General features: G+C 41.1%; 9 protein-coding genes and 1 long non-coding RNA gene across 10 annotated transcripts in view; 5 read left to right on the forward strand and 5 right to left on the reverse strand.

The window, feature by feature from the left end:
* Window positions 1–1407, reverse strand: part of LOC309486554 (zona pellucida sperm-binding protein 3-like) — a gene marked incomplete at its 5' end in the record, with an annotated part of 2211 nt that extends 804 nt beyond the window's left edge. Inside the window, 4 exons of the mRNA XM_082153903.1 lie at window positions 1–124; window positions 205–308; window positions 382–500; window positions 862–1407. The exon at window positions 1–124 is cut by the window's left edge and continues 54 nt beyond it. Of these exons, the coding sequence (XP_082010029.1) occupies window positions 1–124; window positions 205–308; window positions 382–500; window positions 862–1407 (893 nt within the window). The remainder of the gene's footprint in view (window positions 125–204; window positions 309–381; window positions 501–861) is intronic.
* A 14433-nt stretch (window positions 1408–15840) lies between these two features.
* Window positions 15841–18496, reverse strand: LOC309486553 (zona pellucida sperm-binding protein 3-like). The gene is made up of 8 exons (XM_082153902.1): window positions 17649–18496; window positions 17028–17146; window positions 16846–16949; window positions 16589–16766; window positions 16330–16447; window positions 16170–16252; window positions 15998–16086; window positions 15841–15925 (listed from the first exon to the last, which is right to left on the reverse strand). The coding sequence occupies exons 1-8, from the start codon at window positions 18195–18197 to the stop codon at window positions 15855–15857; spliced, it is 1311 nt and encodes a 436-aa protein (XP_082010028.1). The 5' UTR covers window positions 18198–18496; the 3' UTR covers window positions 15841–15854.
* Window positions 18497–22913: 4417 nt separating this feature from the next.
* LOC309486566 lies at window positions 22914–23334 on the reverse strand. Its single transcript, XR_014201598.1, has 3 exons — window positions 23251–23334; window positions 23080–23168; window positions 22914–23015 (listed from the first exon to the last, which is right to left on the reverse strand). It is a non-coding gene; the product is annotated as an uncharacterized lncRNA (long non-coding RNA).
* A 495-nt stretch (window positions 23335–23829) lies between these two features.
* Window positions 23830–25170, reverse strand: LOC309486915 (zona pellucida sperm-binding protein 3-like; the record flags this gene model as incomplete). The annotated part of the gene is made up of 3 exons (XM_082154382.1): window positions 23830–24027; window positions 24103–24221; window positions 24724–25170. The coding sequence occupies 3 exons, from the start codon at window positions 25168–25170 to the stop codon at window positions 23892–23894; spliced, it is 702 nt and encodes a 233-aa protein (XP_082010508.1). The 3' UTR covers window positions 23830–23891.
* Window positions 25171–29202: 4032 nt separating this feature from the next.
* LOC309486916 (zona pellucida sperm-binding protein 3-like) lies at window positions 29203–31460 on the forward strand (the record flags this gene model as incomplete). The annotated part of the gene is made up of 8 exons (XM_082154383.1): window positions 29203–29649; window positions 30156–30274; window positions 30353–30417; window positions 30536–30713; window positions 30855–30972; window positions 31050–31132; window positions 31216–31304; window positions 31376–31460. The coding sequence occupies 8 exons, from the start codon at window positions 29203–29205 to the stop codon at window positions 31444–31446; spliced, it is 1170 nt and encodes a 389-aa protein (XP_082010509.1). The 3' UTR covers window positions 31447–31460.
* Window positions 31461–35659: 4199 nt separating this feature from the next.
* Window positions 35660–38378, forward strand: LOC309487141 (zona pellucida sperm-binding protein 3-like). Its single transcript, XM_082154680.1, has 8 exons — window positions 35660–36567; window positions 37074–37192; window positions 37271–37374; window positions 37454–37631; window positions 37773–37890; window positions 37968–38050; window positions 38134–38222; window positions 38294–38378. The coding sequence occupies exons 1-8, from the start codon at window positions 36019–36021 to the stop codon at window positions 38362–38364; spliced, it is 1311 nt and encodes a 436-aa protein (XP_082010806.1). The 5' UTR covers window positions 35660–36018; the 3' UTR covers window positions 38365–38378.
* A 4208-nt stretch (window positions 38379–42586) lies between these two features.
* Window positions 42587–45305, forward strand: LOC309486926 (zona pellucida sperm-binding protein 3-like). Its single transcript, XM_082154397.1, has 8 exons — window positions 42587–43494; window positions 44001–44119; window positions 44198–44301; window positions 44381–44558; window positions 44700–44817; window positions 44895–44977; window positions 45061–45149; window positions 45221–45305. The coding sequence occupies exons 1-8, from the start codon at window positions 42946–42948 to the stop codon at window positions 45289–45291; spliced, it is 1311 nt and encodes a 436-aa protein (XP_082010523.1). The 5' UTR covers window positions 42587–42945; the 3' UTR covers window positions 45292–45305.
* Window positions 45306–49720: 4415 nt separating this feature from the next.
* Window positions 49721–52629, forward strand: LOC309487316 (zona pellucida sperm-binding protein 3-like). Its single transcript, XM_082154924.1, has 8 exons — window positions 49721–50818; window positions 51326–51444; window positions 51523–51626; window positions 51706–51883; window positions 52025–52142; window positions 52220–52302; window positions 52385–52473; window positions 52545–52629. The coding sequence occupies exons 1-8, from the start codon at window positions 50270–50272 to the stop codon at window positions 52613–52615; spliced, it is 1311 nt and encodes a 436-aa protein (XP_082011050.1). The 5' UTR covers window positions 49721–50269; the 3' UTR covers window positions 52616–52629.
* Window positions 52630–57150: 4521 nt separating this feature from the next.
* On the forward strand, window positions 57151–59492 carry LOC309486917 (zona pellucida sperm-binding protein 3-like; the record flags this gene model as incomplete). The annotated part of the gene is made up of 8 exons (XM_082154384.1): window positions 57151–57699; window positions 58205–58323; window positions 58402–58505; window positions 58585–58762; window positions 58904–59021; window positions 59099–59181; window positions 59262–59350; window positions 59422–59492. The coding sequence occupies 8 exons, from the start codon at window positions 57151–57153 to the stop codon at window positions 59490–59492; spliced, it is 1311 nt and encodes a 436-aa protein (XP_082010510.1).
* An 8254-nt stretch (window positions 59493–67746) lies between these two features.
* dnaaf10 (dynein axonemal assembly factor 10) overlaps window positions 67747–69523 on the reverse strand; it is a 12992-nt gene continuing 11215 nt past the window's right edge. The window contains exon 8 of the mRNA XM_082153783.1: window positions 67747–68162. Coding sequence (XP_082009909.1) covers window positions 67955–68162 — 208 coding nt within the window. The 3' untranslated portion in view covers window positions 67747–67954. The remainder of the gene's footprint in view (window positions 68163–69523) is intronic.

Here is a 69523-nt window from a genome sequence, read left to right on the forward strand (position 1 = left end):
GTGGCCACACAGCAGTCCACAAACACACGCAGAGGCACATGATTGTACTGCTTCACAGATGCCTCGATGTTAATAACGCCACCCAGGAAATAGGAGTATGAAGGCCTCTGATAGGCCCAATCATCTACACAAAAAACATTTTAGGCACAGCCACAATAGCAAGGGTAAAGGCTTATTTTATTGAAAGAAAAAACATGTACCAACCCATCATGATCTTCAGGGAGAAGAGCAAGACTTCTTCACCAGCCTCTGTTGAGGCATACGGGACCCATGTTGGCCTCAAGGCATCACTGCTTACATTTTGGAGCCTGCAGTTCATGAAAGTACCCATTAAATGGTCTCCCAGTTGCACGAGAAAGTGCAGAGTCACAGATCCCCTACCTTTGATAGTGGCATTGAACACCAACAATTGCGCCATCGGCCCGGGTAATCGGAGTTCCTGCAAACGCCTCAGGGGTGTAGGTAAGAGAGAAGGTGTAGACAAGCTCATCCTCATTCATCTGTAAAAACATTTGTGTTTACCAATTCATCCCAAAGACTGTACATACACCAAGACCATGCACTCATATTGCTATGAATGGGAGAAGGTGCACTGCAATATGGTTAAAACTAGCTTTAACACCATTAAGGCCCAAGATTTGTTCTGGTTTCTTAAGCTCCTTTCATACCACTTATGGGATAGTTTACATCAGATGTTGGTCTGAAGGCTTAAAGATAAGTAGCATCAATTCAGGATTTTCCCATTCAAATAGATAAAAATTGGTCTTAGCTGCCCTGGCATTGTAAAACCAAGTGAACTGACTTTCCTTGAAAAGATCCTCTGCCACAACAAATAACCCATCACAACGTCTCTGTTCTTACCATCAGCACACTGTTGCAGTCCTGTAATTCATACTCAAAGAGGAGCACTCTTGACCCAGGATCCTGACCAACAACAGGACATCCACCTAAAGACAGACCAGTTGGCTGGATCAACTGACCATTGCTGAAGAAGTCCTGCTGGACCTCTATGAGAACCCGGTTCTCGCCACATTGAACCGCTACGCTGCTGGGAGTCACGGGTTGCAGCAACTGGAAGTCCACAGCCAACTCGCTCTGCACCTCAGGAACAATGGGATACCTCCAATCCAAAGGCTTCACTGGACCCTCCAACAGCTGCTTCTCCTGAAGGCCAAAAGGCTCCTGTGCAAGGCTTTTGGAGTCAGCACCCAAAGGACTCTGAAACTGAGAAGCCACTTGCAAAGGGTTCCAGAGCCCTAGAGGAGAAAGGGCAGGACTTCTGGAAGCTGGATCTGATTTTGGCCCCATGCTTCTTGGACTATGACTATACCTCAAACTTCCCAAGACATCAGGCATATCAAATGCAAAAATCACAACCACCACTAAGACCACTTTCAGGAACCCCATTCTAACAAATGTTGACACAAACACTAACACTTGGCTTTGCCATTTTGTACAGCTTTGAGTTAAGGTGGCTCCACCCCTTTTACCTTAATTGATTATCCTTGATTCTCCTCTGGACCTGCAGAGTGTATGCATCTTAGGGACGCACCATTCTGCAAATTTTTTAAGCGACTGTCCTCCAAATACCCACACTTGCCGTCTTTGTACTTGACCACTTGTCTACTTACATGACCTACAGTATTTCCGGTCTTTGATCCATGTGTTCAAGTGGGCTTGAAGACCGCAAGTGTGTGCAGAACCTTTGAATACCCAATGGGACACACTTTTAGTTTTGCAAAAATGAAAGTTTACAGAGGCAAGTTTGGCAAGGCAAGTTTATTTATATAGCACATTTCATACACAATGGCAATTCAAAGTGCTTTACATAGAAGAAATTAAAATAATAAAAAGAAATAAGAATAATTAAAACAGTTTAGAAAAATAAAATTAAATACAGTACAGTACAGTCGGACGAACAGCGGCACAGTGCTCATTCAGTAAATGCATAGCTAAACAGAAGTGTTTTGAGTCTGGATTTGAATGTGACCACTGTAGGAGCACATCTGATCTCTTCTGGAAGCTGGTTCCAGCTGCGGCTGGCATAATAGCTAAAAGCAGACTCACCATGCTTAGAGTGAACCCTTGGTATTTCTAGCTGATATGATCCTAATGATCTGAGTGATCTGTTGGGTTTATATTCAGTGAGCATATCTGCAATGTATTGAGGTCCTAGGCCATTGAATGATTTATATACCAGTAATAATACTTTGAAATCAATCCTAAATCTAACTGGGAGCCAGTGTAAAGACCTGAGGACTGGTGTGATATGTTCATATTTTCTGGTTCTGCTCAGAATCCTGGCGGCAGCGTTCTGTATGAGCTGCAACTGTCTTATGGTCTTTTTGGGAAGGCCAGTGAGGAGTCCATTACAATAATCCACCCTGCTGGTGATGAAAGCATGCACAAGTTTCTCTAAGTCTTGTCTGGAAACAAAGCATCTAATTCTTGCAATATTTTTCAGATGATAGTATGCTGAATTAGTTATTGCTTTGCCATGACTACTGAAACTAAGGTCTGACTCTAGTGTCACACCAAGATTCCTGACTTGATTTTTAGTTGTTTGACCCCTAGAGTGAAGGTATGCGTTCACCTTGAGAACTTCATCTTTGTTTCCAAACGCAATAACTTCAGTTTTGTCTTTGTTTAATTGAAGAAAGTTTTGACACATCCAACTGTTGACTTCATCAATGCATTGGCACAGGGAGTCAATGGGGCTGTAATCGTTAGGCGATAGGGCTAAGTACAGCTGTGTGTCGTCTGCATAGCTGTGGTAAGCAATTTGGTTGTTTCTCATTATTTGGCTCATTGGGAGCATATACAGGTTGAACAGGAGTGGCGCAAGAATTGAGCCTTGAGGGACTCCGCATGTCATGGATGTCCACACAGACTTATGGTCTCCTATACTCACATAATAACCTCTCCCATCTAAGTATGACCGGAACCATTTTAGGACTATCCCAGAAAGCCCCACCCAGTTTTCCAGCCTGTCAAGAAGTATGTTATGATCGACAGTGTCAAATGCAGCACTGAGGTCGAGTAGTACCAGCACTGATAATTTGCCTGAATCAGTATTTAAGCGAATATCGTTTATTATCTTTATGAGCGCTGTCTCTGTGCTGTGATGCGGTCGGAAACCAGATTGAAAATTATCAAAGTATCCATTCGAGCTTAAGAATTTGTTCAGCTGATTGAAGATAACTTTTTCAATGATCTTGCCTATGAAAGGAAGATTTGAGATCGGTCTATAGTTGCTTAATATGGTCTTATCCAGATTGTTCTTTTTCAGGAGGGGCTTGACAACTGCAGTTTTCAGGGAGTTTGGAAAACTCCCAGAGAGAAGTGAGGCATTTACCACTTCTAGAAGATCTGCTTCTAAACTGTTTAACACACTTTTGAAAAAAGATGTGGGAAGTGTGTCAAGAGCGCATGTTGATGTTTTAAGGTGCTGTACGGTTTCTACCAAAATTTTGCCATCAATTTTTTTGAAATCAGACAAAGTTACTACTTTTTCAGGTGGTCTGATCTGTCTGACCCCAGCACAACTCAAGGATGTGCTGATCACCTTTCTGATATTATTGATTTTGTCAGAGAAGAAAGAAGCAAACTCACTGCACTTGCTGTTTGAGAGCATTTCACTGGGAATCTGGCTTGGGGGGTTTGTCAGTCTCTCTACAGTAGCAAAAAGAGTGCATGTGTTGTTTAACTTGCAGTTTATAATATTTGAGAAGAAAGTCTGTCTAGCTTTGCCTAGTTCCATATTGAAAGCATGAAGGCTGTCTTTGTAGATGTTATAATGGACTACAAGCTTTGTCTTCCGCCACATGCGCTCTGCTTTCTGCATTGTCTTTTCATATTTTGCACTGCTGTTGAATTTCTCCAAGGTGCTTTTTGTCTGCCACTCTTCTTCCTGACTTTCACAGAAGCAATATCATCAATTGCACTTTTAACTTTTGAGTTAAAAGAATCAAGGAGAAAATCAACAGAGTCAGCAGATATGCTTGGTGTTAAGGATATAGCCTTCATAAATAGTACACTAGTGTTCTCATTTAAGCATCTCTTCTTGACAGACTCTGATCTAGCTTCAGTGGCAGGAGAGATCAATATATCAAAGAAAATACAGAAATGATCAGACAGTGCTACATCCTTAATAACAATCGATGAGATGTTTAGACCCTTACTGATAAGTAAATCTAGAGTGTGTCCATGATTGTGTGTGGGTCCATGTACATGCTGAGTCAGATCAAAAGTTTTTAAAACAGTTTTGATTTCTTTTGCCATATTGTTTTCTGCATTATCTATGTGAATGTTAAAATCTCCAGCAATGGCAAAACAGTCTAACTCTGAGGTAATTGTTGATAACAGTTCTGTAAATTCCTCAGCAAAGGCTGGAGAGTATTTTGGAGGCCTGTAAATAATGATGAGTAAAATGCGTGGAGCACCTTTTAATACAATACCCAGATATTCGAAAGACGTGTAGTTCCCAAATGATATTTGCTTACATTGATAGATATCTTTAAAAAGAGCAGCTAGACCCCCACCTCTCTTAACAGCTCTGCAGACACTCATAAAAGTAAAGTTAGGAGGGGATGTTTCATTGAGGATTGTTGCACTGCAGCTGTCTTCTAGCCAGGTTTCATTTAGAAGCATAAAATCCAGGTTGTTTGTGGTTATTAAGTCATTGACTAGAAGTGATTTATTTTTAAGTGAGCGGATGTTTAAAATTGCTAACTTAACAGTCTTACTTTTTTTCCCTACACCAATCTTAGTTAGACGTGCAATAGGCACCAGATTAGTTGAGTTTGCTGTACGGCTATTGAAGGCCTTAGACTTTCTATCTTGTAATAGAACAGCAATAGAGAAAGATACAGGCACACTGGGTTCCCGCTTGTTCTGTAAACATTTGAGAAAGTTACTGTTATCAAAGCGGGGACCCGACACACATCACTGAGAGCTGGTATCAGTTGTTTTTGGTTCACCTCGAGCAGATGGAGGAGGGTGTGGGCCCTGGCGTTGTGGCAGAGGCCGAAGAGCTCTCACAGGAGGAGGGGGCGGGCGAGCTCGGCGCGCAGGCTTTGGTGGTAGCGGTGCCCGACGTTTTTTGGTTGATATCTGGGGGCTTGCAGCAAAAGAGTGTGATAGTCTGGTTCCAGCATGCACCAGTTCTTCCATTTTCTGTGAGAAGCACAGAAGTGGAGTTGCTGGCGAGAGGGAAAACGTGTCTGGTGAAAGGGGCTGTTGCTCTGGTGTTATAGGAGGCTGTGATATGCTGTCCTGGCTTCCCTGGCTGTTTTCCAGGAAGTCGTCCTTGGGTGCTGAATCTTGGAGCAGTTCTGATGTGTCTGTCTGTGGTGAGCTCTGTGGGCATGGCTCAGCTGAGATTGTGTCCGTGAGCAGAGGTTGTTGTGGCTCAGTGGTGTTATCATTGTCCTTGTGTGATATGTCAACATCATGTCCATTCTGAAGTGAAGTCTTGTGGTCATTCATACTGTGTCCAGGTGTGTGTGTGCCATTCTGATTGAGTGGATTGGCACACACTGCAGAAGGATGATTGAGGGAGAAGTAGATATTGTCCTTTAACACTCTTGAACCAAGTTTGTTTGGGTGATGGCCATCCCGATGAAATAGTTGTCTCTGACTCCAGAAGAGATTGAAGTTGTCAATGAAGTTTACTCCTTTTATATTGCAGGTTTTTTGCAGCCATGTATTAATCCCAAGCAACCGTGAAAACCTGTTTGTCCCTCTTGCTGGGAGTGGTCCACTGATGAATGTCTGAACTTTCAGTTTTTTAAGTGTTTCAAAAAGTTCATTGAAATCCTTCTTAAGGAGTTCTGACTGCTCTTTATGAATGTCATTCTTCCCCACATGAATGATGAGTCGATTTGCAGTCTTATGTTTCATCAGAATGTTCTGAAGTTCCCTGTTTATATCAGAAGTTGTTGCTTGTGGAAGGCAGCATGTAGTTGTATCCCTGCTGCTAATGTTTCTGATTATGGAGTCCCCCACTATCAGAGTCCTGGGCTCGGCTGCGCTCTGAGCAGAGTGCCGCTGTCTGCTCGACCTTGAGCGCCAGTTAGCATCAGTGTTAGCTACTGGCTGATACAGTCTGTGTTCGATCACATTCATCACGTTTGGGGATTCCTCATTTACATTCATTAGTACTTCAAATCTGTTCTCAAGATGTATAGGTGTTGGTAGGAGACCAGTGTTTGCAATCTTTGTCAGAGCTTTATCTGGGGTAGAGGATGCTACTGCGGCAATATGTGGGGCTCGTGACAATCTGATGTCTCGAGTGTCTTTGGGTCTCGCTCCCTGTTTGTGCCATCGATATGTAAGTCGATCGGCTTGTTTCTCTACCTGTCGAGGAGCACTAGTTTCATGGGACTCACCGGCTATATGCTGAGGGCGTCCATGACAAAGCTCTGTTGTGTGTTCCGTCTGGTTTGGTGGTCCCGTAAATAACTTTGTTTCAAGAACTGCAATCCTTTGTAAAAGAGCTTTATTTACACATTTTGATTTCAAAAATAAACGTATAAATGTCTGTTCAGTAGTCCCTGTGAGCGACCGAGAAGCCAAGAACAAGGAACACAAGCTTTGCACAAAGAAAAATGGGTCTTTATTTGAACCCAAGGGAAAAAAAATAACTTTACAAACTCATACATTTCTTACAATAAAAATAAAATAAACAAACAGAAAATGGGATCAAACCAGTTAGACAAAAACCAACCAAACAAACTAAAACTGACCTGCTCAAATGAACAAAGCAACAACTTATAAAGGAAAGGATGGGCCCATTACAAATTAAGAGGGGAAACAATTTCACATTCACATCACATTACTAAATAAATGTTTTTCTCCAAAACGCGTTGGCCACAATTATCGGTACCCCTAAAAAATGTTATCAGTAAGAACACGAAATTGTCTAGCTATGACTTCTTGTTTCACAGGAGTTTAAATATAAAAACTTCCCTTAAAAATTCCAAAATTCCCTTAATCATCCATCACAATGAGTAAAACCAAAGAATATAGTTTTGATGTGCATCAAAAGATTGTTGAGTATCACAAAGTAGAAAGTGGCTGTAAGAAAATAGCTAAAGAATTTGTAAAATCCCCATCCCCTCCTTGCTCCTCCAAAAATAAACTCTAGCAATTCAGTTGTCAGACATGACTGGAACTTCAAAAGGGACCGGATTCTATAGTCAGTTGAAACAAAAAAAGGGGGCTTTTTGGCAGCAAACCCACTAGATGTGTTTGGTGCAAACAGGGATAAAAAAGTATCCCATGCATACAGTTAAATATACTGCTGGATCTTATATGTTGTGCGCCTATTTTTTATTTTTTTGCTGGAGGTCCTGGACATCTTGTTCAGATACATAGCATTATGGATTCTTGCAAATACCAACAGATAAAAAATCAAAACCTGACTGCCTCTGCTAGAAATCTTATAATGGGCCGTGGTTGGATCTTCCATCAGGACAAAACAAACATTAAAATCAACACAAAAATGGGTAACTGAGCACAAAATGAAGCTTCTGCCATGACCGTCCCAGTCCCCTAAACTGAACCCTATAGAAAATGAGTGGAGTGAACTGAAGAGAAGCGTCAACATGAACATGAACTTGTGAATCTGAAGAGAGTCTGTATAGAGGAATGGTCTCTGATCTCTTATCAGTTGTTCTCCAAACTCATCAGGCATTATAGAAGAAAACTCGGAGCTGTTATCTTGGTAAAAGGAGATTGCAAAAAGTATAACAGGGAGCCAATACTTATGGCCAGCATGTTTTGGGGAAAAGCATTTATTTCATAATGTGATTTACCCCCCACTTTCAATTCTTTTACTTAAATGAAAGGTTAGATTTTTGCAAATTTGATGAATGAAAGATCACAAGGATAAACAATGCAGATTGAATTTGTACAGCCATGTTTGATCATATTTACCAGGGGTGCCATTTATTATGGCCACAACTGTATGTAAAAGTTGGTTGTTTGATGTGTTTCACACCTGGGAAGACAAAGACCCTCCCATAGTGGCCCTATCAGGTGGGACTGTAAGGGAACTATTCATGGATTTCATCCGGTCCCTTTCCACAGGTGTATTAATCAAGCACAATGCAGTCTGCATTCATAATCTAGGTGCTTGATTTTATACACCTGTGGAAAGGGACCTTATGAAACCCATGAATAAGCAACAAATGAGGAGAGATAAAAAAAAAAAAGAGAATGGCTTTTTGATTGTTTGGATTAATTTACAACACAACATAGTCCTTAAGCCTGGAACACACCAAGCCGACGAACTAGCGCTGATGAAAGCCGACTGTGTTGTACCTCGCATTGGGGTAAAACGCTGCACTTGAACACACCGAGAGAACTACTGCCGACTGTTAGCTAGAATCCGCATTCTGCACCTGCTATACTACAACCGTCTATTTCTGCAGATATATTCATCATTCAAAAAGGGAAACCGACACTGCAGGCTGCAGATACACAAACCATAAACAAAGCAGTGCATGTGTCACAGGCAGGGGGCGCTAGCCACCGCTCTTATTTATATACTACTCTGAGGAGCAAACAGTATCCCCACAAAGAAGTCAGAACTCAATGGATAGCTTTAAAACATATATTTTTATTAAATTATTAAAAGAGGTGAGAATTCTTAAGGTGAGAATTACTCTCAGGAGGACTAGGCCATAGGAGGCTAGTCAGTGTCAGCACAGCAGTTCCTCGTTTGATCCTGCAGGGAGCTTGGGCAATGGAAGGCTAGTTAGCATCAGCGCAGCAGTTTCTCATTCTCTCCAGCAGAGGACTTGGACAGTGGAAGGCTAGTTAGCATCAGCCCAGCAGTTTCTCGTTCTCTCCAGCAGAGGGCTTGGACAGTGGAAGGCTAGTTAGCATCAGCGCAGCAGTTTCTCGTTCTCTCCAGCAGGGGGCTTGGACAGTGGAAGGCTAGTTAGCATCAGCGCAGCAGTTTCTCATTCTCTCCAGCAGAGGGCTTGGACAGTGGAAGGCTAGTTAGTATCAGCGCAGCAGTTTCTCGTTCTCTCCAGCAGGGGGCTTGGACAGTGGAAGGCTAGTTGGCGTCAGCACAACTGTTTCTCGTTCTCTCCAGCAGAGGGCTTGGACAGTGGAAGGCTAGTTAGCATCAGCGCAGCAGTTTCTCATTCTCTCCAGCAGAGGGCTTGGACAGTGGAAGGCTAGTTAGCATCAGCGCAGCAGTTTCTCGTTCTCTCCAGCAGAGGGCTTGGACAGTGGAAGGCTAGTTAGCATCAGCGCAGCAGTTTCTCGTTCTCTCCAGCAGGGGGCTTGGACAGTGGAAGGCTAGTTGGCGTCAGCACAACTGTTTCTCGTTCTCTCCAGCAGAGGGCTTGGACAGTGGAAGGCTAGTTAGCGTCCACTTGGGATTAACTCAAGTTACCAACATAACCCACCCAAAAATCACAGGTGACTGATTATCTGGAACTGTAGTGGCCTAGGTGCAGACCAAACAATACAAAACAGTCAAAGCACTCGTGTACACACTTCAAACAGCTAGAGAACATTTCAAGAAAAAAGGACGCTTCAAACAGTAAACTCACTGTGACCAAGGAAAACGAGCAGTATCCAGGCAAACGTCTCCCTGAAGTTGGGCTGGTTAGCTGCTGTGTTAAGAGAGCAGAAGAGCAGTCGGGCCGAGGGAACACCTTAGAAAGCTTTTATCTTTACTGACAGAGGGAGTGAGGCAGATAGTGATGTGACATTTGAACCGAGGCGTCGGAGCTTGTGTCGAGAAAAAATGGGCGTGCAAGATGAAGCCGCGATTCGAGGCTTGTGTTGTTAACGTGAAAATCACGTGACTAATGACAAACGAGGCCTCTGTTTGTCTGGATACGTCATCGGTTCGGTCCAAGTGTCGCTTCCGGATAAAAGGCGGTTCAAAACTCGCGCCACCTTGTGGGTGTTGTCAGGAGTAGTAGAAGCAGTTGTAGTAGTGTCAGAGAGTCAGAGAGTTAGATAACTATCATTGTCATTGTCGTTATTGTGTCATATGTGTTAGGGCTGTATATTATTACATTATCAGGTTAGAATAGTTATAGTATATTGTTATTATTAATTATAGTTGCTATATTATAGTCTTGTTATATTATAGACAAGATTATTTGGATTGCACTGGATTTTTGGATCTGGATTGGACTGCTTTTTGATTTGGATTGACCTTTTGGATTTGTTGGCTTTTTGTGACCTCTTCCTTTTTCCTGGTAATGGAGCCAGCAAGAAAGAGGGAATCCTCCCCTGTCTGGGCTCAACAGAAGCATCAGTGTCCTCATTTATACATTTATATAAGCATTTTTATGTTCCCCTGACCCCTGCATCCTCTGTTCCTTGTGAAAGGATCTTTTCCAAGGCTGGAGAGATTTTGTCAGAGGAGATTTTGTCCGTCTAAACCCCAACACACTTGAAATAATTCTGTTTCTCAATAAAAATCTATTGTAATCCTTCCTTCCAGACTATTCTGTTGCAGTTTACTTTACTACACTCACTCCAACATAAGCACTGCACTCAACACAGTGTCATTGTTGTTGTTCATACTATCACTGTCCAAACAATTTATGAATAATTAATGAACTGTGTGTGTGACTCTGCACAAGTAAATTCAGATAGAGAAAGATACATATTTTATATTATACACAGGTAATGAACAAATGTCTGCTCATGTCTTTTTATTATTGCAAATGAAAGGTTACAGACATTAACAGTGAGCACAAAATAAAAAAATAAAAAAATAATTTATAAAAATATTTTTATAAAAATACATTTTTTATAAAAATAATTTGTTTATAAAAAATACATTTTTTTTATAAATATTTTTTTTATAAAAAATCTATTTTTTATAAAATGGGGGGGTGGGGGGGGTGCACTGGTTCAGAATTAATTAATTTGTCTGCTATTTCTTTGCTTAGTAGCTAGGCGTCACTAGTGAGCAATGCTGAATGACGCTTCGAGTAATGAACCTTTGGCTGAAGCAATGGGCTGCGAGGTCTCAGTGGTTCAGGAAGCCTCATTTTGCCAACACTAGCAGAGATGAATAAAGTATTAGAGACCAAGACTTGAGTAAAAGTACAAGTGCTCTATCAAAAAAGTGACTTGAGTAGAAGTTGAAGTGTTCTTTAAGCACAACACTTAAGTAGAAGTAGTACTAAAGTATTCAACATTTTTTGTACTTAAAGGGATACTTCACCGTTTTTTCATATTAAACTATGTTATTCCCTTAACTAAGACGAGTTGATACATACCTCTATCGTCTCAGTGCGTGCACTAAATCCCTCTGTCTTGCGGCGAAACTTTGTTAGCCCAGTTCATTTAATATGGGCCAAGCAGAGAAGATACCAAACACCTCCACGTTTTCCCTATTTAAATACAGTTACTCGCGAAGTGTAACTCGACCTAGGACGGTGACACAAAACAAAACGTTGCGCTTTTCTAAGCGTGTAAAATGGATAACTATTTTGTATGGCGGAATACCATAGCAAGTGCTTGTAAGCACTTCGACTTCGGCGCAGTAATATCTTCACTAGAGGGAGCGGGGGCCGGTGAGAGGATTTTTCACGAGTGAAGATATTACTGCGCCAAGTCGAAGTGCTTACAAGCACTTGCTATGGTATTCCGCCATACAAAATAGTTATCCATTTTACACGCTTAGAAAAGCGCAACGTTTTGTTTTGTGTCACCGTCCTAGGTCGAGTTACACTTCGCGAGTAACTGTATTTAAATAGGGAAAACGTGGAGGTGTTTGGTAGCTTCTCTGCTTGGCCCATATTAAATGAACTGGGCTAACAAAGTTTCGCCGCAAGACAGAGCGATTTAGTGCACGCACTGAGACGAGAGAGGTGTGTATCAACTCGTCTTAGTTAAGGGAATAACATAGTTTAATATGAAAAAACGGTGAAGTATCCCTTTAAGTATTGCAAGTAGTTTATTTTAAAATGTACTACTCAAGTACTGAAAGTAAAAGTACAAGTATTGTGTTATGAAGCTATTAAAGAAAACAGTCAAAAGTTTGAACATCATATTGTTATATTATTTCAAATGTTTAGGACACTCACAATTAATTTGGCTGAAGTAGCAGTAGGCTACAAGGAAAGCAGTACAGGAATGTACAAGAGCACCTTAAAACACTGAGCTTAACTCTTTGTAAACAAAAAAAGATCAAATATGTCCCTTCCTTGTGTTGCCAGTATGGACTGAAAACACAGTACATCAGAGTATCCTGCGGCACTCAGAATGATTACATCGGCCCATTTTGGTTATAATTTCAATAAATATTATTCCTCTCTATAGAAATCTGCCGTAAACCTATGAAATCTATCAATATTTGTCAAAATCTGCAAATTTTTTTGCTAAAAGCCCTGAGGGACGTTGTTTGGTCAAGCGCTTTCATGACGACAGCACAGGAGTGTTTTTCTGAATGGGAGCGGCTGACGCTTATAATTCATTTTAAAGGTATGGACTATTTTTTCTATTACATAACTCCTGACACAAATTAAGACTTAACTGTCCCTATAAGAATAAAATAGTGCTCAAATACTGAAACTTAAGTCTTATTTCATTTTAATGATGTAGGCTATAGTTTGTCAAGGTAATAACATTACATCTAATAGTAACTTTAAACTATTTAAACAAAAAACGGTTCAGTGCGTTGGCGTCCTCATGACGGTTAACAGTTACGCACTTCAATCTATATGAATTGTCTTTCACTCTGACAAATGAAAACATGGACTCTGGTCTCCTTCCTCACCCTCACCGCCACGATCACTCGAAGTTGAAGGTGGTGTTTCTGGTTCTTCCATCTCGAAACAAATGAACAAAGCTCAAGTGTTCTCAATGGAGGCAGGCAGCAGAGCGAAAGGCATAACGGGAGCACGCGCGGTCTTCTTGATCGCTTGATTCGCTGGGCTAGCTTCATCAAACCTGGTGACAGAGCCATCTACCGGCGCTCTGGCAGTGATAATGTGGGTTTGGAATGATTCGTAACATTTTTATAATTGTAACGAGTAACGATGCAGCACATAAAAAATGTATCGGAGTAAAAGTATTAAACTCCTTGAAAATATGTACTGAAGTAAAAGTGGAAGTAGGAGAAAAAAATAATACTCTAGTAAAGTACAGATACAGCCTTTTAGTACTTAAGTACAGTAGTGAAGTAGTTCTACTTCGTTACTATACATCTCTGAACACTAGAGGCAGAGAAACGTACAGATCAGGGAAGTCACATGCAGTCAATAATCATTGAACTAGCAAGTAGGCATATACGGCATCGAGGCCGAGTTTCCACCACGGCGGCAGCTGGGAAGATCGCAAAATCCAATTTCGTCAAATGCCGGTTTCTTTTTGGATCCTCATCGGGTTCGCGCAAACATGCTCGTCAGATCGCCGGCCGGGTTCATTCACTGTTGGCCGTCTTTTCCCCCGAATCTGCTGTGTTATACTGCTGGCAACATCGAACATATAAAGCACTCCCGCTCAACATACGTGCCAATTGCCAGCCTAGTTTCTTCCCGCCGAACACCTGAAGCTAGTTTGTCAAATAGATCGCTTGATTAACTACTGTTTACATCTAGCCACTGGGGGCAGCCCTTTTTCTGGGTGTTACATTAAAAACATTCCCCAAGGGAAACCCATTCCCTGGCGTGTATGTTCCTCCCCCACTAAATATAATCACCCCGTGACACGTGCTTACCGTTTTGAATATCAATCCTGCTAAACACTTTCTTTATTCTACTCCACTCATGTTAATATTGAAATATTCGCCAAGAAACACTCAGGTAAGATGACGTAACATTAGAACAGCCTTCTATCTGTACCGTTTTGACTTCTTTGCTCGCTGTTTTGCTATTATTCTCGTGCACTGACTCATTCACTAAGCTGAACAACCAATCAGAGTTCTCTCTCTCACCGACGGCCCGACACCGATTAAACATGTCGAATCGGCCGAAAAAAAGCCGACGAGGACCAATTTCTGCCAACGGTGCGGAACACACTGAGAAAAGTTAGTCAGCCGACGCAGAAAAACTGCCCGATACAAAGAGACAAAAAGGTACATTTAGATACAAAAGACAAAAAGGCACATTATTGAGCACACTGATCTAAACAGAGAGACGTGATCAGTCACACACCTTTGTGCCCATTCAGTGCAAAAGACACTCAAATAACTTTGTCTATTTTTGTCATACAGGCAAGTTTTATACATCATTCAAAACTGTTAAATGTCTACTTTTATTTTTGTACACTCATAATAAAAACAAAATGTTCTGCTTTTCGTAAAATAAAGAAAATAAACAAGATGCCCGTTCTGCCGTCTCGCTCAGTGTAAGGATCTTTCTGAAACGCGACAGAAAATGAACTGTAACTCAGCGAATACTTGCCACCCGTATGTGAGAGATATGTTTTTAGAAAGCTTGAAGTGTCTTTTTTAAATGATGTAAATCATATCAATAACAAATATTCTCTGTTTAAGTAATCCGTGTGAAAGCAACGAGATGTACAGTTTCTCAAGTGTGTGCTCATTAGCTCTAATGTGACCATATACACGCGCGCAAGGGATTCATCATTTTTTCAAAAGTTTGCTTTTTTGGGCCCCCAAAACACTTGTAATGTAAATTAACATTTTTATTTGAAAATTGTGTCATGTAAATGCCCCTTGAATGTGTCAGATAAGAGAGCCAAAGTGCCTGTGCAAAAATCCACACTTGATGTCTTGGTCACTTGACCATACGTGCATGTGACAGGAAGTGCGTGCGCAAGACTGTCCAATGTCTTAAAAATGCCAAAGCTCAGTGCCCTTAATGTCCACTAAACCCACACCATCTCGAATACCGCTTCAGAGTGGTATTCAAGGCTAAGCGTATCCCATCATGCATTTTGTTTGGAAACTTGCATGCCCCGAAATCACAAGATGTCGAGGAAAACATGGTAACACTTCATTATGATGGTCCATTTTGAACATTCTGTTGACTGTGTCCCAATTCAAAGCTGCACCCTTCGGAGGCTGCATTCGAAGGCCAATTGCGTCATGAAAAAAAGGCTACCCCGATTCAAAAGTGACTTCAAATGTGCCCATCGTTCAAATGAGCGCCATCAGTTGTTTGGAGAGGAATTCCTTTGTAAAGAAACCATTCCCTCTGCACTTCAAGTCACCTTGTGGTGAAAACCAAACTTTTAATTTTGTTTATTTGTCTGTGGTGTTTTAATATGTTTTAAGACAAACCATGTGCAAATTCATAACTCAACACCATTGCTGAGTATTTTCTCCTTAAAACTACAGTGAACCAAAGACAGTCTAAAAACAGTTTGAAATCACGCGTGTCTGACGTCACAAACTACCATGTAACTTATCAGGTCAACGAGTGAGTCTCTGAGCTGCTGTGAGTGGAGGCGGGGCTCATTTTCACATTCATAGAATCGTGTATACTAAATGAGGCAAGGGTGTCGAGTTAATCAAGTGGATGCTGCACACTGGTGGTGGTTGAGGATATATCCCCCTGATATGATGCGAAGCGCTTTGGGTGTACTGTAGCACACATTAAAGTGCCATATAAATGCCTCATTGTAATGATTATCTCCAGGAATTCTTCTGTTAAACAAATTGTAAAAACTTACTTCAGAAGCATAAACTTGAGCTTTCACTAGCGGTCTTTAAAAGGTCAATTTAAAACTCCCTATGGAGAAAGTAAAGTTAATAACTTCAGGAACCCTATGGTTGCATGATATGGGACTTGAAAAGTACAGGACGACTATTAGTTTCATCACATCGGTTTAAGTAGTTAAACCAGACACGCAGCAAAATGACAAGTCAGGTACAACAAAGGATTGATTTGTCAGTTTTATTGAGAACCTCTCTTTTGACCTTGAACCATTACAGGACCAAGTGAGGCCTTGCCTTCCCACTGAATGCCTAGAGAAGAAGAAAAAAAAGCCAAGTTAGAACACTTGAATCAAAAGCAACCTTAGAGCAAATGCTACCAACCTCCATAGGGAGCAGCAAATTCACCATCAGGACCACATGTTGAGTCACAGCAACCACAAACTTGGTCGTTTCCATCAGCAGCAAGCCACCTGCAACAAAACAAAGACATGGAACCTTCAACATAAATAAACTTAAATCCTTCTTCCTCCAAAAAAAAAAAACCCTCACGTACCCATTGGCAAAGGAACAGGATTTGCGCTGAGTGTCACTAGGTGCAGAAGCAAGAGTTGCCTTCAGAATACACGTTATGTAGATCTGCAAAGGATGACAGACAAGTCACAAAACCAGAGCAGACGGGAGGAGTCAAGTTAACTCATGATACTAGTACATACAGAAGGACTGTTGCCCTCCTGGAACATAAACGCCTCCAGCTGGAATTGGATCTTGTCAACCTGGGACCGAGGCATGAAGCGGGAGCTGGAAGCTGTAGTTTTGGCATCCACAAAGCACCTGATGACAAAACAGTCACAAAGAGCAACTCATGAATGTCAACTGTAGAGCATCAAGCAACTGACCTTACCCCTGACTGTGACAAAGTCGTTACAAAAGGCAACTTAAACAGTCCTACCGCATCAAGGGCAATAACCTTACCCGTGATTCTCAATGAAGGAATATCTCGGAAGAGAGTTCACATCAGGTACTTGAGTGGCCACACAGCGGTCCACAAACACACGCAGAGGCACATGATTGTACTGCTTCACAGATGCCTCGATGTTAATAACGCCACCCAGGAAATAGGAGTATGAAGGCCTCTGATAGGCCCAATCATCTACACAAAAACACGTTAGGCACAGCCACAATAGCAAGGGTAAAGGTTTATTTTATTGAAAGAAAAAACATGTACCAACCCATCATGATCTTCAAGGAGAACAGCAAGACTTCTTTACCAGCCTCTGTTGAGGCATAAGGGACCCATGTTGGCCTCAAGGCATCACTGCTTACATTTTGGAGCCTGCAGTTCATGAAAGTACCCATTAAATGGTCTCCCAGTTGCACGAGAAAGTGCAGAAAGTCACAGAGATCCCCCTACCTTTGATAATGGCATTGAACACCAACAATTGCACCTTCGGCCCGGGTAATCGGAGTCCCTGCAAACGCCTCTGGGGTGTAGGTAAGAGAGAAGGTGTAGACAAGCTCATCCTCATTCATCTGTAAAAAGATTGTGGTTACCAAGAGGGTCATCCCAAAGACTTTACATACACCAAGACCATGCACTCATATTGCTATGAATGGGAGAAGGTGCACTGCAATATGGTGGAATTCCTAAAGAGCAAATCACCAATTAGTAAATTCTTCACATCACCACAGCTGCCCTCAGAGGCTCAGGTGTTGCCAGAGATAGCCAATGTTTTGGAGAAATACACTAAGGATTGAACATTTTGTTGTTCCAGGGTAAAAACTAGCTTTAACACCATTAAGGCCCAAGATTTGTTATGGTTTCTTAAGCTCCTTTCATACCATTTATGGGATAGTTTACATGAGATATTGGTTTGAAGGCTTAAAGGGAAGTAGCTTTAAAAATTCTGGATTTACCCATTCAAATAGATAAAAATTGGTCTTAGCTGCCCTGGCATTGTAAAACCAAGTGAACTGACTTTCCTTGAAAAGGTCCACTGCCACAACAAATAACCCATTAAGATATATCTTTTACCATCAGCACACTGTTGCAGTCCTGCAATTCATACTCAAAGATGAGCACTCTTGACCCAGGATCCTGACCAACAACAGAACATCCACCTAAAGACAGACCAGTTGGCTCGAGCAACTGACCATTGCTGAAGAAGTCCTGCTGGACCTCTACGAGAACCCGGTTCTCGCCACATTGAACCGCTACGCTGCTGGGAGTCACGGGTTGCATCAACTGGAAGTCCACAGCCAACTCACTCTGCACCTCAGGAACAATGGGATACCTCCAATCCAAAGGCTTCACTGGACCCTCCAACAACTGCTTCTCCTGAAGGCCAAAAGGCTCCTGCGCAAGGCTTTTGGAGTCAGGACCCAAAGGACTCTGAAACTGAGAAGCCACTTGCAAAGGGTTCCAGAGCCCTAGAGGAGAAAGGGCAGGACTTCTGGAAGCTGGATCTGATTTTGGCCCCATGCTTCTTGGACTATGACTATACCGCAAACTTCCCAAGACATCAGGCATATCAAATGCAACAATTACTACAACTACCACTAAGACCACTTTCAGGAACCCCATTCTAACAAATGTTGACACAAACACCAGCACTTGGCTTTGCCATTTTGTACAGCTTTGAGTTAAGGTGGCTCCACCCCTTTTACCTTAATTGATTCTCCTTGATTCTCCTCTGGACCTGCAGAGTGTATGCATCTTTTTATGCGACTGTCCAAATACCCACACTTGCCGTCTTTGTACTTGACCACTTGTCTACTTACATGACCTACAGTATTTCCGGTCTTTGATCCATGTGTTCAAGTGGGATTGAAGACCGCAGGTGTGTGCATAACCTTTGATTACCCAATGGGACACACTTTTAGTTTTGCAAAAATGAAAGTTTACAGAGCTTTATTTACACATTCTGATTTCAAAAATAAACTTATAAATGTCTGTTCAGTAGTCCCTATGTAACAAAAGGCACAATTTAAAAATTGTGATGTTTGTATTAACCCTCTGGAGTCTGAGGGGTTCTGACATGCTCTGACATTTATGCTTATTTCTGTAACTTGTAACATTTTCATGGCTAAAGTCTGATTACACTGTATTCAGCACAAAATCTGCTACAATAATATGTGAGCAGCATGTACAGTTGTGGTCAGAATTAATGTCACCCCTGGTAAATATGATAAAAAAAATGGCTGTACATTGTTTATCCTTTTGATCTTTCATTCAAAAAATTTACAAACATCTAACCTTTCCTAAAAGTAAAAGAATTGAAAGTGTGTGTGTGGTGGGAGTGGGGGAGTGTGTGTGTGGGGGGGGGGGGTTCACATTATGAAATAAATGTTTTTCTCCAAAACACGTTGGCCACAATTATCGGCACCCCTAAAAATGTTATCAGTAGGAACACGAAATGACTAGGAACACAAAATTGTCTAGCTATGACTTCTTGTTTCACAGGAGTTTAAATATGAGAAAACACAAAGGCCAAATTCCTTTAATCATCCATCACAATGAGTAAAACCAAAGAATATAGTTCTGATGTGCATTAAAGATTGTTGAGTATCACAAAATAGAAAGTGGCTGTAAGAAAATAGCTAAAGAATTGAAAATCTCCATTTTGACCATCAGAGCAATAATTAAGAAGTTCCAATCAACTAAAGATTTTACGAATCTGCCAGGAAGAGGACGTGTGTCTATTTTGTCTTAATGCACGGTGAGGAGGAAAGTTTGAGTGGCCAACGACTCTCCAAGGAACACAGATGGAGAATTGCCGAAATTACTTAAATCTTGGGGGTCAGAAAGCCTAAAAAATATATCAAACAACCCCTACTTCACCACATGTTGTTTGGGAGGGTTTCAAGAAAAATCCTCCTCGCTCCTCCAAAAATAAACTCTAGCAATTCAGTTGTCAGACATGACTGGAACTTCAAAAGGGACCGGATTCTATGGTCAGATGAAACAACAAAAGGGGCTTTTTGGCAGCAAACCCACTAGATGTGTTTGGTGCAAACAGGGATAAAAAGTATCCCATTCATAGAGTTAAATATACTGCTGGATCTTATATGTTTGCTGGAGGTCCTGGACATCTTGGTCAGATACATGGCATTATGGATTTTTGCAAATACCAACAGGTAAAAAATCAAAACCAGACTGCCTCTGCTAGAAATCTTATAATGGGCCGTGGTTGGATTTTCCATCAGGACAAAACAAACATCAAAATCAACACAAAATGGGTAACTGACAACAAAATGAAGCTTCTGCCATGACCGTCCCAGTCCCCTAAACTGAACCCTATAGAAAATAAGTGGGGTGAACTGAAGAGAAGATGAACATGAAAATGAGTGGGGTGAACTGAAGAGAAGATGAACATCAACATGAACATGAACTTGTGAATCTGAAGAATCTGGAGAGATTCTGTATGGAGGAATGGTCTCTGATCTCTTATCAGTTGTAGCCAAACTCATCAGGCATTATAGAAGAAAACTCAGAGCTGTATCACGTAGTCTAGAGTTTTTGTTTCATTCTGGCCACTCATCCTCATAAAACAATATATTGAATAAAAAAAATAAAAAAAATTGTGTAAGGAAGCTCTCTGCGAGGAGGCTCGAATCATCAAAAATATTGATGTGTTTCACACCTGGGAAGACAAAGACCCTCCCATAATGGCCCTATCAGGTGGGACTGTGAGGGAACTATAAACAACGAATGAGGAGAAATTTAAAAAATAATGGCTTTTTGATTGTTTGGATTTATTTACAACACAACATAGTCCTTAAGCCTGGAACACACCAAGCCGACGCCGACGATCTAGCGCTGATGAAAGCCGACTGTGTTGTGCCTCGCGCTGGGGTAAAAAGCTGCACTTGAACACACCGAGTGAACTACTGCGGACTGTTAGCTAGAATCTGCGTTCTGCGCCTGCTATACTACAACTGTCAACAACCATAACCATACAAACCATAAACAAAGCAGTGCGTGCTTACCGTTTTGAATATCAGTCCTGCTAAACACTTTCTTTATTCCACTCCACTAGTGTTAATATTGAAATATTCGCCAAGGAACACTGAGGTAAGATGACGTAACATTAGAACAGCCTTCTATCTGTACCGTTTTGACTTCTTTGCTCGCTGTTTTGCTATTATTCTCGTGCACTGACTCATTCACTAAGCTGAACAACCAATCAGAGTTCTCTCTCTCACCGACGGCCCGACACCGATTAAACATGTCGAATCGGCCGAAAAAAAGCCGACGAGGACCAATTTCTGCCAACGGTGCGGAACACACTGAGAAAAGTTAGTCAGCCGACGCAGAAAAACTGCCCGATACAAAGAGACAAAAAGGTACATTTAGATACAAAAGACAAAAAGGCACATTATTGAGCACACTGATCTAAACAGAGAGACGTGATCAGTCACACACCTTTGTGCCCATTCAGTGCAAAAGACACTCAAATAACTTTGTCTATTTTTGTCATACAGGCAAGTTTTATACATCATTCAAAACTGTTAAATGTCTACTTTTATTTGTGTACACTCATAATAAAAACAAAATGTTCTGCTTTTCGTAAAATAAAGAAAATAAACAAGATGTCCGTTCTGCCGTCTCTCTCAGTGTAAGGATCTTTCTGAAACGCGACAGAAAATGAACTGTAACTCAGCGAATACTTGCCATACTTATGTGAGAGATATGTTTTTAGAAAGCTTGAAGTGTCTTTTTTAAATGATGTAAATCATATCAAAAACAAATGTTCTGTTTAAGTAATCCGTGTGAAAGCAACGAGATGTACAGTTTCTCAAGTGTGTGCTCATTAGCTCTAATGTGACCACATCCACGCACGCACAAGGGATTCATAATTTTTTCAAAAGTTTGCTCTTTTAGGCCCCCAAAACACTTATGTAAATTAACATTTTTATTTGAAAATTGTGTCATGTAAATGCCTCCTGAATGTGTTAGATAAGAGGCACTTTGGCTCTGTGCAAAAATCCACACTTGATGTCTTGGTCACTTGACCATACGTGCATGTGACAGGAAGTGCGTGCGCAAGACTGTCCAATGTCTTAAAAATGCCAAAGCTCAGTGCCCTTAATGTCCACTAAACCCACACCATCTCGAATACCGCTTCGGAGTGGTATTCAAGGCTAAGCGTATCCCATCATGCATTGTGTTTGAAAACTTGCATGCCCCGAAATCACAAGATGTCGAGGAAAACATGGTAACACTTCATTTTGATGGTCCATTTTGAACATTGTTGACTGTCCCAATTCATAGCTGCACCCTTCGGAGGCTGCATTCAAAGGCCGATTGCTTCATGACAAAGGCTACCCCGATTCAAAAGCGACTTCAAATGCACCCTTTGTTTTCCCGTGAAATGAATGATACACTCTTTCAGTTTCATTTTAGCTGGATGTGTGGCAGAGCAAGTAAAGTTTATTCATAAAGATTTTGAAATTACTCTTTGAAATGTGTCACTCACAGCAAGCTCAAGTCTATGAGCCATACAATGCCAACCAGTGAACAGGGCCTGCATTCGAGCTACTTCCCCACTTTAACATCAGAGCTCCATCAGTTGTTTGGAGAGGAATTCCTTTGTAAAGAAACCATTCCCTCTGCACTTCAAGTCACCTTGTGGTGAAAAATCAAGCTTTTAATTTTGTTTAAATGTCAGTGGTGTTTTAATATGCTTTAAGACAAACCATGTGCAAATTCATAACTCATCACCATTGCTGAGTATTTTCTCCTTAAAACTACAGTGAACCAAAGACAGTCTAGAAAACAGTTTGAAATCACAAGTGTTTCTGACGTCACAAACTACCATGTAACTTATCAGGTCAACAAGTGAATCTTACTACTACTGTGAGTGGAGGCGGGGCTCATTTTCACATTCATAGAATCGCGTATACTAAATGAGGCAAGGGTGTCGAGTTACATTCAAGTGGATGCTGCACACTGGTGGTGGTGGTTGAGGAGATTACACCCAAAGCGCTTCACATCATATCAGGGGGATCTGTAGCACAAATGAAAGTGCCATATAAATGCCTCATTGTAATGATTTACCAGGAATTCTGTAAAAAAAAAAAAAAAAAAAAAAAAACACACTTCAGAAACATAACCTTGAGCTTTCACTAGCGGTCTTTAAAAGGTTCATTAAAAACTCCCTATGGAGAAAGTTAAGTTAATAACTTCAGGAACCCTATGGTTGCATGATATATGGGACTTGAAAAGTACAGGACGACGACTATCAGTTTCATCACATCGGTTTAAGTAGTTAAACCAGACACGCAGCAAAATGACAAGTCACGTACAACAAAGGATTGATTTGTCAGTTTTATTGAGAACCGCTCTTTTGACCTTGAACCATTACAGGACCAAGTGAGGCCTTGCCTTCCCACTGAATGCCTAAAGAAAAAAGCCAAGTTAGAACACTTGAATCAAAAGCAACCTTAGAGAAAATGCTACCAACCTCCATAGGGAGCAGCAAATTCACCATCAGGACCACATGTTGAGTCACAGCAACCACAAACTTGGTCGTTTCCATCAGCAGCAAGCCACCTGCAACAAAACGACATGGAACCTTCAACATAAGTCAACTTAATTCCTCCCCCCTCCCCCCAAAAAAGGAAAAAACACATACCCATTGGCAAAGGAACAGGATTTGCGCTGAGCGTCACTGGGTGCAGAAGCAAGAGTTGCCTTCAGAATACAAGTTATGTAGATATGCAAGGGATGACAGAGAAGTCACAAAACCAAAGCAGATGGGAGGAGAGGTCAACTCATGATATTCATAGTACATACAGACGGACTGTTGCCCTCCTGAAACATAAACGCCTCCAGCTGGAACTGGATCTTGTCAACCTGGGACCGAGGCATGAAGCGGGAGCTGGAAGCTGTAGTTTTGGCATCCACAAAGCACCTGACGACAATTCACAAAGAGCAACTCATGAATGTCAACTGTAGAGCATCAAGCAACTGACCTTACCCCTGACTCTGACAAAGTGGTTACAAAAGGCAACTTAAACAGTCCTACCGCATCAAGGGCAATGACCTTACCCGTGATTCTCAATGAAGGAATATCTCGGAAGAGAGTTCACATCAGGTACTTGAGTGGCCACACAGCGGTCCACAAACACACGCAGAGGCACATGATTGTACTGCTTCACAGATGCCTCGATATTAATAACGCCACCAAGGAAATAGGAGTATGAAGGCCTCTGATAGGCCCAATCATCTACACAAAGACACATTAGACACAGCCACAATAGCAAGGGCAAAGGTTTATTTTATTGAAAGAAAAAACGGGTACACACCCATCATGATCTTCAGGGAGAACAGCAAGACTTCTTCACCAGCCTCTGTTGAGGCATAAGGGACCCATGTTGGCCTCAAGGCATCACTGCTTACATTTTGGAGCCTGCGGTTCATGAAAGTACCCATTAAATGGTCTCCCAGTTGCACGAGAAATTGCAGAAAGTCAGAGATCCCCTACCTTTGATAATGGCATTGAACACCAACAATCGCACCATCAGCCCGGGTAATCGGAGTCCCTGCAAACGCCTCAGGGGTGTAGGTAAGAGAGAAGGTGTAGACAAGCTCATCCTCATTCATCTGTATAAAGATTATGGTTACCAAAAGGGTCATCCCAAAGACTTTACATACACCAAGACCATGCACTCATATTGCTAATGAATGGGAGACGGTGCACTGCAATATGGTGGAACTCCTAAAGAGCAAATCACCAATTAGTAAATTCTTCACATCACCACAGATGCCCTCAGAGGCTCAGGTGTTGCCAGAGATAGCCAATGTTTTGGAGAAATACACTAAGGATTGAACATTTTGCTGTTCCAGGGTAAAAACTAGCTTTAACACCATTAAGGCCCAATATTTGTTCTTGTTTCTTAAGCTCCTTTCATGCCATTTATGGGATAGTTTACATCAGATGTTGGTTTGAAGGCTTAAAGGTAAGTAGAAAAATTCAGGCTTTACCCATTCAAATAGATAAAAATTGGTCTTAGCTGCCCTGGCATTGTAAAACCAAGTGAACTGACTTTCCTTGAAAAGGTCCTCTGCCACAAAAAATAACCCATTAAGATATATCTGTTCTTACCATCAGCACACTGTTGCAGTCCTGTAATTCATACTCAAAGATGAGCACTCTTGACCCAGGATCCTGACCAACAACAGGACATCCACCTAAAGACAGACCAGTTGGCTGGATCAACTGACCATTGCTGAAGAAGTCCTGCTGGACCTCTATGATAACCCGGTTCTCGCCACATTTAACCGCTACACTGCTGGGAGTCACGGGTTGCATCAACTGGAAGTCCACAGCCAACTCGCTCTGCGCCTCAGGAACAATGGGATACCTCCAATCCAAAGGCTTCACTGGACCCTCCAACAACTGCTTCTCCTGAAGGCCAAAAGGCTCCTGCACAAGGCTTTTGGAGTCAGGACCCAATGGACTCTGAAACTGAGAAGCCACTTGCAAAGGGTTCCAGAGCCCTAGAGGAGAAAGGGCAGGACTTCTGGAAGCTGGATCTGATTTTGGCCCCATGCTCGTGATGTTACATATGACACTGAAGCTTCGATGCGCGTATCACACAAGCGAAACAATTTCTAGTGAAGCCCCGTATCGGGGTGTGTATTGGTTTACTAGAGTCACGTGATCGATGACAAACGAAGCCTCACTTTCTCTCCAGTCACGTGCGCGTTTCGCTTTGGGTGTCAGAAGGCTCGAACTCCAGATCGTATTTAACGAGTTGTTGCCTCAGTCTGGTTGATGTGTTTGTGAGGAGAGTGCTGTAGCCTACTTTGAAAGTTAAACAATATATTACATTTAAATAAGCAAAATTTATTTTTCGCTACTTAGGCTATTATTTTTTGTTGTTGTGTCTTTTTGTTTTTGTAAAATCTTTGCACTTTTTGGTGATTTTAGGTAATTTGGTGTTGGTATTGGGGTTTAGGGTGGGATTAGGGGAGAGGGGTGTTGGTGTTTGGTGAAGGGTTTGTATTTAGAGCAATGGCAACATCCAAAAATATAAAAATAATTAAAAACTTTATCAACTTTCTGTCATTCCTACAGTTGATTAAGCACTATCAGTAACAAGTGTCATAAGCACATTTAATAACAGATGATCCTATCAGACAATGTCCTTATTCATTGTGTGTGTGTGTGTGTTTAGAGAGAGAGAGAGAGAGAGAGAAATATATAGAGAGCCTACATTAGATCTTATTGAATCATATAAGCACATTTTATATTTTAATTGTCACACTTTAATGGGTAAAATAATTTATTTAATGAACAAATCAAACACAAACATGTAAGGTTTTTATTTGTACACATAACATTGAAACTATGGAGTGTGTTGTGGTTGCTTCATCTGCCAGAGCTTCTAACACAGGCTTTTGGCTGCTTTATTTTAAATAAGCACCAGATGGCGCTGCTCTCAGCGCTGTTCTCAACACTCTCGAAGCTTTGAATCTTTTCCCGTCAGTCAGGGGAAAGCCTCAGTGACTACGTTTACATGCAGCCAATAACCCGTTCAAAACCGGGATATTAGCAATAACCCGGTCGCGCACTGCCATGTAAACACCGGCAAAAACCCGGATATGCTCATATCCCGGTTTTTAAAAACCCGGATATTATCCCTGGGGTACCCCTTTTCTAACCCGAATATTTGGTCATGTAAACGCGTATCGGCATATCCCCATCAAAAGGAACATTGATTTGTGTTCTGCGCATGTTCTATTCGCAAGGAATCTTGGTATTTTGAGTATAGACGGCGCATACAAAAACCCGCGTGCAGTATACCGGAAGTAAACAAGAAGTAGAGGTAAACATGGCGAGACGCAGCACAGCACCAGACTTTTGGAGCGAGGAGGAAATCGCAAACAAAGGCGATCGCTATCTGCCCCGAACTATTCATTATCCGCGTGCTGCTGCTGTTGTTGTTGCCTTTGGATACAGGAAGAAGAATCGGAAATGACGCACATTGCATCTTAACGTTGTCCGTACGTCCAGACGCTAACCGTGCGTCGCCATTTACATCGGGATATTGCCAATTGATTACAAATTCCATGTATACAGGAGTAACTCTCTCTACTCACGCATGTAAACGGGTTATTCCGAATGTTTCAGAAACCCAAATAGTGACCTTAACCCGACCATAACCCGATATTTGACAGCATGTAAACGTAGTCACTGATTCACGAGGCTTCATTTCCCCATCCCTACCCCATGCTTCTTGGACTATGACTATACCTCAAACTCCCCAAGACATCAGGCATATCAAATGCAACAATTACTACAACCTCCACTAAGACCACTTTCAGGAACCCCATTCTCACAAATGTTGACACAAACACCAGCACTTGGCTTTGCCATTTTGTACAGCTTTGAGTTCTTCTTCTTCTTCTTCTTGGGTTTTATGGCAGTTGGCATCCAAAGTGTTGCGTTACCGCCACCTACTGAATTAAATAGTTTTCCCAGTGCAGGAAATTTACAGTGACCACCCTAAAGTTCACTGCCCGTTCTATATGTCATACTCTATGGTCTGAGATGGTATAAATTCTTTCCTCAGCGTATCATCTAGTTCTTCTCCTGATATGTCCACAATGTCCAAAAATCTTCTCGCCGCATCCAACACCATCTTGATCCTCTCTGATTTCCCTTTAATTTCCACAGCACAATTGACCACCATAGCAATAAATCCTAGAAATCGCTTCTTGTCCACACCAATAGCTTTGAGTTAAGGTGGCTCCACCCCTTTTACCTTACTTGATTATCCTTGATTCTCCTCTGGACCTGCAGAGTGTATGCATCTTTTTAAGCGACTGTCCAAATACCCACACTTGCCGTCTTTGTACTTGACCACTTGTCTACTTACATGACCTACAGTATTTCCGGTCTTTGATCCATGTGTTCAAGTGGGCTTGAAGACCGCAAGTGTGTGCAGAACCTTTGAATACCGAATGGGACACACTTTTAGTTTTGCAAAAATGAAAGTTTACAGAGCTTTATTTACACATTTTGATTTAAAAAATAAACTTATAAATAGATCACATTATGAAATAAATGTTTTTCTGCAAAACACGTTGGCCACAATTATCGGCACCCCTAAAAATGTTATCAGTAGGAACACGAAATGACTAGGAACACGAAATTGTCTAGCTATGACTTCTTGTTTCACAGGAGTTTAAATATGAGGAAACACAAAGGCCAAATTCCCTTAATCATCCATCACAATGAGTAAAACCAAAGAATATAGTTCTGATGTCCATTAAAGATTGTTGAGTATCACAAAATAGAAAGTGGCTGTAAGAAAATAGCTAAAGAATTGAAAATCCCCATTTTGACCATCAGAGCAATAATTAAGAAGTTCCAATCAACTAAAGATTTTACGAATCTGCCAGGAAGAGGACGTGTGTCTATTTTGTCTTAATGCACGGTGAAGAGGAAAGTTTGAGTGGCCAACGACTCTCCAAGGAACACAGATGGAGAATTGCAGAAATTACTTGAGTCTTAGGAGTCAGAAAGCCTAAAAAAATATAGCAAACAACCCCTACTTCACCACATGTTGTTTGGGAGGGTTTCAAGAAAAATCATCCTCACTCCTCCAAAAATAAACTCTAGCAATTCAGTTGTGAGACATGACTGGAATTTCAAAAGGGACCGGATTCTATGGTCAAAAAAGGGCTTTTTGGCAGCAAACCCACTAGACATTGTTTGGTGCAAACAGGGATAAAAAGTATCCCATGCATATGGTTAAATATACTGCTGGATCTTATGTGATGTGCGCCTATTTATTTATTTTTTGCTGATGGAGGTCCTGGACATCTTATTTTAACAGCCATGTTTGATCATATTTACCAGGGGTGCCATTAATTCTGACCACAACTGTACATGCTGCTCACATATTATTGTAGCAGAGTTTGTGCTGAATACAGTGTAATCAGACTTTAGCCATGAAAATGTTACAAGTTACAGAAATAAGCACAAATGTCAGAGCATGTCAGAACACCTCCAGGGCCCAGAAAACACCTCAGACCCCAGAGAGTTAATACAAACATCACAATTTTTAAATTGTGCCTTTTGTTACATAGGGACTACTGAACAGACATTTATAAATTTATTTTTGAAATCAGAATGTGTAAATAAAGCTCTGTAAACTTTCATTTTTGCAAAACTAAAAGTGTGTCCCATTGGGTAATCAAAGGTTATGTACACACCTGCGGTCTTCAATCCCACTTGAACACATGGATCAAAGACCGGAAATACTGTAGGTCATGTAAGTAGACAAGTGGTCAAGTACAAAGACGGCAAGTGTGGGTATTTGGACAGTCGCATAAAAAGATGCATACACTCTGCAGGTCCAGAGGAGAATCAAGGAGAATCAATTAAGGTAAAAGGGGTGGAGCCACCTTAACTCAAAGCTGTACAAAATGGCAAAGCCAAGTGCTGGTGTTTGTGTCAACATTTGTTAGAATGGGGTTCCTGAAAGTGGTCTTAGTGGTAGTTGTAGTAATTGTTGCATTTGATATGCCTGATGTTTTGGGAAGTTTGCGGTATAGTCATAGTCCAAGAAGCATGGGGCCAAAATCAGATCCAGCTTCCAGAAGTCCTGCCCTTTCTCCTCTAGGGCTCTGGAACCCTTTGCAAGTGGCTCCTCAGTTTCAGAGTCCTTTGGGTCCTGACTCCAAAAGCCTTGCGCAGGAGCCTTTTGGCCTTCAGGAGAAGCAGGTGTTGGAGGGTCCAGTGAAGCCTTTGGATTGGAGGTATCCCATTGTTCCTGAGGTGCAGAGTGAGTTGGCTGTGGACTTCCAGTTGATGCAACCCGTGACTCCCAGCAGCGTAGCGGTTCAATGTGGCGAGAACCGGGTTCTCGTAGAGGTCCAGCAGGACTTCTTCAGCAATGGTCAGTTGCTCGAGCCAACTGGTCTGTCTTTAGGTGGATGTTCTGTTGTTGGTCAGGATCCTGGGTCAAGAGTGCTCATCTTTGAGTATGAATTGCAGGACTGCAACAGTGTGCTGATGGTAAGAAAATATATATCTTAATGGGTTATTTGTTGTGGCAGTGGACCTTTTCAAGGAAAGTCAGTTCACTTGGTTTTACAATGCCAGGGCAGCTAAGACCAATTTTTATCTATTTGAATGGGTAAATCCTGAACTTTTAAAGCTACTTACCTTTTAAGCCTTCAAACCAATATCTCATGTAAACTATCCCATAAATGGTATGAAAGGAGCTTAAGAAACCATAACAAATCTTGGGCCTTAATGGTGTTAAAGCTAGTTTTTACCCTGGAACAACAAAATGTTCAATCCTTAGTGTATTTCTCCAAAACATTGGCTATCTCTGGCAACACCTGAGCCTCTGAGGGCAGCTGTGGTGATGTGAAGAATTTACTAATTGGTGATTTGCTCTTTAGGAATTCCACCATATTGCAGTGCACCTTCTCCCATTCATAGCAATATGAGTGCATGGTCTTGGTGTATGTAAAGTCTTTGGGATGACCCTCTTGGTAACCACAATCTTTTTACAGATGAATGAGGATGAGCTTGTCTACACCTTCTCTCTTACCTACACCCCAGAGGCGTTTGCAGGGACTCCGATTACCCGGGCCGAAGGTGCAATTGTTGGTGTTCAATGCCATTATCAAAGGTAGGGGGATCTCTGTGACTTTCTGCACTTTCTCGTGCAACTGGGAGACCATGTAATGGGTACTTTCATGAACTGCAGGCTCCAAAATGTAAGCAGTGATGCCTTGAGGCCAACATGGGTCCCTTATGCCTCAACAGAGGCTGGTAAAGAAGTCTTGCTGTTCTCTTTGAAGATCATGATGGGTTGGTACATGTTTTTTCTTTCAATAAAATAGACCTTTACCCTTGCTATTGTGGCTGTGCCTAACGTGTTTTTGTGTAGATGATTGGGCCTATCAGAGGCCTTCATACTCCTATTTCCTGGGTGGCGTTATTAACATCGAGGCATCTGTGAAGCAGTACAATCATGTGCCTCTGCGTGTGTTTGTGGACCGCTGTGTGGCCACTCAAGTACCTGATGTGAACTCTCTTCCGAGATATTCCTTCATTGAGAATCACGGGTAAGGTTATTGCCCTTGATGCGGTAGGACTGTTTAAGTTGCCTTTTGTAACGACTTTGTCACAGTCAGGGGTAAGGTCAGTTGCTTGATGCTCTACAGTTGACATTCATGAGTTGCTCTTTGTGACTGTTTTGTCATCAGGTGCTTTGTGGATGCCAAAACTACAGCTTCCAGCTCCCGCTTCATGCCTCGGTCCCAGGTTGACAAGATCCAGTTCCAGCTGGAGGCGTTTATGTTCCAGGAGGGCAACAGTCCTTCTGTATGTACTAGTATCATGAGTTAACTTGACTCCTCCCGTCTGCTCTGGTTTTGTGACTTGTCTGTCATCCTTTGCAGATCTACATAACGTGTATTCTGAAGGCAACTCTTGCTTCTGCACCTAGTGACACTCAGCGCAAATCCTGTTCCTTTGCCAATGGGTACGTGAGGTTTTTTTTTTTTTGGAGAAAGGAGGAATTAAGTTGACTTATGTTGAAGGTTCCATGTCTTTGTTTTGTTGCAGGTGGCTTGCTGCTGATGGAAACGACCAAGTTTGTGGTTGCTGTGACTCAACATGTGGTCCTGATGGTGAATTTGCTGCTCCCTATGGAGGTTGGTAGCATTTGCTCTAAGGTTGCTTTTGATTCAAGTGTTCTAACTTGGCTTTTTTTTTTCTTCTCTAGGCATTCAGTGGGAAGGCAAGGCCTCACTTGGTCCTGTAATGGTTCAAGGTCAAAAGAGAGGTTCTCAATAAAACTGACAAATCAATCCTTTGTTGTACCTGACTTGTCATTTTGCTGCGTGTCTGGTTTAACTACTTAAACCGATGTGATGAAACTAATAGTCGTCCTGTACTTTTCAAGTCCCATATCATGCAACCATAGGGTTCCTGAAGTTATTAACTTTACTTTCTCCATAGGGAGTTTTAAATTGACCTTTTAAAGACCGCTAGTGAAAGCTCAAGTTTATGCTTCTGAAGTAAGTTTTTACAATTTGTTTAACAGAAGAATTCCTGGTGATAATCATTACAATGAGGCATTTATATGGCACTTTAATGTGTGCTACAGTACACCCAAAGCGCTTCACATCATATCAGGGGGATATATCCTCAACCACCACCAGTGTGCAGCATCCACTTGATTAACTCGACACCCTTGCCTCATTTAGTATACACGATTCTATGAATGTGAAAATGAGCCCCGCCTCCACTCACAGCAGCTCAGAGACTCACTCGTTGACCTGATAAGTTACATGGTAGTTTGTGACGTCAGACACACGTGATTTCAAACTGTTTTTAGACTGTCTTTGGTTCACTGTAGTTTTAAGGGGAAAATACTCAGCAATGGTGTTGAGTTATGAATTTGCACATGGTTTGTCTTAAAACATATTAAAACACCACAGACAAATAAACAAAATTAAAAGTTTGATTTTCACCACAAGGTGACTTGAAGTGCAGAGGGAATGGTTTCTTTACAAAGGAATTCCTCTCCAAACAACTGATGGCGCTCATTTGAACGATGGGCACATTTGAAGTCACTTTTGAATCGGGGTAGCCTTTTTTTCATGACGCAATTGGCCTTCGAATGCAGCCTCCGAAGGGTGCAGCTTTGAATTGGGACACAGTCAACAGAATGTTCAAAATGGACCATCATAATGAAGTGTTACCATGTTTTCCTCGACATCTTGTGATTTCGGGGCATGCAAGTTTCCAAACAAAATGCATGATGGGATACGCTTAGCCTTGAATACCACTCTGAAGCGGTATTCGAGATGGTGTGGGTTTAGTGGACATTAAGGGCACTGAGCTTTGGCATTTTTAAGACATTGGACAGTCTTGCGCAGGCACTTCCTGTCACATGCACGTATGGTCAAGTGACCAAGACATCAAGTGTGGATTTTTGCACAGGCACTTTGGCTCTCTTATCTGACACATTCAAGGGGCATTTACATGACACAATTTTCAAATAAAAATGTTAATTTACATTACAAGTGTTTTGGGGGCCCAAAAAAGCTAACTTTTGAAAAAATGATGAATCCCTTGGGCGCGTGTATATGGTCACATTAGAGCTAATGAGCACACACTTGAGAAACTGTACATCTCGTTGCTTTCACACGGATTACTTAAACAGAGAATATTTGTTTTTGATATGATTTACATCATTTAAAAAAGACACTTCAAGCTTTCTAAAAACATATCTCTCACATACGGGTGGCAAGTATTCGCTGAGTTACAGTTCATTTTCTGTCGCGTTTCAGAAAGATCCTTACACTGAGAGAGACGGCAGAACGGGCATCTTGTTTATTTTCTTTATTTTACGAAAAGCAGAACATTTTGTTTTTATTATGAGTGTACACAAATAAAAGTAGACATTTAACAGTTTTGAATGATGTATAAAACTTGCCTGTATGACAAAAATAGACAAAGTTATTTGAGTGTCTTTTGCACTGAATGGGCACAAAGGTGTGTGACTGATCACGTCTCTCTGTTTAGATCAGTGTGCTCAATAATGTGCCTTTTTGTCTTTTGTATCTAAATGTACCTTTTTGTCTCTTTGTATCGGGCAGTTTTTCTGCGTCGGCTGACTAACTTTTCTCAGTGTGTTCCGCACCGTTGGCAGAAATTGGTCCTCGTCGGCTTTTTTTCGGCCGATTCGACATGTTTAATCGGTGTCGGGCCGTCGGTGAGAGAGAGAACTCTGATTGGTTGTTCAGCTTAGTGAATGAGTCAGTGCACGAGAATAATAGCAAAACAGCGAGCAAAGAAGTCAAAACGGTACAGATAGAAGGCTGTTCTAATGTTACGTCATCTTACCTCAGTGTTCCTTGGCGAATATTTCAATATTAACACTAGTGGAGTGGAATAAAGAAAGTGTTTAGCAGGACTGATATTCAAAACGGTAAGCACGCACTGCTTTGTTTATGGTTTGTATGGTTATGGTTGTTGACAGTTGTAGTATAGCAGGCGCAGAACGCAGATTCTAGCTAACAGTCCGCAGTAGTTCACTCGGTGTGTTCAAGTGCAGCTTTTTACCCCAGCGCGAGGCACAACACAGTCGGCTTTCATCAGCGCTAGATCGTCGGCGTCGGCTTGGTGTGTTCCAGGCTTAAGGACTATGTTGTGTTGTAAATAAATCCAAACAATCAAAAAGCCATTATTTTTTAAATTTCTCCTCATTCGTTGTTTATAGTTCCCTCACAGTCCCACCTGATAGGGCCATTATGGGAGGGTCTTTGTCTTCCCAGGTGTGAAACACATCAATATTTTTGATGATTCGAGCCTCCTCGCAGAGAGCTTCCTGACACAATTTTTTTTATTTTTTTTATTCAATATATTGTTTTATGAGGATGAGTGGCCAGAATGAAACAAAAACTCTAGACTACGTGATACAGCTCTGAGTTTTCTTCTATAATGCCTGATGAGTTTGGCTACAACTGATAAGAGATCAGAGACCATTCCTCCATACAGAATCTCTCCAGATTCTTAAGATTCACAAGTTCATGTTCATGTTGATGTTCATCTTCTCTTCAGTTCACCCCACTCATTTTCATGTTCATGTTCATCTTCTCTTCAGTTCACCCCACTTATTTTCTATAGGGTTCAGTTCAGGGGACTGGGACGGTCATGGCAGAAGCTTCATTTTGTTGTCAGTTACCCATTTTGTGTTGATTTTGATGTTTGTTTTGTCCTGATGGAAAATCCAACCACGGCCCATTATAAGATTTCTAGCAGAGGCAGTCAGGTTTTGATTTTTTACCTGTTGGTATTTGCAAAAATCCATAATGCCATGTATCTGACCAAGATGTCCAGGACCTCCAGCAAACATATAAGATCCAGCAGTATATTTAACTGTATGCATGGGATACTTTTTATCCCTGTTTGCACCAAACACATCTAGTGGGTTTGCTGCCAAAAAGCCCCTTTTGTTGTTTCATCTGACCATAGAATCCGGTCCCTTTTGAAGTTCCAGTCATGTCTGACAACTGAATTGCTAGAGTTTATTTTTTGGAGGAGCGAGGAGGATTTTTCTTGAAACCCTCCCAAACAACATGTGGTGAAGTAGGGGTTGTTTGATATATTTTTTAGGCTTTCTGACCCCCAAGATTTAAGTAATTTCGGCAATTCTCCATCTGTGTTCCTTGGAGAGTCGTTGGCCACTCAAACTTTCCTCTTCACCGTGCATTAAGACAAAATAGACACACATCCTCTTCCTGGCAGATTCGTAAAATCTTTAGTTGATTGGAACTTCTTAATTATTGCTCTGATGGTCAAAATGGAGATTTTCAATTCTTTAGCTATTTTCTTACAGCCACTTTCTATTTTGTGATACTCAACAATCTTTAATGCACATCAGAACTATATTCTTTGGTTTTACTCATTGTGATGGATGATTAAAGGAATTTGGCCTTTGTGTTTTCTCATATTTAAACTCCTGTGAAACAAGAAGTCATAGCTAGACAATTTTGTGTTCCTAGTCATTTCGTGTTCCTACTGATAACATTTTTAGGGGTGCCGATAATTGTGGCCAACGTGTTTTGGAGAAAAACATTTATTTCATAATGTGACCCCCCCACACACACACACACACACACACACACACACACACACTCCCCCACTCCCACCAAACACACTTTCAATTATTTTACTTTTAGGAAAGGTTAGATGTTTGTAAATTTTTTGAATGAAAGATCAAAAGGATAAACAATGTACAGCCATTTTTTTATCATATTTACCAGGGGTGACATTAATTCTGACCACAACTGTACATGCTGCTCACATATTATTGTAGCAGATTTTTTGCTGAATACAGTGTAATCAGACTTTAGCCATGAAAATGTTACAAGTTACAGAAATAAGCATAAATGTCAGAGCATGTCAGAACCCCTCAGACCCCAGAGGGTTAATACAAACATCACAATTTTTAAATTGTGCCTTTTGTTACATAGGGACTACTGAACAGACATTTATAAGTTTATTTTTGAAATCAGAATGTGTAAATAAAGCTCTGTAAACTTTCATTTTTGCAAAACTAAAAGTGTGTCCCATTGGGTAATCAAAGGTTATGCACACACCTGCGGTCTTCAATCCCACTTGAACACATGGATCAAAGACCGGAAATACTGTAGGTCATGTAAGTAGACAAGTGGTCAAGTACAAAGACGGCAAGTGTGGGTATTTGGACAGTCGCATAAAAAGATGCATACACTCTGCAGGTCCAGAGGAGAATCAAGGAGAATCAATTAAGGTAAAAGGGGTGGAGCCACCTTAACTCAAAGCTGTACAAAATGGCAAAGCCAAGTGCTGGTGTTTGTGTCAACATTTGTTAGAATGGGGTTCCTGAAAGTGGTCTTAGTGGTAGTTGTAGTAATTGTTGCATTTGATATGCCTGATGTCTTGGGAAGTTTGCGGTATAGTCATAGTCCAAGAAGCATGGGGCCAAAATCAGATCCAGCTTCCAGAAGTCCTGCCCTTTCTCCTCTAGGGCTCTGGAACCCTTTGCAAGTGGCTTCTCAGTTTCAGAGTCCTTTGGGTCCTGACTCCAAAAGCCTTGCGCAGGAGCCTTTTGGCCTTCAGGAGAAGCAGGTGTTGGAGGGTCCAGTGAAGCCTTTGGATTGGAGGTATCCCATTGTTCCTGAGGTGCAGAGTGAGTTGGCTGTGGACTTCCAGTTGATGCAACCCGTGACTCCCAGCAGCGTAGCGGTTCAATGTGGCGAGAACCGGGTTCTCGTAGAGGTCCAGCAGGACTTCTTCAGCAATGGTCAGTTGCTCGAGCCAACTGGTCTGTCTTTAGGTGGATGTTCTGTTGTTGGTCAGGATCCTGGGTCAAGAGTGCTCATCTTTGAGTATGAATTGCAGGACTGCAACAGTGTGCTGATGGTAAGAAAATATATATCTTAATGGGTTATTTGTTGTGGCAGTGGACCTTTTCAAGGAAAGTCAGTTCACTTGGTTTTACAATGCCAGGGCAGCTAAGACCAATTTTTATCTATTTGAATGGGTAAATCCTGAACTTTTAAAGCTACTTACCTTTTAAGCCTTCAAACCAATATCTCATGTAAACTATCCCATAAATGGTATGAAAGGAGCTTAAGAAACCATAACAAATCTTGGGCCTTAATGGTGTTAAAGCTAGTTTTTACCCTGGAACAACAAAATGTTCAATCCTTAGTGTATTTCTCCAAAACATTGGCTATCTCTGGCAACACCTGAGCCTCTGAGGGCAGCTGTGGTGATGTGAAGAATTTACTAATTGGTGATTTGCTCTTTAGGAATTCCACCATATTGCAGTGCACCTTCTCCCATTCATAGCAATATGAGTGCATGGTCTTGGTGTATGTAAAGTCTTTGGGATGACCCTCTTGGTAACCACAATCTTTTTACAGATGAATGAGGATGAGCTTGTCTACACCTTCTCTCTTACCTACACCCCAGAGGCGTTTGCAGGGACTCCGATTACCCGGGCCGAAGGTGCAATTGTTGGTGTTCAATGCCATTATCAAAGGTAGGGGGATCTCTGTGACTTTCTGCACTTTCTCGTGCAACTGGGAGACCATTTAATGGGTACTTTCATGAACTGCAGGCTCCAAAATGTAAGCAGTGATGCCTTGAGGCCAACATGGGTCCCTTATGCCTCAACAGAGGCTGGTAAAGAAGTCTTGCTGTTCTCCTTGAAGATCATGATGGGTTGGTACATGTTTTTTCTTTCAATAAAATAAACCTTTACCCTTGCTATTGTGGCTGTGCCTAACGTGTTTTTGTGTAGATGATTGGGCCTATCAGAGGCCTTCATACTCCTATTTCCTGGGTGGCGTTATTAACATCGAGGCATCTGTGAAGCAGTACAATCATGTGCCTCTGCGTGTGTTTGTGGACCGCTGTGTGGCCACTCAAGTACCTGATGTGAACTCTCTTCCGAGATATTCCTTCATTGAGAATCACGGGTAAGGTTATTGCCCTTGATGCGGTAGGACTGTTTAAGTTGCCTTTTGTAACGACTTTGTCACAGTCAGGGGTAAGGTCAGTTGCTTGATGCTCTACAGTTGACATTCATGAGTTGCTCTTTGTGACTGTTTTGTCATCAGGTGCTTTGTGGATGCCAAAACTACAGCTTCCAGCTCCCGCTTCATGCCTCGGTCCCAGGTTGACAAGATCCAGTTCCAGCTGGAGGCGTTTATGTTCCAGGAGGGCAACAGTCCTTCTGTATGTACTAGTATCATGAGTTAACTTGACTCCTCCCGTCTGCTCTGGTTTTGTGACTTGTCTGTCATCCTTTGCAGATCTACATAACGTGTATTCTGAAGGCAACTCTTGCTTCTGCACCTAGTGACACTCAGCGCAAATCCTGTTCCTTTGCCAATGGGTACGTGAGGTTTTTTTTTTTTTGGAGAAAGGAGGAATTAAGTTGACTTATGTTGAAGGTTCCATGTCTTTGTTTTGTTGCAGGTGGCTTGCTGCTGATGGAAACGACCAAGTTTGTGGTTGCTGTGACTCAACATGTGGTCCTGATGGTGAATTTGCTGCTCCCTATGGAGGTTGGTAGCATTTGCTCTAAGGTTGCTTTTGATTCAAGTGTTCTAACTTGGCTTTTTTTTTTCTTCTCTAGGCATTCAGTGGGAAGGCAAGGCCTCACTTGGTCCTGTAATGGTTCAAGGTCAAAAGAGAGGTTCTCAATAAAACTGACAAATCAATCCTTTGTTGTACCTGACTTGTCATTTTGCTGCGTGTCTGGTTTAACTACTTAAACCGATGTGATGAAACTAATAGTCGTCCTGTACTTTTCAAGTCCCATATCATGCAACCATAGGGTTCCTGAAGTTATTAACTTTACTTTCTCCATAGGGAGTTTTAAATTGACCTTTTAAAGACCGCTAGTGAAAGCTCAAGTTTATGCTTCTGAAGTAAGTTTTTACAATTTGTTTAACAGAAGAATTCCTGGTGATAATCATTACAATGAGGCATTTATATGGCACTTTAATGTGTGCTACAGTACACCCAAAGCGCTTCACATCATATCAGGGGGATATATCCTCAACCACCACCAGTGTGCAGCATCCACTTGATTAACTCGACACCCTTGCCTCATTTAGTATACACGATTCTATGAATGTGAAAATGAGCCCCGCCTCCACTCACAGCAGCTCAGAGACTCACTCGTTGACCTGATAAGTTACATGGTAGTTTGTGACGTCAGACACACGTGATTTCAAACTGTTTTTAGACTGTCTTTGGTTCACTGTAGTTTTAAGGGGAAAATACTCCGCAATGGTTTTGAGTTATGAATTTGCACATGGTTTGTCTTAAAACATATTAAAACACCACAGACAAATAAACAAAATTAAAAGTTTGATTTTCACCACAAGGTGACTTGAAGTGCAGAGGGAATGGTTTCTTTACAAAGGAATTCCTCTCCAAACAACTGATGGCGCTCATTTGAACGATGGGCACATTTGAAGTCACTTGAATCGGGGTAGCCTTTTTTTCATGACGCAATTGGCCTTCGAATGCAGCCTCCGAAGGGTGCAGCTTTGAATTGGGACACAGTCAACAGAATGTTCAAAATGGACCATCATAATGAAGTGTTACCATGTTTTCCTCGACATCTTGTGATTTCGGGGCATGCAAGTTTCCAAACAAAATGCATGATGGGATACGCTTAGCCTTGAATACCACTCTGAAGCGGTATTCGAGATGGTGTGGGTTTAGTGGACATTAAGGGCACTGAGCTTTGGCATTTTTAAGACATTGGACAGTCTTGCGCAGGCACTTCCTGTCACATGCACGTATGGTCAAGTGACCAAGACATCAAGTGTGGATTTTTGCACAGGCACTTTGGCTCTCTTATCTGACACATTCAAGGGGCATTTACATGACACAATTTTCAAATAAAAATGTTAATTTACATTACAAGTGTTTTGGGGGCCCAAAAAAGCTAACTTTTGAAAAAATGATGAATCCCTTGGGCGCGTGTATATGGTCACATTAGAGCTAATGAGCACACACTTGAGAAACTGTACATCTCGTTGCTTTCACACGGATTACTTAAACAGAGAATATTTGTTTTTGATATGATTTACATCATTTAAAAAAGACACTTCAAGCTTTCTAAAAACATATCTCTCACATACGGGTGGCAAGTATTCGCTGAGTTACAGTTCATTTTCTGTCGCGTTTCAGAAAGATCCTTACACTGAGAGAGACGGCAGAACGGGCATCTTGTTTATTTTCTTTATTTTACGAAAAGCAGAACATTTTGTTTTTATTATGAGTGTACACAAATAAAAGTAGACATTTAACAGTTTTGAATGATGTATAAAACTTGCCTGTATGACAAAAATAGACAAAGTTATTTGAGTGTCTTTTGCACTGAATGGGCACAAAGGTGTGTGACTGATCACGTCTCTCTGTTTAGATCAGTGTGCTCAATAATGTGCCTTTTTGTCTTTTGTATCTAAAGCCTGGAACACAACAAGCCGACGGTCGGCCGTCAGGCAGTTTTTGTGCGTCGGCCGACTAACTTTTCTCAGCGTGTTCCGCACCGTTGGCAGAAATTGGTCCTCGTCGGCTTTTTTTCGGCCGATTCCACATGTTTAATCGGCGTCGGGCCGTCGGTGAGAGAGAGAACTCTGATTGGTTGTTCAGCTTAGTGAATGAGTCAGTGCACGAGAATAATAGCAAAACAGCGAGCAAAGAAGTCAAAATGGTACAGATAGAAGGCTGTTCTAATGTTACGTCATCTTACCTGAGTGTTCCTTGGCGAATATTTCAATATTAACACTAGTGGAGTGGAATAAAGAAAGTGTTTAGCAGGACTGATATTCAAAACGGTAAGCACGCACTGCTTTGTTTATGGTTTGTATGGTTATGGTTGTTGACAGTTGTAGTATAGCAGGCGCAGAACGCAGATTCTAGCTAACAGTCCGCAGTAGTTCACTCGGTGTGTTCAAGTGCAGCTTTTTACCCCAGCGCGAGGCACAACACAGTCGGCTTTCATCAGCGCTAGATCGTCGGCGTCGGCTTGGTGTGTTCCAGGCTTAAGGACTATGTTGTGTTGTAAATAAATCCAAACAATCAAAAAGCCATTATTTTTTAAATTTCTCCTCATTCGTTGTTTATAGTTCCCTCACAGTCCCACCTGATAGGGCCATTATGGGAGGGTCTTTGTCTTCCCAGGTGTGAAACACATCAATATTTTTGATGATTCGAGCCTCCTCGCAGAGAGCTTCCTGACACAATTTTTTTTATTTTTTTTATTCAATATATTGTTTTATGAGGATGAGTGGCCAGAATGAAACAAAAACTCTAGACTACGTGATACAGCTCTGAGTTTTCTTCTATAATGCCTGATGAGTTTGGCTACAACTGATAAGAGATCAGAGACCATTCCTCCATACAGAATCTCTCCAGATTCTTAAGATTCACAAGTTCATGTTCATGTTGATGTTCATCTTCTCTTCAGTTCACCCCACTCATTTTCATGTTCATGTTCATCTTCTCTTCAGTTCACCCCACTTATTTTCTATAGGGTTCAGTTCAGGGGACTGGGACGGTCATGGCAGAAGCTTCATTTTGTTGTCAGTTACCCATTTTGTGTTGATTTTGATGTTTGTTTTGTCCTGATGGAAAATCCAACCACGGCCCATTATAAGATTTCTAGCAGAGGCAGTCAGGTTTTGATTTTTTACCTGTTGGTATTTGCAAAAATCCATAATGCCATGTATCTGACCAAGATGTCCAGGACCTCCAGCAAACATATAAGATCCAGCAGTATATTTAACTGTATGCATGGGATACTTTTTATCCCTGTTTGCACCAAACACATCTAGTGGGTTTGCTGCCAAAAAGCCCCTTTTGTTGTTTCATCTGACCATAGAATCCGGTCCCTTTTGAAGTTCCAGTCATGTCTGACAACTGAATTGCTAGAGTTTATTTTTTGGAGGAGCGAGGAGGATTTTTCTTGAAACCCTCCCAAACAACATGTGGTGAAGTAGGGGTTGTTTGATATATTTTTTAGGCTTTCTGACCCCCAAGATTTAAGTAATTTCGGCAATTCTCCATCTGTGTTCCTTGGAGAGTCGTTGGCCACTCAAACTTTCCTCCTCACCGTGCATTAAGATAAAATAGACACACATCCTCTTCCTGGCAGATTCGTAAAATCTTTAGTTGATTGGAACTTCTTAATTATTGCTCTGATGGTCAAAATGGAGATTTTCAATTCTTTAGCTATTTTCTTACAGCCACTTTCTATTTTGTGATACTCAACAATCTTTAATGCACATCAGAACTATATTCTTTGGTTTTACTCATTGTGATGGATGATTAAAGGAATTTGGCCTTTGTGTTTTCTCATATTTAAACTCCTGTGAAACAAGAAGTCATAGCTAGACAATTTTGTGTTCCTAGTCATTTCGTGTTCCTACTGATAACATTTTTAGGGGTGCCGATAATTGTGGCCAACGTGTTTTGGAGAAAAACATTTATTTCATAATGTGACCCCCACACACACACACACACACACACACACACACACACACACACTCCCCCACTCCCACCAAACACACTTTCAATTATTTTACTTTTAGGAAAGGTTAGATGTTTGTAAATTTTTTGAATGAAAGATCAAAAGGATAAACAATGTACAGCCATTTTTTTATCATATTTACCAGGGGTGACATTAATTCTGACCACAACTGTACATGCTGCTCACATATTATTGTAGCAGATTTTTTGCTGAATACAGTGTAATCAGACTTTAGCCATGAAAATGTTACAAGTTACAGAAATAAGCATAAATGTCAGAGCATGTCAGAACCCCTCAGACCCCAGAGGGTTAATACAAACATCACAATTTTTAAATTGTGCCTTTTGTTACATAGGGACTACTGAACAGACATTTATAAGTTTATTTTTGAAATCAGAATGTGTAAATAAAGCTCTGTAAACTTTCATTTTTGCAAAACTAAAAGTGTGTCCCATTGGGTAATCAAAGGTTATGCACACACCTGCGGTCTTCAATCCCACTTGAACACATGGATCAAAGACCGGAAATACTGTAGGTCATGTAAGTAGACAAGTGGTCAAGTACAAAGACGGCAAGTGTGGGTATTTGGACAGTCGCATAAAAAGATGCATACACTCTGCAGGTCCAGAGGAGAATCAAGGAGAATCAATTAAGGTAAAAGGGGTGGAGCCACCTTAACTCAAAGCTGTACAAAATGGCAAAGCCAAGTGCTGGTGTTTGTGTCAACATTTGTTAGAATGGGGTTCCTGAAAGTGGTCTTAGTGGTAGTTGTAGTAATTGTTGCATTTGATATGCCTGATGTCTTGGGAAGTTTGCGGTATAGTCATAGTCCAAGAAGCATGGGGCCAAAATCAGATCCAGCTTCCAGAAGTCCTGCCCTTTCTCCTCTAGGGCTCTGGAACCCTTTGCAAGTGGCTTCTCAGTTTCAGAGTCCTTTGGGTCCTGACTCCAAAAGCCTTGCGCAGGAGCCTTTTGGCCTTCAGGAGAAGCAGGTGTTGGAGGGTCCAGTGAAGCCTTTGGATTGGAGGTATCCCATTGTTCCTGAGGTGCAGAGTGAGTTGGCTGTGGACTTCCAGTTGATGCAACCCGTGACTCCCAGCAGCGTAGCGGTTCAATGTGGCGAGAACCGGGTTCTCGTAGAGGTCCAGCAGGACTTCTTCAGCAATGGTCAGTTGCTCGAGCCAACTGGTCTGTCTTTAGGTGGATGTTCTGTTGTTGGTCAGGATCCTGGGTCAAGAGTGCTCATCTTTGAGTATGAATTGCAGGACTGCAACAGTGTGCTGATGGTAAGAAAATATATATCTTAATGGGTTATTTGTTGTGGCAGTGGACCTTTTCAAGGAAAGTCAGTTCACTTGGTTTTACAATGCCAGGGCAGCTAAGACCAATTTTTATCTATTTGAATGGGTAAATCCTGAACTTTTAAAGCTACTTACCTTTTAAGCCTTCAAACCAATATCTCATGTAAACTATCCCATAAATGGTATGAAAGGAGCTTAAGAAACCATAACAAATCTTGGGCCTTAATGGTGTTAAAGCTAGTTTTTACCCTGGAACAACAAAATGTTCAATCCTTAGTGTATTTCTCCAAAACATTGGCTATCTCTGGCAACACCTGAGCCTCTGAGGGCAGCTGTGGTGATGTGAAGAATTTACTAATTGGTGATTTGCTCTTTAGGAATTCCACCATATTGCAGTGCACCTTCTCCCATTCATAGCAATATGAGTGCATGGTCTTGGTGTATGTAAAGTCTTTGGGATGACCCTCTTGGTAACCACAATCTTTTTACAGATGAATGAGGATGAGCTTGTCTACACCTTCTCTCTTACCTACACCCCAGAGGCGTTTGCAGGGACTCCGATTACCCGGGCCGAAGGTGCAATTGTTGGTGTTCAATGCCATTATCAAAGGTAGGGGGATCTCTGTGACTTTCTGCACTTTCTCGTGCAACTGGGAGACCATTTAATGGGTACTTTCATGAACTGCAGGCTCCAAAATGTAAGCAGTGATGCCTTGAGGCCAACATGGGTCCCTTATGCCTCAACAGAGGCTGGTAAAGAAGTCTTGCTGTTCTCCTTGAAGATCATGATGGGTTGGTACATGTTTTTTCTTTCAATAAAATAAACCTTTACCCTTGCTATTGTGGCTGTGCCTAACGTGTTTTTGTGTAGATGATTGGGCCTATCAGAGGCCTTCATACTCCTATTTCCTGGGTGGCGTTATTAACATCGAGGCATCTGTGAAGCAGTACAATCATGTGCCTCTGCGTGTGTTTGTGGACCGCTGTGTGGCCACTCAAGTACCTGATGTGAACTCTCTTCCGAGATATTCCTTCATTGAGAATCACGGGTAAGGTTATTGCCCTTGATGCGGTAGGACTGTTTAAGTTGCCTTTTGTAACGACTTTGTCACAGTCAGGGGTAAGGTCAGTTGCTTGATGCTCTACAGTTGACATTCATGAGTTGCTCTTTGTGACTGTTTTGTCATCAGGTGCTTTGTGGATGCCAAAACTACAGCTTCCAGCTCCCGCTTCATGCCTCGGTCCCAGGTTGACAAGATCCAGTTCCAGCTGGAGGCGTTTATGTTCCAGGAGGGCAACAGTCCTTCTGTATGTACTAGTATCATGAGTTAACTTGACTCCTCCCGTCTGCTCTGGTTTTGTGACTTGTCTGTCATCCTTTGCAGATCTACATAACGTGTATTCTGAAGGCAACTCTTGCTTCTGCACCTAGTGACACTCAGCGCAAATCCTGTTCCTTTGCCAATGGGTACGTGAGGTTTTTTTTTTTTTGGAGAAAGGAGGAATTAAGTTGACTTATGTTGAAGGTTCCATGTCTTTGTTTTGTTGCAGGTGGCTTGCTGCTGATGGAAACGACCAAGTTTGTGGTTGCTGTGACTCAACATGTGGTCCTGATGGTGAATTTGCTGCTCCCTATGGAGGTTGGTAGCATTTGCTCTAAGGTTGCTTTTGATTCAAGTGTTCTAACTTGGCTTTTTTTTTTCTTCTCTAGGCATTCAGTGGGAAGGCAAGGCCTCACTTGGTCCTGTAATGGTTCAAGGTCAAAAGAGAGGTTCTCAATAAAACTGACAAATCAATCCTTTGTTGTACCTGACTTGTCATTTTGCTGCGTGTCTGGTTTAACTACTTAAACCGATGTGATGAAACTAATAGTCGTCCTGTACTTTTCAAGTCCCATATCATGCAACCATAGGGTTCCTGAAGTTATTAACTTTACTTTCTCCATAGGGAGTTTTAAATTGACCTTTTAAAGACCGCTAGTGAAAGCTCAAGTTTATGCTTCTGAAGTAAGTTTTTACAATTTGTTTAACAGAAGAATTCCTGGTGATAATCATTACAATGAGGCATTTATATGGCACTTTAATGTGTGCTACAGTACACCCAAAGCGCTTCACATCATATCAGGGGGATATATCCTCAACCACCACCAGTGTGCAGCATCCACTTGATTAACTCGACATTTAGTATACACGATTCTATGAATGTGAAAATGAGCCCCGCCTCCACTCACAGCAGCTCAGAGACTCACTCGTTGACCTGATAAGTTACATGGTAGTTTGTGACGTCAGACACACGTGATTTCAAACTGTTTTTAGACTGTCTTTGGTTCACTGTAGTTTTAAGGGGAAAATACTCCGCAATGGTGTTGAGTTATGAATTTGCACATGGTTTGTCTTAAAACATATTAAAACACCACAGACAAATAAACAAAATTAAAAGTTTGATTTTCACCACAAGGTGACTTGAAGTGCAGAGGGAATGGTTTCTTTACAAAGGAATTCCTCTCCAAACAACTGATGGCGCTCATTTGAACGATGGGCACATTTGAAGTCACTTTTGAATCGGGGTAGCCTTTTTTTCATGACGCAATTGGCCTTCGAATGCAGCCTCCGAAGGGTGCAGCTTTGAATTGGGACACAGTCAACAGAATGTTCAAAATGGACCATCATAATGAAGTGTTACCATGTTTTCCTCGACATCTTGTGATTTCGGGGCATGCAAGTTTCCAAACAAAATGCATGATGGGATACGCTTAGCCTTGAATACCACTCTGAAGCGGTATTCGAGATGGTGTGGGTTTAGTGGACATTAAGGGCACTGAGCTTTGGCATTTTTAAGACATTGGACAGTCTTGCGCAGGCACTTCCTGTCACATGCACGTATGGTCAAGTGACCAAGACATCAAGTGTGGATTTTTGCACAGGCACTTTGGCTCTCTTATCTGACACATTCAAGGGGCATTTACATGACACAATTTTCAAATAAAAATGTTAATTTACATTACAAGTGTTTTGGGGGCCCAAAAAAGCTAACTTTTGAAAAAATGATGAATCCCTTGGGCGCGTGTATATGGTCACATTAGAGCTAATGAGCACACACTTGAGAAACTGTACATCTCGTTGCTTTCACACGGATTACTTAAACAGAGAATATTTGTTTTTGATATGATTTACATCATTTAAAAAAGACACTTCAAGCTTTCTAAAAACATATCTCTCACATACGGGTGGCAAGTATTCGCTGAGTTACAGTTCATTTTCTGTCGCGTTTCAGAAAGATCCTTACACTGAGAGAGACGGCAGAACGGGCATCTTGTTTATTTTCTTTATTTTACGAAAAGCAGAACATTTTGTTTTTATTATGAGTGTACACAAATAAAAGTAGACATTTAACAGTTTTGAATGATGTATAAAACTTGCCTGTATGACAAAAATAGACAAAGTTATTTGAGTGTCTTTTGCACTGAATGGGCACAAAGGTGTGTGACTGATCACGTCTCTCTGTTTAGATCAGTGTGCTCAATAATGTGCCTTTTTGTCTTTTGTATCTAAAGCCTGGAACACAACAAGCCGACGGTCGGCCGTCAGGCAGTTTTTGTGCGTCGGCCGACTAACTTTTCTCAGCGTGTTCCGCACCGTTGGCAGAAATTGGTCCTCGTCGGCTTTTTTTCGGCCGATTCCACATGTTTAATCGGCGTCGGGCCGTCGGTGAGAGAGAGAACTCTGATTGGTTGTTCAGCTTAGTGAATGAGTCAGTGCACGAGAATAATAGCAAAACAGCGAGCAAAGAAGTCAAAATGGTACAGATAGAAGGCTGTTCTAATGTTACGTCATCTTACCTGAGTGTTCCTTGGCGAATATTTCAATATTAACACTAGTGGAGTGGAATAAAGAAAGTGTTTAGCAGGACTGATATTCAAAACGGTAAGCACGCACTGCTTTGTTTATGGTTTGTATGGTTATGGTTGTTGACAGTTGTAGTATAGCAGGCGCAGAACGCAGATTCTAGCTAACAGTCCGCAGTAGTTCACTCGGTGTGTTCAAGTGCAGCTTTTTACCCCAGCGCGAGGCACAACACAGTCGGCTTTCATCAGCGCTAGATCGTCGGCGTCGGCTTGGTGTGTTCCAGGCTTAAAGGCACACTATGCAAGATTTGTACCTTAATATAACAGCTTCGAAATCATTTTGATGGTAAACGAACTCATAGTAGGGCGAATCATCCCGATAGCAAAGAAGGGGGGGGGGGGGGGGGATGCAGGTTTAAGAGGTGGCGCCCCGCCAAATCTCGCGAGAATCGTGACTTGCTTTACGGCACGACGTCACATACATCAACAAAATATGAAGCAGCCTCTGGAAGACACTAGCACGCATTTCAGACGTGAGTCGTGGCAGAGTCGATGAAGAAAACAAAGAAAGCGCGGTCGGAAAAGTGCAGAGACGGCTCTGCATGACTGGTATTTACGACAGTAACGTTAAATACAAGTACTCCACAGCGACTCTAGGGGTCGCTGTTTGAGAAAAACAGAAACGGCATAGTGTGCCTTTAAGGACTATGTTGTGTTGTAAATAAATCCAAACAATCAAAAAGCCATTATTTTTTAAATTTCTCCTCATTCGTTGTTTATAGTTCCCTCACAGTCCCACCTGATAGGGCCATTATGGGAGGGTCTTTGTCTTCCCAGGTGTGAAACACATCAATATTTTTGATGATTCGAGCCTCCTCGCAGAGAGCTTCCTGACACAATTTTTTTTATTTTTTTTATTCAATATATTGTTTTATGAGGATGAGTGGCCAGAATGAAACAAAAACTCTAGACTACGTGATACAGCTCTGAGTTTTCTTCTATAATGCCTGATGAGTTTGGCTACAACTGATAAGAGATCAGAGACCATTCCTCCATACAGAATCTCTCCAGATTCTTAAGATTCACAAGTTCATGTTCATGTTGATGTTCATCTTCTCTTCAGTTCACCCCACTCATTTTCATGTTCATGTTCATCTTCTCTTCAGTTCACCCCACTTATTTTCTATAGGGTTCAGTTCAGGGGACTGGGACGGTCATGGCAGAAGCTTCATTTTGTTGTCAGTTACCCATTTTGTGTTGATTTTGATGTTTGTTTTGTCCTGATGGAAAATCCAACCACGGCCCATTATAAGATTTCTAGCAGAGGCAGTCAGGTTTTGATTTTTTACCTGTTGGTATTTGCAAAAATCCATAATGCCATGTATCTGACCAAGATGTCCAGGACCTCCAGCAAACATATAAGATCCAGCAGTATATTTAACTGTATGCATGGGATACTTTTTATCCCTGTTTGCACCAAACACATCTAGTGGGTTTGCTGCCAAAAAGCCCCTTTTGTTGTTTCATCTGACCATAGAATCCGGTCCCTTTTGAAGTTCCAGTCATGTCTGACAACTGAATTGCTAGAGTTTATTTTTTGGAGGAGCGAGGAGGATTTTTCTTGAAACCCTCCCAAACAACATGTGGTGAAGTAGGGGTTGTTTGATATATTTTTTAGGCTTTCTGACCCCCAAGATTTAAGTAATTTCGGCAATTCTCCATCTGTGTTCCTTGGAGAGTCGTTGGCCACTCAAACTTTCCTCCTCACCGTGCATTAAGATAAAATAGACACACATCCTCTTCCTGGCAGATTCGTAAAATCTTTAGTTGATTGGAACTTCTTAATTATTGCTCTGATGGTCAAAATGGAGATTTTCAATTCTTTAGCTATTTTCTTACAGCCACTTTCTATTTTGTGATACTCAACAATCTTTAATGCACATCAGAACTATATTCTTTGGTTTTACTCATTGTGATGGATGATTAAAGGAATTTGGCCTTTGTGTTTTCTCATATTTAAACTCCTGTGAAACAAGAAGTCATAGCTAGACAATTTTGTGTTCCTAGTCATTTCGTGTTCCTACTGATAACATTTTTAGGGGTGCCGATAATTGTGGCCAACGTGTTTTGGAGAAAAACATTTATTTCATAATGTGACCCCCCCCCACACACACACACACACACACACACACACACTCCCCCACTCCCACCAAACACACTTTCAATTATTTTACTTTTAGGAAAGGTTAGATGTTTGTAAATTTTTTGAATGAAAGATCAAAAGGATAAACAATGTACAGCCATTTTTTTATCATATTTACCAGGGGTGACATTAATTCTGACCACAACTGTACATGCTGCTCACATATTATTGTAGCAGATTTTGTGCTGAATACAGTGTAATCAGACTTTAGCCATGAAAATGTTACAAGTTACAGAAATAAGCATAAATGTCAGAGCATGTCAGAACCCCTCAGACCCCAGAGGGTTAATACAAACATCACAATTTTTAAATTGTGCCTTTTGTTACATAGGGACTACTGAACAGACATTTATAAGTTTATTTTTGAAATCAGAATGTGTAAATAAAGCTCTGTAAACTTTCATTTTTGCAAAACTAAAAGTGTGTCCCATTGGGTAATCAAAGGTTATGCACACACCTGCGGTCTTCAATCCCACTTGAACACATGGATCAAAGACCGGAAATACTGTAGGTCATGTAAGTAGACAAGTGGTCAAGTACAAAGACGGCAAGTGTGGGTATTTGGACAGTCGCATAAAAAGATGCATACACTCTGCAGGTCCAGAGGAGAATCAAGGAGAATCAATTAAGGTAAAAGGGGTGGAGCCACCTTAACTCAAAGCTGTACAAAATGGCAAAGCCAAGTGCTGGTGTTTGTGTCAACATTTGTTAGAATGGGGTTCCTGAAAGTGGTCTTAGTGGTAGTTGTAGTAATTGTTGCATTTGATATGCCTGATGTCTTGGGAAGTTTGCGGTATAGTCATAGTCCAAGAAGCATGGGGCCAAAATCAGATCCAGCTTCCAGAAGTCCTGCCCTTTCTCCTCTAGGGCTCTGGAACCCTTTGCAAGTGGCTTCTCAGTTTCAGAGTCCTTTGGGTCCTGACTCCAAAAGCCTTGCGCAGGAGCCTTTTGGCCTTCAGGAGAAGCAGTTGTTGGAGGGTCCAGTGAAGCCTTTGGATTGGAGGTATCCCATTGTTCCTGAGGTGCAGAGTGAGTTGGCTGTGGACTTCCAGTTGATGCAACCCGTGACTCCCAGCAGCGTAGCGGTTCAATGTGGCGAGAACCGGGTTCTCGTAGAGGTCCAGCAGGACTTCTTCAGCAATGGTCAGTTGCTCGAGCCAACTGGTCTGTCTTTAGGTGGATGTTCTGTTGTTGGTCAGGATCCTGGGTCAAGAGTGCTCATCTTTGAGTATGAATTGCAGGACTGCAACAGTGTGCTGATGGTAAGAAAATATATATCTTAATGGGTTTATTTGTTGTGGCAGTGGACCTTTTCAAGGAAAGTCAGTTCACTTGGTTTTACAATGCCAGGGCAGCTAAGACCAATTTTTATCTATTTGAATGGGTAAATCCTGAACTTTTAAAGCTACTTACCTTTTAAGCCTTCAAACCAATATCTCATGTAAACTATCCCATAAATGGTATGAAAGGAGCTTAAGAAACCATAACAAATCTTGGGCCTTAATGGTGTTAAAGCTAGTTTTTACCCTGGAACAACAAAATGTTCAATCCTTAGTGTATTTCTCCAAAACATTGGCTATCTCTGGCAACACCTGAGCCTCTGAGGGCAGCTGTGGTGATGTGAAGAATTTACTAATTGGTGATTTGCTCTTTAGGAATTCCACCATATTGCAGTGCACCTTCTCCCATTCATAGCAATATGAGTGCATGGTCTTGGTGTATGTAAAGTCTTTGGGATGACCCTCTTGGTAACCACAATCTTTTTACAGATGAATGAGGATGAGCTTGTCTACACCTTCTCTCTTACCTACACCCCAGAGGCGTTTGCAGGGACTCCGATTACCCGGGCCGAAGGTGCAATTGTTGGTGTTCAATGCCATTATCAAAGGTAGGGGGATCTCTGTGACTTTCTGCACTTTCTCGTGCAACTGGGAGACCATTTAATGGGTACTTTCATGAACTGCAGGCTCCAAAATGTAAGCAGTGATGCCTTGAGGCCAACATGGGTCCCTTATGCCTCAACAGAGGCTGGTAAAGAAGTCTTGCTGTTCTCCTTGAAGATCATGATGGGTTGGTACATGTTTTTTCTTTCAATAAAATAAACCTTTACCCTTGCTATTGTGGCTGTGCCTAACGTGTTTTTGTGTAGATGATTGGGCCTATCAGAGGCCTTCATACTCCTATTTCCTGGGTGGCGTTATTAACATCGAGGCATCTGTGAAGCAGTACAATCATGTGCCTCTGCGTGTGTTTGTGGACCGCTGTGTGGCCACTCAAGTACCTGATGTGAACTCTCTTCCGAGATATTCCTTCATTGAGAATCACGGGTAAGGTTATTGCCCTTGATGCGGTAGGACTGTTTAAGTTGCCTTTTGTAACGACTTTGTCACAGTCAGGGGTAAGGTCAGTTGCTTGATGCTCTACAGTTGACATTCATGAGTTGCTCTTTGTGACTGTTTTGTCATCAGGTGCTTTGTGGATGCCAAAACTACAGCTTCCAGCTCCCGCTTCATGCCTCGGTCCCAGGTTGACAAGATCCAGTTCCAGCTGGAGGCGTTTATGTTCCAGGAGGGCAACAGTCCTTCTGTATGTACTAGTATCATGAGTTAACTTGACTCCTCCCGTCTGCTCTGGTTTTGTGACTTGTCTGTCATCCTTTGCAGATCTACATAACGTGTATTCTGAAGGCAACTCTTGCTTCTGCACCTAGTGACACTCAGCGCAAATCCTGTTCCTTTGCCAATGGGTACGTGAGGTTTTTTTTTTTTGGAGAAAGGAGGAATTAAGTTGACTTATGTTGAAGGTTCCATGTCTTTGTTTTGTTGCAGGTGGCTTGCTGCTGATGGAAACGACCAAGTTTGTGGTTGCTGTGACTCAACATGTGGTCCTGATGGTGAATTTGCTGCTCCCTATGGAGGTTGGTAGCATTTGCTCTAAGGTTGCTTTTGATTCAAGTGTTCTAACTTGGCTTTTTTTTTTCTTCTCTAGGCATTCAGTGGGAAGGCAAGGCCTCACTTGGTCCTGTAATGGTTCAAGGTCAAAAGAGAGGTTCTCAATAAAACTGACAAATCAATCCTTTGTTGTACCTGACTTGTCATTTTGCTGCGTGTCTGGTTTAACTACTTAAACCGATGTGATGAAACTAATAGTCGTCCTGTACTTTTCAAGTCCCATATCATGCAACCATAGGGTTCCTGAAGTTATTAACTTTACTTTCTCCATAGGGAGTTTTAAATTGACCTTTTAAAGACCGCTAGTGAAAGCTCAAGTTTATGCTTCTGAAGTAAGTTTTTACAATTTGTTTAACAGAAGAATTCCTGGTGATAATCATTACAATGAGGCATTTATATGGCACTTTAATGTGTGCTACAGTACACCCAAAGCGCTTCACATCATATCAGGGGGATATATCCTCAACCACCACCAGTGTGCAGCATCCACTTGATTAACTCGACACCCTTGCCTCATTTAGTATACACGATTCTATGAATGTGAAAATGAGCCCCGCCTCCACTCACAGCAGCTCAGAGACTCACTCGTTGACCTGATAAGTTACATGGTAGTTTGTGACGTCAGACACACGTGATTTCAAACTGTTTTTAGACTGTCTTTGGTTCACTGTAGTTTTAAGGGGAAAATACTCAGCAATGGTGTTGAGTTATGAATTTGCACATGGTTTGTCTTAAAACATATTAAAACACCACAGACAAATAAACAAAATTAAAAGTTTGATTTTCACCACAAGGTGACTTGAAGTGCAGAGGGAATGGTTTCTTTACAAAGGAATTCCTCTCCAAACAACTGATGGCGCTCATTTGAACGATGGGCACATTTGAAGTCACTTTTGAATCGGGGTAGCCTTTTTTTCATGACGCAATTGGCCTTCGAATGCAGCCTCCGAAGGGTGCAGCTTTGAATTGGGACACAGTCAACAGAATGTTCAAAATGGACCATCATAATGAAGTGTTACCATGTTTTCCTCGACATCTTGTGATTTCGGGGCATGCAAGTTTCCAAACAAAATGCATGATGGGATACGCTTAGCCTTGAATACCACTCTGAAGCGGTATTCGAGATGGTGTGGGTTTAGTGGACATTAAGGGCACTGAGCTTTGGCATTTTTAAGACATTGGACAGTCTTGCGCAGGCACTTCCTGTCACATGCACGTATGGTCAAGTGACCAAGACATCAAGTGTGGATTTTTGCACAGGCACTTTGGCTCTCTTATCTGACACATTCAAGGGGCATTTACATGACACAATTTTCAAATAAAAATGTTAATTTACATTACAAGTGTTTTGGGGGCCCAAAAAAGCTAACTTTTGAAAAAATGATGAATCCCTTGGGCGCGTGTATATGGTCACATTAGAGCTAATGAGCACACACTTGAGAAACTGTACATCTCGTTGCTTTCACACGGATTACTTAAACAGAGAATATTTGTTTTTGATATGATTTACATCATTTAAAAAAGACACTTCAAGCTTTCTAAAAACATATCTCTCACATACGGGTGGCAAGTATTCGCTGAGTTACAGTTCATTTTCTGTCGCGTTTCAGAAAGATCCTTACACTGAGAGAGATGGCAGAACGGGCATCTTGTTTATTTTCTTTATTTTACGAAAAGCAGAACATTTTGTTTTTATTATGAGTGTACACAAATAAAAGTAGACATTTAACAGTTTTGAATGATGTATAAAACTTGCCTGTATGACAAAAATAGACAAAGTTATTTGAGTGTCTTTTGCACTGAATGGGCACAAAGGTGTGTGACTGATCACGTCTCTCTGTTTAGATCAGTGTGCTCAATAATGTGCCTTTTTGTCTTTTGTATCTAAAGCCTGGAACACAACAAGCCGACGGTCGGCCGTCAGGCAGTTTTTGTGCGTCGGCCGACTAACTTTTCTCAGCGTGTTCCGCACCGTTGGCAGAAATTGGTCCTCGTCGGCTTTTTTTCGGCCGATTCCACATGTTTAATCGGCGTCGGGCCGTCGGTGAGAGAGAGAACTCTGATTGGTTGTTCAGCTTAGTGAATGAGTCAGTGCACGAGAATAATAGCAAAACAGCGAGCAAAGAAGTCAAAATGGTACAGATAGAAGGCTGTTCTAATGTTACGTCATCTTACCTGAGTGTTCCTTGGCGAATATTTCAATATTAACACTAGTGGAGTGGAATAAAGAAAGTGTTTAGCAGGACTGATATTCAAAACGGTAAGCACGCACTGCTTTGTTTATGGTTTGTATGGTTATGGTTGTTGACAGTTGTAGTATAGCAGGCGCAGAACGCAGATTCTAGCTAACAGTCCGCAGTAGTTCACTCGGTGTTCAAGTGCAGCTTTTTACCCCAGCGCGAGGCACAACACAGTCGGCTTTCATCAGCGCTAGATCGTCGGCGTCGGCTTGGTGTGTTCCAGGCTTAAGGACTATGTTGTGTTGTAAATAAATCCAAACAATCAAAAAGCCATTATTTTTTTAATTTCTCCTCATTCGTTGTTTATAGTTCCCTCACAGTCCCACCTGATAGGGCCATTATGGGAGGGTCTTTGTCTTCCCAGGTGTGAAACACATCAATATTTTTGATGATTCGAGCCTCCTCGCAGAGAGCTTCCTTACACAATTTTTTTTATTTTTTTTATTCAATATATTGTTTTATCAGGATGAGTGGCCAGAATGAAACAAAAACTCTAGACTACGTGATACAGCTCTGAGTTTTCTTCTATAATGCCTGATGAGTTTGGCTACAACTGATAAGAGATCAGAGACCATTCCTCCATACAGAATCTCTCCAGATTCTTAAGATTCACAAGTTCATGTTCATGTTGATGTTCATCTTCTCTTCAGTTCACCCCACTCATTTTCTATAGGGTTCAGTTCAGGGGACTGGGACGGTCATGGCAGAAGCTTCATTTTGTTGTCAGTTACCCATTTTGTGTTGATTTTGATGTTTGTTTTGTCCTGATGGAAAATCCAACCACGGCCCATTATAAGATTTCTAGCAGAGGCAGTCAGGTTTTGATTTTTTACCTGTTGGTATTTGCAAAAATCCATAATGCCATGTATCTGACCAAGATGCCCAGGACCTCCAGCAAACATATAAGATCCAGCAGTATATTTAACTGTATGCATGGGATACTTTTTATCCCTGTTTGCACCAAACACATCTAGTGGGTTTGCTGCCAAAAAGCCCCTTTTGTTGTTTCATCTGACCATAGAATCCGGTCCCTTTTGAAGTTCCAGTCATGTCTGACAACTGAATTGCTAGAGTTTATTTTTGGAGGAGCGAGGAGGATTTTTCTTGAAACCCTCCCAAACAACATGTGGTGAAGTAGGGGTTGTTTGATATATTTTTTAGGCTTTCTGACCCCCAAGATTTAAGTAATTTCGGCAATTCTCCATCTGTGTTCCTTGGAGAGTCGTTGGCCACTCAAACTTTCCTCCTCACCGTGCATTAAGATAAAATAGACACACATCCTCTTCCTGGCAGATTCGTAAAATCTTTAGTTGATTGGAACTTCTTAATTATTGCTCTGATGGTCAAAATGGAGATTTTCAATTCTTTAGCTATTTTCTTACAGCCACTTTCTATTTTGTGATACTCAACAATCTTTAATGCACATCAGAACTATATTCTTTGGTTTTACTCATTGTGATGGATGATTAAAGGAATTTGGCCTTTGTGTTTTCTCATATTTAAACTCCTGTGAAACAAGAAGTCATAGCTAGACAATTTTGTGTTCCTAGTCATTTCGTGTTCCTACTGATAACATTTTTAGGGGTGCCGATAATTGTGGCCAACGTGTTTTGGAGAAAAACATTTATTTCATAATGTGACCCCCCCCCCCCCCCCACACACACACACACACTCCCCCACTCCCCCACTCCCACCACACACACACTTTCAATTCTTTTACTTTTAGGAAAGGTTAGATGTTTGTAAATTTTTTGAATGAAAGATCAAAAGGATAAACAATGTACAGCCATTTTTTTTATCATATTTACCAGGGGTGACATTAATTCTGACCACAACTGTACATGCTGCTCACATATTATTGTAGCAGATTTTGTGCTGAATACAGTGTAATCAGACTTTAGCCATGAAAATTTTACAAGTTACAGAAATAAGCATAAATGTCAGAGCATGTCAGAACCCCTCAGACCCCAGAGGGTTAATACAAACATCACAATTTTTAAATTGTGCCTTTTGTTACATAGGGACTACTGAACAGACATTTATAAGTTTATTTTTGAAATCAGAATGTGTAAATAAAGCTCTGTAAACTTTCATTTTTGCAAAACTAAAAGTGTGTCCCATTGGGTAATCAAAGGTTATGCACACACCTGCGGTCTTCAATCCCACTTGAACACATGGATCAAAGACCGGAAATACTGTAGGTCATGTAAGTAGACAAGTGGTCAAGTACAAAGACGGCAAGTGTGGGTATTTGGACAGTCGCATAAAAAGATGCATACACTCTGCAGGTCCAGAGGAGAATCAAGGAGAATCAATTAAGGTAAAAGGGGTGGAGACACCTTAACTCAAAGCTGTACAAAATGGCAAAGCCAAGTGCTGGTGTTTGTGTCAACATTTGTTAGAATGGGGTTCCTGAAAGTGGTCTTAGTGGTAGTTGTAGTAATTGTTGCATTTGATATGCCTGATGTCTTGGGAAGTTTGCGGTATAGTCATAGTCCAAGAAGCATGGGGCCAAAATCAGATCCAGCTTCCAGAAGTCCTGCCCTTTCTCCTCTAGGGCTCTGGAACCCTTTTCAAGTGGCTTCTCAGTTTCAGAGTCCTTTGGGTCCTGACTCCAAAAGCCTTGCGCAGGAGCCTTTTGGCCTTCAGGAGAAGCAGTTGTTGGAGGGTCCAGTGAAGCCTTTGGATTGGAGGTATCCCATTGTTCCTGAGGTGCAGAGTGAGTTGGCTGTGGACTTCCAGTTGATGCAACCCGTGACTCCTAGCAGCGTAGCGGTTCAATGTGGCGAGAACCGGGTTCTCGTAGAGGTCCAGCAGGACTTCTTCAGCAATGGTCAGTTGCTCGAGCCAACTGGTCTGTCTTTAGGTGGATGTTCTGTTGTTGGTCAGGATCCTGGGTCAAGAGTGCTCATCTTTGAGTATGAATTGCAGGACTGCAACAGTGTGCTGATGGTAAGAAAATATATATCTTAATGGGTTATTTGTTGTGGCAGTGGACCTTTTCAAGGAAAGTCAGTTCACTTGGTTTTACAATGCCAGGGCAGCTAAGACCAATTTTTATCTATTTGAATGGGTAAATCCTGAATTTTTAAAGCTACTTACCTTTAAGCCTTCAAACCAATATCTCATGTAAACTATCCCATAAATGGTATGAAAGGAGCTTAAGAAACCATAACAAATCTTGGGCCTTAATGGTGTTAAAGCTAGTTTTTACCCTGGAACAACAAAATGTTCAATCCTTAGTGTATTTCTCCAAAACATTGGCTATCTCTGGCAACACCTGAGCCTCTGAGGGCAGCTGTGGTGATGTGAAGAATTTACTAATTGGTGATTTGCCCTTTAGGAATTCCACCATATTGCAGTGCACCTTCTCCCATTCATAGCAATATGAGTGCATGGTCTTGGTGTATGTAAAGTCTTTGGGATGACCCTCTTGGTAACCACAATCTTTTTACAGATGAATGAGGATGAGCTTGTCTACACCTTCTCTCTTACCTACACCCCAGAGGCGTTTGCAGGGACTCCGATTACCCGGGCCGAAGGTGCAATTGTTGGTGTTCAATGCCATTATCAAAGGTAGGGGGATCTCTGTGACTTTCTGCACTTTCTCGTGCAACTGGGAGACCATTTAATGGGTACTTTCATGAACTGCAGGCTCCAAAATGTAAGCAGTGATGCCTTGAGGCCAACATGGGTCCCTTATGCCTCAACAGAGGCTGGTAAAGAAGTCTTGCTGTTCTCCTTGAAGATCATGATGGGTTGGTACATGTTTTTTCTTTCAATAAAATAAACCTTTACCCTTGCTATTGTGGCTGTGCCTAACGTGTTTTTGTGTAGATGATTGGGCCTATCAGAGGCCTTCATACTCCTATTTCCTGGGTGGCGTTATTAACATCGAGGCATCTGTGAAGCAGTACAATCATGTGCCTCTGCGTGTGTTTGTGGACCGCTGTGTGGCCACTCAAGTACCTGATGTGAACTCTCTTCCGAGATATTCCTTCATTGAGAATCACGGGTAAGGTTATTGCCCTTGATGCGGTAGGACTGTTTAAGTTGCCTTTTGTAACGACTTTGTCACAGTCAGGGGTAAGGTCAGTTGCTTGATGCTCTACAGTTGACATTCATGAGTTGCTCTTTGTGACTGTTTTGTCATCAGGTGCTTTGTGGATGCCAAAACTACAGCTTCCAGCTCCCGCTTCATGCCTCGGTCCCAGGTTGACAAGATCCAGTTCCAGCTGGAGGCGTTTATGTTCCAGGAGGGCAACAGTCCTTCTGTATGTACTAGTATCATGAGTTAACTTGACTCCTCCCGTCTGCTCTGGTTTTGTGACTTGTCTGTCATCCTTTGCAGATCTACATAACGTGTATTGTGAAGGCAACTCTTGCTTCTGCACCCAGTGACACTCAGCGTAAATCCTGTTCCTTTGCCAATGGGTACGTGAGGTTTTTTTTTTGGAGGGGGGAGGAATTAAGTTGACTTATGTTGAAGGTTCCATGTCTTTGTTTTGTTGCAGGTGGCTTGCTGCTGATGGAAACGACCAAGTTTGTGGTTGCTGTGACTCAACATGTGGTCCTGATGGTGAATTTGCTGCTCCCTATGGAGGTTGGTAGCGTTTGCTTTCTTTAAGGTTGCGTTTGATTCAAGTGTTCTAACTTGGCTTTTTTCTTTTCTAGGCATTCAGTGGGAAGGCAAGGCCTCACTTGGTCCTGTAATGGTTCAAGGCCAAAAGAGAGGTTCTCAATAAAACTGACAAATCAGTCCTTTGTTGTACCTGACTTGTCATTTTGCTGCGTGTCTGGTTTAACTACTTAAACTGATGTGCTGAAACTAATAGTCGTCCTGTACTTTTCTAGTCCCATATATCATGCAACCACAGAGTTCCTGAAGTTATTTACTTAAAGACCCACTCCGATGAAAATCATGTTTTTCTAGGTGTTAACATGTTCTTGTGGCATTTTTCTTATGCTAGAGGACATATCTTGAGAAAAATAAGCTCAGTTGTATTTCTGAGTATTTCTGCATTCAAATGGCTGTGAATCTGTAGCAGACGCTAAAATGCCGGCTAAAATAGACTGGAGTTGTGACGTAGTAACTCCACTGGGCGGGGCCACAAGCTCATACTCCCCTCCGCCCCGTCAGGGTTGCGATGCTAAGAGGAGAGATATTGGTATTAGCTTTCATGCTTTACCAAAACATGTTGCTGTGAGAGATGACTGGATTAACGTTACGTTCCAGGGTTCCAGACTGCTACCATTTTTTTGAGTGTGCGAGTTAAAATTTTATGTGGTCGCATTTGTGCGAGTGCAAGGTCATGTACTACTCGGTTAAATTCACGCATGAATTTTCCTGCATTGAACTTGTTTTAGCGCCCGCCAAAGTGAATTTTTGTCCCGCCAAAGTCTTATTTGATCGGTGAGTAATGTAGATGAACTGCTGCGCTTGTGACAGGACATGTTTATAACTGAAAGAACGAGCAGAGAGAGAGAGAGACCCGGACGTGCGCGCGCGCACTCTCTGTCTTCGGAGCCAGGCGAAAATGTAAACAAGACCTTACCGTCTCCAAACTAAGCGCTGTCTTGCTCTCTCTCCCTCGCACATATTAATCAGAATAAATCGACACAGCGGTAAAAGGTCGGAAGACCAAAGTTTCATGTGGAGCATTCTGAGATTTTTTTCTTTTTCTGAATTGCCGCTGGGTGTGAATTGTGCTAAATAAGTTGCCTTATCTTCTCTGAAAAGCGTTCCGGACATTCAGCTGACATAAAACAACACTTTAATTAAATGAAAAAAACTATCCAGTGATAATGTTTTCTGTGTTGACAGAAAGACAGAAAGAGGCTGTTGCTGCCTATGTATCTCGCTTCAGCCAACGGCTCCGCCCACAACGCAGAGGCGAATTGCTAATGAGCTACTGCCGCTCTGCTGAAGAGAAGTCCCAGAAAACGGCACAGGTTTTGTGATTTTGGCTAAAAACGGCATAATCATCATTTAAAGACCACTGAGAATGTTTAAAAATAGCTCAAAATATGATCGGAGTGGGACTTTAACTTTATTTACTTAACTTTCTCCATAGGTAGTTTTAAATTAACCTTTAAAGACTGCTAGTGAAAGCTCAAGGTTATGCTTCTGAAGCAATAGTTTTTTACAATTTGTTTAACAGAAGAATTCCTGGTGAAAATCATTACAATGAGGCATTTATATGGCACTTTCATTTGTGCTACAGTACACCCAAAGCGCTTCACATCATATCAGTAGGATATCTCATCAACCACCACCAGTGTGCAGCATCCACTTGAATGTAACTCGACACCCTTGCCTCATTTAGTATACACTATTCTATTAATGTGCAAATGAGCCCTGCCTCCACTCACAGCAGCTCAGAGATTCACTTGTTGACCTGATTAGTTACATGGTAGTTTGTGACGTCAGAAACAGTCGTGACTTCAAACTGTGTTTTTGAGACTGTCTTTGGTTCACTGCAGTTTTAAGGAGAAAATATTTAGCAATTGTGTTGATTTATGAATTTGCACATGGTTTATCTTAAAGCATATTAAAAACACCACAGACAAATAAACAAAATTTAAAGCTTGGTTTTCACCACAAGGAGACTTGAAGGGCAGAGGGAATGGTTTCTTTACAAAGGAATTCCTCTCCAAACAATTGATGGAGCTCTGATGTTAAAGTGGGGAAGTAGCTGGAATGTAGGCCCTGTTCCCTGGTGTCACTGGTTGGCATTGTACGGCTCATAGGCTTGAGCTTGCTGTGAGTGACACATTCAAAGAAATTGGAACAACTGATCATTTCAAAATCCTCATGAATAAACTTTACTTGCTCTACCACACATCCAGCAAAAATAAGATGGAACTGAAAGAGTGTGTATCCTTCATTTCACAGGGAAACGAAGGGCGCATTTGAAGTCGCTTTTGAATTGGGGTAGCCTTTGTCATGACGCAATGAAGTATACCCAAGACTAGATAATGATCTGAGATGTCATCGCTCTGCTGTAGAATTTCAATGACATCAACATTGATTCCATGTTAGATCTAGAGTATGATTACGTCAATGAGTAGGTCTTGACACGTGTTGTCTAACTCCAATAGAGTTCAGAATGTCTTTAAATGCCAATCCCAATGCATCTTTTTTCCTTATCTACATGTAAATTAAAATCACAGACAATTAGGACTTTATCTGCGGCCAGTACTAACTCTGATAGAAAATCAGCAAATTCTTTGATAAAGTCTGTATGGTGCCCTGGTGGCCTGTATACAGTAGCCAGCACAAATCTCAAACGTGTTTATCATTTACACTAGATATTGTTATATTAAGCACCAACACTTCAAAAAAATCATATTTAAAACAAGACTTCTCAGTAATTTTGAAGATATTACTATAAATTACAGCAACACCTCCCCCTTTGCCTTTCAGACGAGGCTCATGTTTATAACCGTAATCTTGGGGGGTGGACTCATTTAAAGCTTTAATTGGTAACAACACGATTTCCTTATCACCCACTGAAAATGATTGTGACACTGCTGCTTTATCAAAGTGCTGTTTCATGCTAGACTGAGCTTCAGAAAGAGCTTCTTTGGCACGAGCACAGGCTTCCTGCACTCGTTCACGAAAACGAGCCACATAATCAAGAATGTTCTTTGTAGGAGTTAAACTGTTACCCAGACCAAGCATTTGCTCCATAAGAACTTTCAGTGGTCCTCGGACACTATGTCCAAACTCAAGTTCAGTTGGACTGAACCGTATAGATTCCTGAGTGGTTTTACGAATAGCAAAAAGAACAAGTGGCACACCCTCATCCCACTCATTCTCTGTCTCCCAACAATACTTCAACATAGCCATAGTGTCTGGTGGAATCTCTCAAGCACACCTTGATTCTCAGGATGGTAAGGACTGGAAGTACGATGACGGACACCCAGTGAACACTGTGAGACCGCAGCACCTTTACGGTATTACTCCGCCGCTTCTTCTTCTGTGTATTCAATGAAATGCCAGTGGTTTGCTTGCAATTGGCAAAGGTGCATTATCACCACCAACTGGGCTGGAGTGTCTATTATTCAAGCTCTCAACGGAAGAATGTACTGGTGTGAGGCGTTTGGAAAAATAGGTCCACAGTTTTACAACGAATGGTAAAACACCTGTTTGAAAGCATCTTTTGCAGCGATTTTTGTGTGAGCATATCAGTGAACACCCCTGACCACTCGGTGAGTTTCACGTCTTTGTAAACGAACGATTTTTCCAGTGCACCTATGCAACCGTTGTATAGGTGGGGGGTGCTACCACAAAAACCTAAAATTCTCGGGACAGCAGCATTTGTCAAAATTTCAATCTTAACCATTGTATTTCATCAGAAACTATCTGAAAACAGGGCTTTAAGTGTAAAATACCGAACTTGTCCTTTAAAATGATCATTTTCATCACAGTTAAAAATATATCTGAAATATATTAAGTAAAATGCAAATTAAAATAAACAGAATTTTCACTTCAAGTATATTTTTGTAATTGTTTTAAAGTGTGTTAAAAGTTGTATTGTGAAAATGGGTAAAAGCATGATGCTAATATACTTTTAATAGATAGTCAACTTTTTTTTTTACTATATTGACAGTGAACTATTGAAAAAGGGAATATATTTCAAATACTATAAAGTATAATTTTTTCACTAGAGCTGTTTATTGTCAGACCTTCACAAACATGTTTTTACGGTTTTATACAGGCTTTGCTGAAGCAGAAAGAGTTTTAATAAGCTTGTTTATTAAACCATGTTTAATAAGCAGCAGGTTTTATACAACAAGGCCTCGAATACGTCATGGCTCAATTCTTGGTTACACTTTATTTTAAGCTGTCATCGTTACAGTGTGTTACGAACCCTTTCTTTAAAAGTGGCTACGTAAGGGTTTCACAACATAAAGAAGGACACGTGAAACATGAGTACGCTGCGTTGACGTTTATTATACACACAAACATGTAAAAACTCACGAAACATGTATCACAGATAAAGAAACATAATAAACTGCAAAATAATATGAAGGTAACAAATATTAATAAGACGAACAGCAAAGTAATTTAACAAAAGAAAAAGAAAAGCTTGTTTGCTGGTTCTCCTCTCTCCTGCCATGCTCCGCTTCAGCGTCCTTATTATAGTGAATCAGAAACGACTCCAACGAGACACAGGTGTATAATGATACACAGGTGCGGACCTAATAACAAACTCAGACACAGGAAAAATAAAACAGTCATGACGTCATCACAAGGAGAGGAAAACACGAGACACAAACCGTAACACAGTGTAATTATATATTTAAATACTGAGTAATATTAAACAACTACATGTACTTACTATAAGGTTAGGGTAGGATTAGGGTTTGGTTGAGGGTTCGTTGCATGTAATTATGCATCATTTACTGTTATTACTACGGTAAGTACATGTAACATATGTAACAAGGACACTGTCAAATAAAGTGTTACCCAATTCTTTGTCCCACATGAGCACAAAGAGTATGTAAAAGAACTTTGCACTTTTATTTTTGTCAGACGAGCATCAGGACACTGGATGTCCTTTGTCTGTTGAACGTCCAGTTTCTACACGTTTGTCTCAGTTTGGCAGCTTTCCTCTTCAGTCTTCCTCTGACCAGGCCACGAGTCCAGAGCAAGTCTATCACATGTGTGTTACAGAGACAAACAAGAAACATTACAAATACTTTGCAACATTTGGCTCTTTATGTTAGCTCTTCTGGTGTTGAGGAATAATATCTTTGACAATAAAAGCATATATTGGCCTTTATGAACATTAAAGGTGTCACGATTCTCCAAATCCTCGATTCTATTACATTTTCGATTCTAAAGTCACGGTTCGATTCGATTCTCGATTAAAACAATTTTTTTTTTTAAAGCACAAGCTATGCCATTTTTAGACTTTTATGCAATATATAATAATATCTGACCCAGGGGCGTCATGCAAGCCAAAATTCTGGGGGGGCACAATCTGAGACGTTGCAATTGTTTTCTGACGGGTGATATGGATCATGTTAGGAGGGGTCAGAGGGGTTTCTCCCCCTGAACATTTTTAAATTCTGGCTGCTAAACATACCATTTCAATGCAGTTTGGGAGGGACAGAAATACCTTAACGGATCTAGCAGCAACCCTCCTCTATCTGAGGACTAAGTTAAAGGTATAGCGGAGGATGTTTTACTTCCTGGTGGGTAGTCTAAACTATTGGTCCTCCTAATTGTCAATCATTCTGGTGAATCAATCAAACTTTTCAAAAAGTGGAGAGGGCGGGACTTATCTAAAATTTGGAAAGATCCTCCGCTATACCTTTAAAGTATCTATTTTGTAAGTTTATGTAAAAGACAGGTTGATGAAAGAACTGTAAGCTCAAATTCAAAAGCTTTTGAAGTCTACTTCATTAAAGCATGTTTACACACACACTTACTGTACACTTAGGCCTACTACACATGATTTTAAAAACAGTACCATTGCAGTTTTTATGTTATGATTTTAAATTGGTATGTGACCTAAGAACGATCTTACATAAAAGGTACATAAAGCCTGACACAACTTAAATTAATGCTCTGAATTCGCAGCTAATATCAAATCCATAACTTTTTGATCAAGTTAAAATTTCCAGGTCAACCACAAATAATCCCACTACCTTTTAATATCATCCGATAACTAATTCAATGCCGATTTGTTGCTTTGCCCACTTACCACTTCAAGACCATCTGTTAAACATTGCCAGCTCAACGTGCGAGACGAGTGAGTTGCTATATACACAGACACCATATTAGGAAAAAGGGGCGGGCTGATGATGCTGACCGATTTATTACACATCCAGAAGAATACATTTGAGTCGTTATAGGCTCTGGTATATTATGGAGCATAATAGGAATAAAGTTGTGACAAAAAAATGATCAGGGAGGAAAAATCTGAGGGGGCACGTGCTGACGTGATATATGGGGCGTGGCAGCATTGACGATTCCATTTTTTGATTCGATAATCGAGATTGAGCATTAATTTCGATCGATTTCGATTAACATGCACTGATGCAGTAAATTATGTAGGAAGTCATGAAATCAGAGACCCTTGGGCACATTTAACTTTTTTATTTTCTTTCTCAGGATCAAGGATTTGAATCTGATTTCTTGCTTCAGTACCTATACATTCTTATTGCATTTTCCCTCGCCTGCTGCCAAATTAGAAATAAATGTATACAAATACATTTAAGAGGCATACATGTAATTCAACACTTGGTCATAACTGTATTAAGTTAAAATACTAAAAATATTTCATTCATTCATTAAATAATTTATGCAGAATGCCACTAATTACATGCTCACAATGTCACGGTTCGCAGGTTTGCCTGTTCATGATTGTGTGTAGGCTATACTGTCCTGGTCTGAGACGAGCCATCAGATCAGCGCACGTGCGGCTCGTTTATTCGTCCTATCCACCTTATCCCCCTTATTCCTGACAATCTTAATGCGTTTTGAATTATGGGAGGCACTTCCGGTTTGGGGAACTTCCTTTCAAAAAGGCTGAAACGAATCATTTCAAATCATACGGTTGCCCTATAAAGCTGATCGACAGTTTTCCTTCATGATTTATGTTCAGACATCGTGAGAGTAACGTCATACTTGACGATGTACTTCAGCCCAGTGCTGTCTCCTCGCTGCCCAGACCTGAACACAGACCTGCATATCTACATCAGGCCATCCTGTCTTCTGTTCGCAACTGGTCTGATCTGTATCTTTGATTCGCAACTGGATCTTGTGTTTCATGCCCGTGACACTCAATGCCTTAAAAAATCAACACATTTAAATAATAAACAACACTCAAATAATCTTTAACTACACATACTTATATAAAATACAGTCAGTATCTACACTGATCCGAGTTCATTTAACACTATAACAGTTATGGGTTTATTTTGAGTCAGACAAAAGTAATAACTTGAGGTCCAGTTAGTGAGTCCAAACAATTCATAACCGCTATGACTCATGGCTACTTTTAAATAACAAAAAAATGCAGCTCATAAAAGTCATTCATTTGTGAATCGGACTACTGGCCATGCTATACGTTTCTGGAAGTGACTTATTCATAAATAAAAACTATTTATTCATGTTTTAGTCTCGTGACTGTATATTCAGTGGGTGAGAGACAGGTCATGTTTCCACCCAAAGTAGCAAATTTAACTTATGCACAAAATTGGAATATCACATTAAACATTTGCGAATAAAGCAGCGTTTCCATCTCATGTGTTCAAGAGAACAAAATCCTCACTTCCTGCAAAATTGGTGCACAATATCAGTAATAAAACTGCAAGTATCTCTTTTTCTCCCTCCATCATAAACGAGTGTGTCTCGAGCGTCAGACGAAACACAGTAAACGCTGTCATGTTCTCTGGCGTTCGGGAACACACTCGTGTGTGTGTGAGACGCTTCTGGAGGGATTTACACCAAATCTAGTTCTTTCTTTCAATCAACCAATTCATCAATCCATCAACCCTTCTCCAATTGGGTAATATTAGTGCTAAAATGCTAAACACTCTTCTTTTGCACTAAAAGGTTGCCTTGAAGAATATATTGAAGGGAAATTCACGACCCAATCTTCTGAGGACGGTTCAGTGGATGATGAGGAGATTCAAGACCTTTTCAAATTCAAGTGTTGGATATGATCTTATTTTTGATGGAATGTACTTCATATATTTGGTCGTCCATTTTATTCTGTCTTATGGTTGTCCTTAAGGTAGTATTTGTTTTTTAATCCACCCTGAACATTAAACACAGATGTCTTGGTCAACACCCATTCTGGCATTGTTTGGCATACATGTTTAGTCGAGTGAAACGGTGTATTCAGTGTAAGATAGTGCCGTGGGGAACTGATTGCTTCGTGATAAGTGGGCATTACAGAAGAGAAGAGTTGACAAACAATAGAAATGTTTGACATCAGTAATTACAAACAGATAAAAGATTGCGAAGACAAGTTGTGGTTGTTGTAAAAACTTTACCTTCACATTTTGTATAAGAACGCCTCTTAGCAGTAATAGACACTATAGTAATAGAATTATAACATAACTGTTTTCTTAAAACAAAAAAAATGATAATTGCACATATGAACTTAAGACATGTGGCATGTAAACGGTCATCAAATATTCCAATTAGTTTGGGAATAATGGTAGAAATCCTGCTAACGTTAGCTCAGACTGTGTTGAGTTTGGTCACGATAAGGACTCGTACAGACTGGTCAAACGACGAGCTAACACACAGACCCTGTTTGTCGGGGCTCCAGTCCAGACTGGAAATGGGTTGTGTGGACAGCGTGACGTTCTGCAGGAGATTCACGGACCCAGCAACACCTTCATCTACGTCATCTGAGCCCTTCTTAGTCCTCTGGCCTGGATACTCACTGGAACAATGGAAAAGCAATGATGTGTCAAAAACGCCACACTGAAGAGTCATCATGAAGCACTCTCTAGTACACTGTAAAATCCAACAGTGATTCTAACTAACACTTTTTAGTTAACTTTACTTAATGTCTTAACTTAATTGTAAAAATCTAGTAATCTGCTCTATTTACAAACTATGTTTTGTTTACTAAGAAAATCCAAGTTAAGATTAATAGATTGGTTTGAGTGTGGTTTTTGAGGCGGGGGAAATCTTAAAGGACTTTTCACTCCTTTCCTCCACTTCTGCAGTTATCTTTCTCTGTTTGCATTCACTCATTTCCCAAAGTCATCTTGAATGTTCAAATTTTAATACAATTGAAAAATTTGAGAGAACATCACATAAGCTGACTTCATAAATTGATGTTTATTTTCCTAAAATGTTTAAGTCACCATTATGGCGATTAGTGTCCCATTTGGTTTGGCACTTGGAACTTCATTTATACTATTGTAATTCTCTTCCCATTGATGAAGCGATTGCAACAAGAAATCAGTTATTCGGTTTCAAAGGAAGAGGAGAATATAAATGTATATATATAAAAAATATATATATAAAAAACGATTTTTCATGTCAATTAATGATCTTTTATAATTTTGTTGCTAACACTTATGTCCTAAACACCTTGTGAAACTTTTAATTGGGTTTATATAATCCCTCTATATTTGTGACAATCTTGTAATTGATCATACTTGAGTCACAACATTCAGTCTGCAAAACACAACAATGGTAACAATTATATTGTATTCTTATATATATACAAGTATTCTCTACAGTTCTTTTTTAGTTACTAGAACTCTTGTGTAAGTGAACTATACTAACTAAGCATTTGTCAGTAACACATACTATTCCTATTTCACTTTACTTGGTGTTTTTTTAAGGCAATCAGTTTGCATGCTTTTTTTAAGTAAGTTCAACTAATTCGGTTTTACAGTGTAGGTATGGATCCCGAGAACCAGTGGTTTTTTTGGAATAAGCTTCAGGACAAACGATACTGTTATCGACACTTGTGGTGTTTAATCTCTGTATACTTCTGTGTTAAATTAGCGAATTAGAAGCTGCTCCTTGTCATTTTCACAATGTCATCATATTGCTCAACGTATGTGTGATATCCATGTGCATAACTTGTTATAAAATTTTAATTCTGATTCCTCTTATCGATTCCTTTGTGTGCATATCATTATATGACTTTAAACCATTGAAGCGTGAGACTCTGTTTTCTGTGTTCATGTGTATCAGTGTATTGGATCCGTGCCGCTCTTAAAGTGACAGCACTAATACTCCTGCTGCCGTCTCTGTGAGAACACGGATCAAACACAAGACAGA

This window comes from Leuciscus leuciscus, assembly GCF_965113295.1.
Source record: "Leuciscus leuciscus genome assembly, chromosome: 22".
In the NCBI taxonomy this organism is placed as follows: Eukaryota; Metazoa; Chordata; class Actinopteri; order Cypriniformes; family Leuciscidae; genus Leuciscus; species Leuciscus leuciscus.

Bases quoted from the DNA above. Each gene is read 5' to 3' on its own strand.
- LOC309487316 (XM_082154924.1), top strand. From the start codon at position 50,270: ATGGGGTTCCTGAAAGTGGTCTTAGTGGTAGTTGTAGTAATTGTTGCA. The intron at 52,143-52,219 runs GTATGTACTAGT...CATCCTTTGCAG, and splicing joins AGGAGGGCAACAGTCCTTCT to ATCTACATAACGTGTATTCT. The intron at 52,474-52,544 runs GTTGGTAGCATT...TTTCTTCTCTAG, and splicing joins ATTTGCTGCTCCCTATGGAG to GCATTCAGTGGGAAGGCAAG.
- LOC309486553 (XM_082153902.1), bottom strand. From the start codon at position 18,197: ATGGGGTTCCTGAAAGTGGTCTTAGTGGTAGTTGTAGTAATTGTTGCA. The intron at 17,147-17,648 runs GTAAAAGATATA...ATCTTTTTACAG, and splicing joins ACTGCAACAGTGTGCTGATG to ATGAATGAGGATGAGCTTGT. The intron at 16,087-16,169 runs GTACGTGAGGGT...GTTTTGTTGCAG, and splicing joins TCCTGTTCCTTTGCCAATGG to GTGGCTTGCTGCTGATGGAA.
- LOC309486926 (XM_082154397.1), top strand. From the start codon at position 42,946: ATGGGGTTCCTGAAAGTGGTCTTAGTGGTAGTTGTAGTAATTGTTGCA. The intron at 44,818-44,894 runs GTATGTACTAGT...CATCCTTTGCAG, and splicing joins AGGAGGGCAACAGTCCTTCT to ATCTACATAACGTGTATTCT. The intron at 45,150-45,220 runs GTTGGTAGCATT...TTTCTTCTCTAG, and splicing joins ATTTGCTGCTCCCTATGGAG to GCATTCAGTGGGAAGGCAAG.
- LOC309487141 (XM_082154680.1), top strand. From the start codon at position 36,019: ATGGGGTTCCTGAAAGTGGTCTTAGTGGTAGTTGTAGTAATTGTTGCA. The intron at 37,891-37,967 runs GTATGTACTAGT...CATCCTTTGCAG, and splicing joins AGGAGGGCAACAGTCCTTCT to ATCTACATAACGTGTATTCT. The intron at 38,051-38,133 runs GTACGTGAGGTT...GTTTTGTTGCAG, and splicing joins TCCTGTTCCTTTGCCAATGG to GTGGCTTGCTGCTGATGGAA.